Source organism: Beta vulgaris, chromosome 2, assembly GCF_026745355.1.
Source record: "Beta vulgaris subsp. vulgaris cultivar EL10 chromosome 2, EL10.2, whole genome shotgun sequence".
NCBI classification, from domain to species: domain Eukaryota; kingdom Viridiplantae; phylum Streptophyta; class Magnoliopsida; order Caryophyllales; family Amaranthaceae; genus Beta; species Beta vulgaris.
The window spans coordinates 38,609,855-38,670,802 of record NC_079203.1 but is presented as its reverse complement, the minus strand read 5'-3'; the positions used below and the strand labels follow the sequence as shown (position 1 = coordinate 38,670,802).

Sequence of the window (60,948 nt, the reverse complement as noted above, 5' to 3'; positions counted from 1 at the left end):
ATAACTTAAGCATAAATAATCCCGTATAACATATTAAGGCATACAAAAACTAAAGCAAAATCATGACAAAATTAGTTTTTAATACTCAAATCTTATAACTAATCATATATATACTTTATACTAATCATTTTAAACTACAATTTAAGCTAAAATTTTCATTGAACCACTAATTAAGAAAATTTTAAAAAAACTAACCTAAAATTGACAAACCCTCGCTAATTCGGAGGAGAAGCGCCGGTGGTGAAGGAGTGGCGCCGGAGATGATTTTACTGGCGCCGGTGAAGGAAATGCCGGAGTGTGAGGAGAGAGAGAGACTCGCCCACCCAAACCGCCAGAGTGTGAGAGAGTGTGAGGAGAGAGACTCGCCCACCCAGACGCCGGAGTGTGAGGGTAAAAAGCCGGCTGCAGTCACCGGAAACTCGCCCACCCAGACCGGAACCAAACGTCGCCGGTAACAAATCGCCGGAGTGTGTAAGAGTGTGAGAGTGTGAGAGTGTGAGAGAGAGTGTGAGAGTGTGAGAGATAGTGTGAGAGAGAGTATCGATTTTTTTTCGTGTGTTTGCTTAAGGAAACGCGCCGCGTCTTTTTTTTTGTGAGAGAAGACAATATTGCTGCGGTTTTTGGCGGGAAACCGCAGCAATATATTTAAAAACAATTTTTTATTATATTGTTGCGGTTTTCCGCCCAAAACCGCAGCAATATTGGCCTCTCAATGTCCCACATTTTTTTCAAAATGTAGCCGTTGAACAATATTTCTGCGGTTTTGGGCGAGAACCGTAGCAATATTGTTATTTTATGTTTTTTATTTTCTTTTTGCGTGTAATATTGTTGCGTATAGGTAAAACCGCAGCAATATCAGCGCAGCAAATAGCATATATTCTACTAGTGTTTAAAAGTAAAACCATGTTTCATATCCCAGTTTGGATATGTTTAGGGTCGGGCATGGAAATAACTCTTCTCTGCAAGAGGGGGGGGGCATGAATCCTGATTAATCATTGTTATTAATAACTAAAACATGTTATCTCTTGTTATTTAAAGATGAATTGTAACATATTATAATAATGATGATTGTTAACCTTATTTGCCCACGATCAAAATATTTTTTAATAATAACATAATCAGCTAATAGTAATATAAATAAGAAAATAATAGACGATAATACGATTTCAATACTATATAATCATAGTGGTACTTTAGTTAAAATTTTAATTTTTAATTATTGAGCATTGACTATTTGGACCTTATTGGACCCATTGTTGTTAAAATCCCGATCCAGATCCTACGATACTACGATCCTAAGATTCTACGATCCGAAATAACCTCACCGATCCCGATCCTACGCAGGATCTTAATCTTGTATGTTTTTTCGATCCTACCCAACCACAAAAAAATCACATGGTAGGATCCTAATATAATTCTATGATTCTACGGTCCGATTTTATCGTAATAAAATCATAAAGTAATTTCACATATTATATTTCTCCTATAGATTTTAATTACATGTTACTTTAATATTATAGTATTGAAAAACTATGACCATTTGTCAATGAAATATGTCATTATTAATTTGTGTAAATTTTAACATGAGTTTCTCACCATATTCTAGCATAATTATCTCTATTTTACGGAATTGTAGGATCTTATGATCCGATTCCACCGATTCGATCCTACCAACCCTTACGATCCAAAGTGGGATCCCGATCCTAATAACATTGATTGGAACTTATTGACCTAATTGGACCTGATTGCAACTTATTGAACTAAACTAATTAGACCTGAAACCTAGTTTTTTAAGGTGAAAATAATGCACCCCTAGTTGACTTGGAAAATTAGTTTTTTGAATAGATTGAAAACTAAACTTTTAGTGGGTCAACCCAACCCGAACATGAACCATCTAAGTAAATGAGTTAGATGGGTTGAATTCAAGTTGGAAATTCAACTTGATCCAACCCTTTTAATTAAACGCCTTGGGTGGGTAGACCAAATTAATTAAACGGGTTGAAAATTTTGGTCCAACCTGTTAATGTTGGGTTGGGTTCGAGTTGAATTGGTGAATTGTGTCACTTTTTTGTCGACTCTAGCTGAGAAGGATGCTATATAGTGGAGTAGTAAAATCAATTACATGCATTATACTAAAACTAGCAAATAATGCACGCGATGCGTGCCTGATTATTTTTATGTTTCAAGCATATATTATAGTCTTTTTAGACATAAATAGGGGTAAAACTTTGACAATTATACATTTTTTTAGGCTAAATTTCATACGATAAACCCCTATCACTTAACCCTTGTTTTTTTTAATTATTATTTCTTTTAGGTTTTTAAAATTAAACTTGATGAACCATAAAAGAGTATTAAATGAATTTATTTAGAATTTCTTATGTCGTATTAACATAGTCTTTTGTGTTAAATAAATCACTTCACTTTGTTAATTGATTGGATTTTCCGTTTTGAATACATAATTGTGTTTGTGAATTGATTGATAAGATATTTGATTAATGTAATATTTGATTTTTTTTTAGCATACATGTACTGAATCTTATAGTCAATGTTTCTTTTTTTGGTGGCTCAATTATAACTTGATTATCTCCAACGTTTAAGTTAGTTTTTTATTGCTATATTTGAGTTTGACTTTTTTTTTGTAGTAGTTGATTTACTAATGGGTAATTAAGTAAATTTATAAGGGGACACCATAGCTCCCCTTTCTCTTATATAATAGAGATAAAACAGACATGTGTGACACTTTTATTTAAAGACTTTCCGCCTAATCATTTGTGAAATATTTATGGAAATAAATTATTCTATTAGAAAAACTATCTTCTTTTTACAGAAAAACTTTTGGAATTTTTTGATATTATTCTTAAAATTTTATTATACTTCCTCAATTTTTTAATTATTGCAATGTTTTGACCTTTTCATAATTCATGTGCTTATTTTGATCGAAAAATTATGACTAATATATACTCAGTGGCGGAGCCACGGTTAGTCATGGTGGGTGACGTGACCCACCATTATTTGTGAAAAAAATGAAGTTTTATTTTTCTTTTTTACTTTTTTGAAAAATAACCCAGATTTTCTAGCTTCTGATGTGTTAACCTCAAGAAAGAAGAGCAAAATTCAGATTAGATGCCATAATCGATTGACTGGAAGAAGAGGATATGAGAGAACATGAAAAAGAAAAGGCCATGTTTTGAAGTTTAGAGAACCAGAAACTCATAAGAGAGAGAAAGAAGAAAAAGTGATAAAAAAAATTTCGAAGAGAGAGAATCGCAAGTTAAATGGATGGGGTAGGGATAGCACGTGGGTTTGGGGGGTAATGTCTTTTTTTTTTTGTTCTTTCTTTTTGCTCTTTTCTTTTGTTCTTTTTCTTTTGCAGTCTATTTTTTTTTTGAATAGATCTTTTGTATTCTATTTAGTAAAAGACTTGTTAAACGTGAATTGTTAATTACTAGATCAAATAAGAGTAGCATTACTTTTAAAAAATTGACTTTTTTTATGGGAAGGTAGACTTTTTATACAAGAGGTTGTTGAATTGCAATGTTGATCTTGCTTTATTTATTTATTTGATAACATAAGGGATGGAACATTTGATTCATATGATGTTTAGGATCTTTTTAATCTTTTCTTTTTATTTGCAATATTGAAGTATGATACAAGAATTTAGAAAAGAAAAATAAAAAGTGACAAAAAAGACCTAGCTCCCACATACTAGGAGAAAGAAAGAGAGAATATATTGCCAAAAAAGTCAATGTTGCAAGTGCTATACAACTTTTTTCAAATGAAAAACATTGCAAGTAAAAAAACAAAAAGATAATAACTAAAGGAATTTCTTTTTTGGAACAGATTAAGAAAAGATCTTGTTTAATTCATGATATTTAGTACAGAAATTTAATAGCATTTGAAAAAACTTAATATAAAAATCATGACATGGCAATTGCGATGTAGTCTATCGTCAATTTTGCGATCGGAATCGAAACCACATTTTCAAACCATGGCAGTGACCCACATACGCAAAATCCTGGATCTGCCACTGTATATAGTACAAAAATTAACATATAAGATATTGTTGGACTTTATCTCTCTATATATAATACATATATACACACAAGATTTTAACATTTTAGAATTTTACAAATAGGTAATCAGAGATATTATTGGTCAAAGTCTTGTATTGACAAATTTGAAAATCAAAATGTTGCAACTGATAACAACCCTAGGGGGTACAAGCTACTTTTATTAAGATTTTGGAATAATTGCTTCTAATAAGCTAACCTTTGCCTCATTTGCCAAAAATAAGTCAACCTTCTGATTATCCAGAAATAAGTTAAACTTTTAGGGGTATTGATTTTAAACAGGTTATGTAACCAATAACCTGTGTTACCGGTTAGAAAAATGTTTTTTTTTTGTTTTGTTTTTTGTTTTATCCCCTTAAATCTCTCTCTCACCTTTGAATTCTGTGACTCTCTCTAATCCCCTCTCTCTCTTATTATCTTCTCTCTCTAATCCATTGTCTGCGTCGCCGGGTTGCCGCCTACTGTCGCCGGGTTGCCGCCTACTGTCGCCGGTCGCCGCCCACTACCTCTCTCTTCTTTTTTTTTCTTTTCGATTCCGGGGTTTTGTTAGTGGGGGTATGGTGGTTGACGGTGGATTTATGGATTCGGGTTGTAGCTAGTTTTTTGGTGGTTTTTATGGTTTTGGGTGGGTGGTTAGGTGGCTGGATTTGGGGTGGAGGACGATGGGTTAACGATTTTGGGGTTTTGGCTTTTAGGGTCATGTTTTGGGTTGGGTGGGTGTTCCGGATCTGGAGTGGGTGACTGTGGTGGGGTTGGGTCAGGTTATGGGTGGGTGTGTGTTTTGGGTGGGTATGACGGTAGTGGTGGGGTTGAGTTAAGTTGATTAGTGGTACTGCTGGATGGGTTCGGTGGTTTGCGGCGGGGTGAGGCTGGGTGGTTAGCAGCGGGGCTAGATTCAGGTTTTGGGTTGTTGGGTTATTGCGGGTGGGGGTGGGGGTGGGGGTTGTGGGTTTAATTAGATCTGGGTGGTGTTAGTGGTGGTGGTGATGGTTGGGTGAGGCAGTGGGTGGTGGTTGTGGCTGGTTGAGGCAGTGGGTTGTGGCCTAGTGCATTGGGTGGTGGTCGGTGGTTCAGCAGTGGGTGAGAAGCAATTAATCCTAATAAAAATTACTAATAATAATGATAGTAATAATTAACAATAATTATAGTAGTGACTTGTTATAAGAGGTAACCAACAAGTTAAAAAATCATTCAACCTATTTTTGACTTAAATGATAGCAAAGTTGACTTATTTCTGGATAATCAAAAGGTCGACTTATTTTTGGCAGATGACGCAAAGGTTAGCTTATTAGAAGCAATTATTCCTAAGATTTTTGAGTCAATTATGAAGATTAAAAATTACAATATTCAAATTTATTCCATAAAAGCTATGTTCTTATGTATGTTTTTTTTTGCACTCCCTCCGGTTTTTATTAGTTTACCAGTTTCTTTTGCACAAAGTTTTAGGAGAAACAATGTTGTGGGACATAGAAGAAAAGAGAAAATATTATTTTATATTAAAGTTGAATGTATGTGTGATGGAAAGTTAGTAGTTCCATTACAAAAATAGAACCAAAAGAAATGAGTAAACTAATAAGAGATATCCCAAATAGGAATACATGTAAACTAATAAAAATTCGAGGTAATATGTTACATGCGAGAAATGCCTAAGGGAGTGTTTGGTTCATATGATTTTGGTATGAGGTATGAGTTTAGAATGAGGCAAACCCATACCTAGTATTTGTTTAATAATTTGATAGATTTAAAACCCATACCCCAAACCCATAAAGTATGGTGTTTAGAAACCCAAGAGGGGAGGTGAGTTTGGCTTATACTAATACTTCTAATTATTAAATAGAAGAAAAAATTTCATTATCAAATAAAATCGAACACATGATATTAGGTATAAAGTTCCAAACCTATACCACCTTGATTTCATTCCTGATGCCAAACCCATACCATTATATAAATCAAACACCCTCTAACTAGCGTGGAGGAACCAAAATATTTATGGTTGTAAATAAATAAAGTACATAATTATTTTTTTAAAAAAGAAATAAAACTTCATGTTATTTTCGAATTTTTTCCTTGAATAATGCAAAAGTGGGTTTTAATTCCCAAAATATGCCAAAAAAATAATAATTTCCTGCGTACCGTCCACGTAGGACGGCACGCGAGAAACTATATTTTTTTTGTTTTTGTCCACGAAAACCGTTACTCATAGTAGCAGTTTATTTTAAAGTAAACCGCTACTTTAAGTAGCGGTTTATACACATAGAACGCTATCTCAAGTAGCGGTTTATAAATATAAACGGTTTACCTGGGCAAAATGTTGCAAGCACATATCAAACTCTGGAGTTGGGGATTTCAGTAAACCGCTACTTGATTAATGAACAGTACTTGAAGTAGCGGTTTTACTTAAGTTGAAAAAAAAAAATTCTCGCGTGCCGTCCTACGTGAACGGTATGCAGGGAATTTTTTTTTCTTGAAAAAATTCTGTTATTTTCAAGACATACAGTTTAATTTTGAGCATTTGAACAATTATATATTCCCCAGTAACACAAATTCGGCCAAACTTTATTACGTGAGCTCGGGCGAAAAGGATAGAGGAAAAAGAAATACTCGCGAAATTTGTAACCCTAAACCCCGAAATTCCAATCGGGATTTCTGTAATTGCAAGGGAAATTTCATATCTCTCTACACATTACACATTACACATTACATATTACAGTCTACATTCATATCCATCCAAATATTCAAGCCACTCTTCGACGAAACAGATTGAAGGTTTCTTTCCACAATTCCAATAATTTGAAGGTTTGTTTAGCTAATTTCACTATGTATTGTAAGTTAGATTCAAATTTTGTAGTTTACAATTAAATATACGAGTAAGAATTCAGATTCTTTTTCTTAATCTTCATTTTATTCAATTGTATGCTAAACAAAGCAAGATTTTGGGGAACCCACTGAATCCCCCTTGTATACGTCCCCATTTTGTGGAAATGAATTCGATAAATCAAATTCCTACATTTTGTGGGAAGTAAAAGTTCTTAAGAAGTTCGACTTCCCCCATTTCGCTATCATTTTTGTCAACCAAACAACTCACTTACCTCGCGCTTCCTAGGATGTCCCACTTCCCATGTTTTCTTATGTCGGCCGAACAACCACTAAGCCTACGAACTGCTTAATTAAGCTCTAATAGTGAAAACAGATAATAATTGTTGATTTGGTGCTTACAGTATGCTAATTTACTAAGACTATGATGCAGGAGCTTAGCTCTCTGCCATTGTTTACTATATGAGAAGAGTATGCAGCTAGAATTCAGAATGGAAGAGAAGAGAAGATAGAATCGGACTTAAGATAAGAGAGAGAGATAGAAGGATAGAAAGTGAGAGATTAGGAGAAGAGGAGGTGTTTAATTTCTTTCATATCCTGCTATTACAACATTAGCAAGTATATATAGGCATTCTTCACAAGCAACTGAATACCTATAGCTCAATTCAGTTAGTTATAGCAACTAACAGAATTTGGCGCCAAACCTAACTAACTTTAGCTCAGTTGGCTAAATTAGTTACTAACAATAGTTTGACCCATATCAGACTAGTATTGTTTATTCATTATTTTCTTGTTAAGCAAATAAAAGTGAATTCCGATTTGTAATGGAGAAGTTGTTTTTTTCAGAATGACAATGCATTAGTTAGCTATTCAAATTGTATGATCATTTTGAATATTTGTGGAGGAGAAATAGTAAGGAGGAGAAATATAATTGGCGTGCTTAATCAGAATTTTCGGATCATAGACTCTTGGAGATATGAGCTTTTAGTTGAGAGCAAGATGAGTGCAAGAGGGTAAGGTTGAAAAATAGGGATAGATGGATGGTGCTAGTATGTGCTGATAATGAATAAGGCTTGGATGAGGCTCAGTACTTTCTATGTTATCCCTGATATTCTACGTAGAGAACTTTTTTATAAGGAATTTTTCTTTCATGGGGTGCTTTTTTTGAGTTTAATTGCTAGTTGCAACTTGCAAAAGTTGTGGCATATGTTGGCAATTACTCATACGTTGAGGTCTTACAATACATGATGTGCTGCAAGGTGTTCAGTTATTTGCTTTGTCCAGAAAGAAAAGAGGGGCTTGCTCTTCGTCTTGATTTATGAGAATTGCTATGACTTAAAATTATAAGCAGGACTCATTTTTAGGTATGCTAAGGTTTTTCAGTTTATTTTCAGCACGAATTTAAGAGCTTCTGAATGGAGGTGTCTAGGTTACATTTTTTCAGCTTAACAAGAACACTTGTAAAGGTATGCAATCAGGAGAAATGATAAACATCTAATTGCTAGATGTTTATAAACATCTAGCAGGGGTAAAATTGTCAATATACATGAAAAAAAGTTATCAGTCAAACAAAAAAGTAATCTCGAAAATTGGGCACTGTCAGAAAATTTCGATGCTAATATATATGATGTTCACGCTACTACAACTTGTGTTCGTGTAACTATAACTAGTGTTTATGCAACTAAAAATAGTGTTTATGTATAAACAGATGTTTCGTATTTTTTTAATTGGACACTGTCAGAAGATTCCGATGCTAATATACAGTGTTCATGCTACTAGAACTAGTGTCCGTGTAACTATAACTAGTGTTTATGCAACTCACACTAGTGTTTGTGTATAAACAGATAGTGTTCGTATTTTTTTTACATATCTAAATAAGAGATAGAGAAGAGTAAAATAAAAATATGATGAAATTATATCAAGATGGATGTCTATTTGTAGAGAATAAAAATATATGAATATTGGTATATTTTTTATTTTTTTCTAAAATATATTTTTTGAGATATACAAGTTTAAAAAGTTGGAAAAAGTAATTTGTTTGGATAAACAATATAGTGACATGTGTACCACTCACATGTTGCCACATTAATGTTAGATGTTTGGCAAACATCTAGCAATTAGATGTTTATCATTTCTCATGCAATCAGTGCATTGCAAGAAAGTGTAGATAGTGAAACCATTCTACATATATTAGATTTATAATGTAATGGCATTCGGAAAGTGATTAAGAAAAGAAATCTAAGGGCAAACAAATGAGGGACAATAACAAAACTATGGAAAACCCTCTCACTAGCTAATGGGGGAAATATCCCACCAAAGCTATCAATAATTATTCTACGTATATTAGTGACCCACACACAGAAACCCCGTGAATTATGATCTATTAATGGATAACTCTAATTTCGAAACCCTAAGTGTATATTAATCTCTCCTCATGTTCGAATGCCGATTGCCAATGTATGTAGAAATAGTCAAGATGACAAGATCCAAGGCCCCTTTATACAGTACAAGAGTCCTAACCCTTCTCCTAGAAACAATATTATAAACTCTTATCAAGATTTTAGAATATAAGTTGAGATAGGAAACTATTATATCTATCTCACTAGTACACTAATTAACTAATCCAGAAATAAATGATCTCCTAGAAAGTGAGAATCCTAACCTAACTTAAACTAGGAAACTCCATATTAAGGACGCAACAGTCACAAAATATGCGGGCTTAGCAGCATTTTTGCACGTCCGTGCTATACGCTGCATAGTTGTTCAATGCAATATATTTGAGTACTAGTACTAGGTGGTAAATAGCTTGCAGCCAGAAGGGGAAGAGCCCAAATGCAATGGGAAGGGGTCCAGCTCCTCCAAAATTTTAATCTTTCTTTTGTAATATCATAGTATATGGTACAAATGGGGGAGAAAAAGAAAACGTTTCTTGTTTTGTTGTTATGCTTCAATTTTATGATTAATGTAGGTCACAGTCACAAGTGAAACCTCGCCCTTCCTTGAATTCTCTTTCAAGTTTACACCTATGTTAGTTGGACCAGGGTACTTGGATGGGACATAGGTACATGTCCAATTGTTTAACTAGGCTATTTAATGAATAATTTCATATTTCTGGCCCAAAATGAAGTGTTTTAGTGCCCATACCCACATTGGATTGATGAGGATTTGACACAGGTACTTTAGTTTGAGTAATATAGGTTCCACTGGCATTAGAGTCAGCTCATTTGATAACCATTGAAGATTGACTTCTTGTTAGAACTATCATGGCTTACATGAGTGCTTGTAACATACTGTGTTAACATTAGGACTTAGGAGTATCATCGTTAGACAAGTATTTGCAGGGAACAATTAACTAATTGATATTCTCTTCTGAACGCATATCTGTTATTAGTGTTTCATTGATCTTGCATTAACTGTTTGTGAAAATTTTGCTTAGGTGCCTAAATTAATTTAAGAAATGACGAACGAGAAAGGATTCGCTGCTTAATTGTTGAACCTCATTGTAGAGAGAATGAGGGAAGCTGATGTGGGTCAACCAGCAGAAACATCTGGTTCTCGATGCACCAGATCACATTTACAAGCAGCAGCTGTGTGGACTGTACAAGATATGCGTATTCTTGTTAATGAAATTGCTGCTGTTGAAGGGGACTGTCAAAATGCCCTGTCAACTCATCAGAAGTGGACAATAATAGCAGAAACTTGTACTGCGCTGGGAGTAGTAAGAAATGCAAACCAGTGCCGCAGAAAGTGGGAATCCTTGGTTGCTGATTACAATCTTCTCAAGGAATGGAAATCAAACTCTGGGAGTGATTCTTACTGGTCTCTTAGATTTGAAAGGAGAAAAGAAGCTGGCCTTCCTTTGGATTTCGACAGAGACCTGTATAAAGCAATAGAGGATTTCATGAAGGCACCAGATAGAGCCGATACAGACCCAGAAAGTGATCCAGAAGCTAGAGACATTGATTTGCTTGATGCGGAGGAATCTGGTAAATATCAAATTCTTAGCAATCATGATTGGAGCTCCTTTGTTAGTATAATGAGAACTTATGTGACATGCAAAGCTTCTGCCATTTCTTTCCTTTATGTCATTTTTTCTTCCAATATACTTTGTGAAGTATTTAAATGAACCGACCCAAATTATTGGACTTTGAACACAATTTTTAATGACCTGAATCGAAAATGACCTGACTGGAACAACCTAACGATTTAAATTCGGGAAGAAGTATAGCGGACCTGGAAACCATCTGAATGTGACCTGAAATTTTGTGTTTTGAACAAGTTTTTGATTTTTTTTAGAGTTTTTTGTCAGAAACAACCTTTTAAAAGTGCCATTTTGTCAAAAACAACCTTATAAAATTTTTTTTGTGACAAACAACCTTTAAATGGGTTTCTTGTCAGATCAGACCCTTCGACCATTTTCCGGCATTGACTTGATTTTTCCGGCCAAGACTTGATTTTCCGGCGAAGACTTTTTTTTACCCCTTCACTCTCTTTTTCCTCCAATTTCTTATGCAAACCATTATCTCTCCTCTCTTTCACTTCCTTCCTTAACCCCTCATTCTCTCACGCATCATCCTCTCGCCTCTTCTTCTCTCCTCCACCTCGCTGAACAGTGCCACTGAACACCGCCATTGCTGCTATCCCTTTCCTTCTCTCCAAATTGTTGCTCTGTTCTGTCTCCACTCTTATTGTTAATGGCAACAAGCTTGTGGGGAGGGGGATTTTCTTAGGTTAGCAACATTGGAGGGCCATGGTTTCTTACTAGTTAATGGCAACAAGCTAATTTTTTTGTGCAACATGGTGAAATGAGAGAAAAGATGAAATGGCAAGTTCACAAGAGATTCAAATGGGGATGACATTTGAAAGAGAGGAGAGAGAGAATGGTTTCTTTAGGTTTGAAATAGGGGACTCTTCCCTAGGCTTCCGGCCACTGCGATGTGGTGGCTTCTTGTGCGAAGGAGAAGGCGAGAGGTGAGGATGGAGGAGAGAATGGGGTGAGATGGAGGATGGAGAATGGGGTGAGGCTGGAGGTTGGGGTGGGGTTGGGAGAAAATTGGAGGGAAAAAGAAGGGAAAGGGTAAAAGAAAAAAGTCTTCGCCGGAAAAATCTAGTCAATGCCGGAAAATGGTCAATGGGTCTGATCTGACAAGAAAATCGCATTTAAAGGTTGTTTCTCACAAAAAAAATTTTATAAGGTTGTTTCTGACAAAATGACACTTTTAAAAGGTTGTTTCTGACAAAAAACCCTTTTTTTTAAGATATGAAGTTGAAATAACTGATAATGCAAAGTACAAACCGGCTTGATTGACCTATTTAACCGGTGTCGACTAGTGTTCTCTCTCAATTCTTCTCCATGGCTCATTTGCACCTTGCACAATATCTAAACCAAATCTTGAGGGGTAATTTGTGTTGTATATCAGTATGTAGCCTTCTATCGAAATTTTACTGAGTTTGTAACACTAATGTTTTATGTTGACCCAATGAATGGTGCCGTAACAGTGCTCATCCCCCCCCCCTCCCCTCATGACATAAGTTTCGGGATTGACCCCCATAAATAAGCAGGCTTCCTGTACCACTTCCTTGCTACCTGATTCAAAAGGGGTATATTGACCTGAAATTCTACCATTTTTTTGGTGATTACCTCGGAAGACTATTTCCTGCCAAATAATCCAACTCTTGTCAATCAAAATTGGTCTCCATGTAAGAGTTTTGTCACCTGTTTGGTTTCTGGCTCTCATGACTCATATGCTGATGTCGCTATTGTTTTGTTTTAGGCCCCAAACCCAAAAGGCGAAGACGTTGGTCAGTCCCTCAGAAATGGTTAGCTGAAGAAAGGAAAGAGATTGTGTTAGAGGCGGAGCCTGTGAAGCTAGAGCCTCCAGTTGTTGAAAACTTGGAACAAATCTTGGCTGCAAAACTTATGGAGAACACAGAACTGATTGATGCCATACTTGCAGGAAATTTTAATGAAATTATAGATGAAGATTTAACTCATGGAGATGAGGAGGCCTTAAAGATCGAAAGGGTGAGACATAAAGCTGATAAGCTTGTTGCATGCCTCGGAGATCTTGCCAATAATCTGGAACACCTTTGTGGCGTTGTTGAGAAACGCTAACAAAGCACCTCTGACCTCTGTATTTCAGTGCTAACTGACTAAGGCTCCGTTTGGTAGGGCGTAAAACATTTTCAGTGTAAAATGATTTTCATGGAAAACAATTTACAATGGAAAACACAATTCCAAAATTAGTTTTCCGTTGTTTGGTTCGATATAAGAAAAATGATGAAATGAAAAGGAAAGTAAGGAGGTAGTGAGAAGAGTGTACAAGAGAGAGAAGGAAAATAGTTTTCCCTTCATTTTGAAAGGAAAATGGTTTTCCATCATTGGGAGAGTAATTTTACCCAAGGGAAAATGGTTTTACACTCTTTGCCAACCAAACAATGTAAAACTAAAAATAGAGGAAAACAGTTTTCCGGGAAAACGTTTTACGCCCTACCAAACGGAGCCTAAATCTTGTAGGTTTAGAGACCTTATTGATAATGGTAAAGCAATTTTGTTGGCAGATGTTTCTAATTTTTGGTATCTAGTTGTATAGGACTTGGTCATATTTGGCTTTTGTACCTAAAGTTAAAAAGTGTGCCAATTTTACATGTAGATTTGTGAAAGAGTTCTGATGTTGAAAAACATTTCTCCATTTTCTAACTAGTGTATGCATTAGATATTAAGGCATTATTCTAGTCTTGAGAAATTTGCGTCAAATATCAAATAAAACGGGAGTTCATTGCTAGTTAAACTTGGAACTATTAGGGTAGTCTTTTGTCAAGGAGAGGTCATAGTTATACTTCATGAATCAAACTAGAGGCATGTTCTAGAAAAGTCTGATAACCTCTTATTTGCTTCTCTAAAAAAAAAGAAAAAAAAGAAGTAAACGAGTGAGATAGTGAGGCTGCTCTATCAGCAAAAATAACGAGGGTGAGAATGTTTTCTAAAAAACACGACTCTGCTGGGGATCGAACCCAGAATCTCTGGTTCCGTAGACCAGCGCCTTATCCATTGGGCCACAGAGTCAACTTGATAATATTAATATTTCTATGACGGTCTTATTCGTTCAAAATAACGGTAGTGCTATCACAAACTCCATATCTTTCAAAAATACTACTGCTATCTTTGATACTAGCTTTTATTTTGAGCAATAAAACTTGTGCACTGTCTGTCTGATTTAATTTAAGAGGATTTTTTTTTAAAAAATCTTGCTTGTTAACTGGGAAGTGGGAACAGTTGGTCCATATACTTATTTGCCACTTAAATCGGTGAAGAGTAATTTTTCTCCTTTTCTAAATGTTCACACTTTGAGTTTCAATTATATTTGAAATGAAAATTTAAAATTTTCATACACAATTGATTTTGCATGAAATGGTCATTTTAATTTTTCTCCTTTTCTGAATTTTAACACTTTGAGTTTCAATTATATTTGAAATGAAATTTTAAGTTTTTCATACACAATCTGATTTCACATGATATGGCATTTTAATTTTTTTCTCCTTTTATAAATTTTAACACTTTGAATTTCAATTATATTTGAAATGAAATTTTAGAATTTTCATACACAATATGATTTCGCATGAATTGGTTTTCGCAAATTAATGTAATTTTTTTTTTCTGAAAATGGATTTTAATTTTGCAAAAGTTGTTCGCAAAAAGGTTTGATATTGTTTGTTTTTCAAAATTTATTTTGAACATGGATATTTTGCAAAAGTTTTGGGCAAAAATTTTATATTGGAAGTTTTAGAAAAAAGAACTAAATTTGTAACTTTTTCATCAGTGTCATAAATGAATCAAATTTCATACACATCTTATTTTCTAATTTTATATGAAAATGAATCAAATTTAAGTCTAATTATATAAAAGCCCTCTTCAACTAATTGTTATATCTCCATTTTTTCAACTACATAACAGTCGACTAATGTGAAATAACTTTGAAGATTAAAAGAATTATGTACCTGTTTGAAAGTTCGCAAATCGCTGATGGACGAATGTGTGATATCACTGTCAAAATCTTATGTTTTTCTCAGATTTGTGTTTATAGGTAATTTTAATGAGTATGTAATTGTGAATGGTTATTGAGAACAATGATTTGTAAGTGAATTTTGTGAATGTTTTGGTATGTATTGACGTCCTAGTATATTAGTTTTAGTTTGTAAGTTAATTTTTAGTTTTTGTAAAAATTTCCTGATCATTTGAGTGATTTGCGTGATCTTTGCAACATGATTTTCTCAAGTCTATGAGTGATTTGTAAAGTTTCCTCATATAAGTGATTTCTGAGTGATTGTTGAAAATTAATTTTCGGTGGCTTTGTTTGACCCCCCATGTTGGTATTGAGATTCCTTTTGTAATTTAGAAAGGAAGGGGGGGGGGGGGTAAAATAATCAGTTCAAAAGAGGACACCGTTGCTCCCCCCTTCCCTTATGTAATAGAGATTTACCTTAACTAGCATTATAAATCACCCCTCCATCTCCATCTTAATTTTCCTAAAACTGATGTTTGAGTAATGATAAATAACTTTTTTTTTGTCCACAATTTTCTTCACCATAAATTTCACTAATGATATATAAAAATAAAACATCATCTTATGCAATTTGTTAGATGAAATTTAATGTGTAATGCAAAATAGGAACATAAATATCTTTTTGTTACTGTATACTTTCTTTCTAAATGGTAAGGAGAATTCCATTACAAAAAGAGGGAGATCTTTCTTGCAATGATTGAAAATCGAACCCCCTGTCGTAGAAGTAAATGAAGATATTACAACCACTAAGTCAATCTCGATTCTCTATTTGTTATTGTATATCAGATACGACAAAAAAACAATGAAGAAGATGAAGATATATAAGTCGAAAGGAGTAGATATTGGTACATTTGAGAAATATACTTGGTCAATTATACTTTGTTTGTTTTATCTTAATTGCACCCCATTTGAGAATTCACGATTGTCAAGACACTTATTTAAACGTTAATATTTCTAATTGTGTAAAGTAAAAACTATAAAGTTTTTATATCTAGCATCTAACAAAATCCCACTAAACTATGTTTTTTCTTATATAATAATACAAGATAGCTAAACAAAGTTGGTTGATAAATAGTGCTAAAAATGAAATGATGCAATAAAAAAGGGTTAATTGGCTAGAACAACACGAACTATGCATAGAGTATATTGAGTAGCACGAACTATGCATAAAGTATATTGAGTAGCACGAACTATGCATAAAGTATATTGAGCAGCACAACCTTTGACGGATATAGTGCATAACACGAACTTTAATACGAGGTGCAACCAATAGCATAAATGTGACCGGAGCACGGAGATTCCATCGTAGTTATAGAATCTTCATTATTTTATTAGTTTCTTTTCATCTTCCTTTTGTTGCCTCTCTCTTCTTCTTTTTTTCCTTTATTTTTCCCTCTATCTTCTTCATCCCTCTCAATCCTTTGTATTCCTCCTTCCCCACCCACCGGAAAACCTTCCTTCCCCCACCCTATCCACGAAAAACTACCACTTTCTTTCCCCACCCCAACACCAACCAATTTCCTTTCCCACCCTCGACACCAACCCCATTTCATTCCCCAGTCCCCCGAAAGGTCGAAACCACCCATACCCAACAAACCCTCTGTAAAAATTCTCTTTCTCCCTCCTCCCCAACTCTTATCCACTAGAAAAATCTACCCGCCCACCACAAAACCCCACCCTTTCACCCCTTTCCACTTACTCTTCCTCACCATCATCATCACCACACTAGTCATATCAGAATCTAACCTTTCGACCATCTAAAATTATAGTTGGGTTTGTCGGGTAGGGGTGGTCTTCGAGCTGGGAAGGGGAAAGGAAGGGGATTGGTGTCGGGGTGGGAAACGGAAAGTGGTAGTTCTGGTGGGTAGGGTGGGGGAGGGGAGGTTTTCAGGTGGGTGAGGGAGGAGAAATAGAGAGGACGTTGAGAGAAAAGAAGAGAGAGGAAAAAAAGGAAAAGAGAAAGTTTATAGGGAGAAATAATAAAAGAATGAAAATTCCATAATTACGGTGGAATCTCCGTACTCGCTCGGTCACATTTATGTTATTGTTTGCACCTCGTATTAAAGTTCATGCTACGCACTACACCCATTAAAGGTTGTGCTGCTTAGTGCACTTGAAGCATAGTTCATGATGTTCTAGCCAATTAACCCATTAAAAAACGGAGGTTATATTATATGTACAAGGTGGAGGAACATATTTCACAATACACGAGGTTGACGACAAATGTCAGAACTTCAAATGTAGTATATCGTAAGTATCAATATGCTCGGTCTTACTCTTAACTCTTACGAAGTGATTTTGCGTCCATCCTCAATAATCCTTACTAGAAGGTGTGCAAACTAGAGAGTAGACACGAGTTTACCATATAAATGGTGCGCACCATTTAACACAATGAACAAAACAACATCTCATTCCCCAATGAACAAAACAACATCCTCAATGAACAAACTAAGCAAAAGAACAAAATAACAACACACGAGACTCAATGAACATCTAAATCAGCAATGAACAACAAGGAAAAAAAGATCAACGTAAGAAGAAATATTTGATGAATAACCACTCAACTTAATGAACAAACAAAGAAAACACGATGAACAAAGAAACATCTGCAATAAACAAACTAAGAAACATAAATATAAATATTAACAAAGGAGAATCGTCTATATCGATGTTCATTGGAGAACGTACAGTTGATATACATTAGTTTGACATTTTCATTGGAGAACCGCTGATATACATTAGTTTCATGCGTTTTATGTTTTTTGAACTGCGTTTTGACCCGTGTCTACCATTCTAATAGTAGACACTAGTCCACCATCTACCAATTGTGTGGAGGGACGTGTCTCACAACAAACAGATTAATTACATGGAACTATAGAAGTATATTATATATACAAGAACAAAATGCTGGACTAATGTCTTCGTACACGAGGAGAAACTTGAGAAATTTCTCACTGAATAGTTTGTATCGTTCAAGATAGTACAATCACCTTGCTCAAAATCCACAACACCAGTGACAACTCAAATGCGAATAACGTTTGAAGCAATCCACGGTCGAGCGCGAATCCGAACACTGTAATTCCACCATTGTTGTGCTGCAAGTATGTTACTGCAACCAAATGAAATAAATATCGTCAATCAATATGTTATCATCTAAGGGGTCGTTTGGTTCAAAATAAGGAATGGAAAGGGAATGAAATGAGATGAAATGATGGAATGGAAATGGAATGTGTTACTTTAGACACTTGTTTGTTTTGATGTAGGAATTGAATCATTGGCCTAATGACTCCCTTACTTTTTGTTTCATGTGATGTGAGGAGGGTTTCAAGATGGGGGAATCAAAATTGGGCTAGTAAGGGAGTGAAAAAAATGGATAACCCAACCAAACATAAAATAAGGGAGTGTGTTACCTCAATCCGTTTCCAAACCTAAAATATTTCCAACCAAACGGACCCTAAGTATAGTTTATTGGTAAACTTAGGCCCCACAAAACTATCTCAGGATTTCAATTTCGCAATGTAGGAACATTGTCCGAGAAAATATTGTGACTTGCGATATTACTCAAACTCTTCCTTTCATCTCAAGTATTCATGTTAGATCCTCGACATTCGGACATGGATAAGACATCTGGAGTTCTGGACACTTTAGTATGGGCAAAAATATTAAAAATGTTCCAAAAATAGCCGAGTCGGACACTTGGACACGTACCTCTGTCGAACATGGATACGCGAGTCCAAACAACATAAATGCCTTATGACTTGTGAAGGCTCGATCTTGGAAGGATCCACGACTAATTACTACTTCCTCTGTTCTAATGTTATTGCAACGTACTTTGACGACACTTTTTTAAGAAACCCATGTGAAAAATAGAGAGATAGAAATAAAGTGGGACACATGTGATAAGAGAGAGACAAAGAGAAAATATTATCAAGTAAAGAAATGTTGCAATTACTACGAAACTTCCAAATACAAGAAACATTGCAATTAAAAAGAACGGAGGAAGTAATTAATTAACGAGTAGTGTGGTTCACCTAGACCATCCCCTAAATACTATCCTAATTATTGTTTGGGAGATGATCATCCACCAATCCTGTCACTGGCGGATGCATGTTGGTAGGAGTGGGCTTGGCGAAAAATAATATGGAGAAAAAACCTATTTTTTATTGTATAAATGTAGATAGAAGTGTTAATTAGTAGTGGAAGAGACCCCACTCAACACTACAAAAAAATCCCGGCCTACATTAATATTACCGTTTTAGGTATTTATGATTAATAACCCCGTTGCATATAATTTCTAGATCCACCACTGATTATCCAGTCTGCCTGGACCGGCCCATGGATCACCTCATATACCTTCACAAAGTGAACAATGGAAAGATATAACAAGCATGTTTTAAGTGAAGTCAAAAACTTTGAAGCTTTACCTAAAGCTTGTCTAGTTTGAAAGGCATGAGGTTCCTGCTGCAAGATTTTCACAGCAACATCTGGCGATGAGGATTGATCTTTGTCATCGGCCATGTCGCCGGCAGAGTCGGGTGCTGGAGATGATGCATCTATTGCTGGTGTTTCACCTTTGCTGCGATGATCTAGTCCATCATCGCAGCAACTAGTCATATGCATGTGCCACCTTGTAGCAACTGACACAATTTGTTGAGCTCTATGAGTTATTCTTGCTGCCCCCGTTAAACATAAGAAGAATCCACTCAATTGCACTGCTGAACATACCTTCAAATTCAAGCACCAAGAAATAAAGTGAGTAGATGTGTGATTGTCTAAATAAGGAGTAAAATGTGAGGCAGATTTGCATGAGTTTGGACAACTCACGCACGTTGGTTTTTCTTAAGATCTCAATACTCTAGTTTACATGTGAGTCCCATAATTATGACCCAAATTTTTTAGCCCTATCTTGGGTTTTAATTTCATGTTAAATTTCATTTATAGTTGGAAGATTTCTTGTCATAAAAGTAACAAAGTCAATTTCAAAATAGTATATTGAAAGCTTTTTTTTTTTAATACTTTATCATTGTAACATGCAGATAATGCATCCAACATTTTACAGTAAATTTTCACGTAATTTTGAGTGTATTTACTAGAATTTAACCCTTATATGCACTATCACAAATTCACAATGATAATATAGCAGTTCTAGCCATTATATTTGTAGAGATTCAGTTTACTTACCACAATATCACCAGAATTAAAGAAATTCTTGTCAGATTTAGAGGCCAAAACCAACAAAAGAGCACCCAATTGACTAACTGTGATGGTTACAAGACACCCAGCAATGAAGAACCGAAACCTGTGGCTAGTAACATAGAGTTGATCCCTGATTCTTCGATGCTCCCTAAAGAAAGCACTAGGTTCAGACCCAAACCCCTCGAACATATGCCTTACGGCCTCGAGCCGAAGTATTTGGAGCTCACAGGTTAACTGAAACAGAACACAAACAAGCAAAAACACGCCTGTTCTGTACACCCACGATATCATACCCGATATAAACATGATCGAATTCATTGGTACAATGCTTACACCAACAACAGGAAATGACACAACAATGGTTGAGAAGAAGAAAATTTTGTGCGCAAATTCGACAATAAAAGAGGGGAGTAAAATGTAAGCTAGGTTCTTAAAAGCTTTATCTAGCTCACACTTATAACCAAGTTGAACATCTAATGAATCATCATTAAGACCATCAAGAAACAAGAGCTTCCTAAGGCCGTATTCTTTGAAAAATTGACATAATGTGAAGAATCCGATAAAGGCTAAGCTCGATTCAGGGAGTTGGACTAGTTTGTTGAATGAAAGGGGGTTCTTAGAATGAGAAGAAGATGGGATTTTAATGGAGATTGAGGTTATGATAGGGATGATTATGGCTAGGATAAAGAAGGTGAGATATGATATAGTTTTCCCTAGGGAAGTTGTGTGATCAAGGGCACACCATTTGAGGCTTATTCGAAAGTGTCGAAGCTCATCGTATATCGATGATTTGGATCTTGCACAAGGCTTTTGTAAGAGTAAAGGGATGTGAGATTGCTCATCAATTGATACTCCTTCAAATTCATGGGAAGAGTGATCATGTGATGGTTGATTTCGAAGTGAAAAAACAACACTATTATTGGTCTTCATATTAGTATTTAGTTAGGGAGAGTATAGATAAGAGGATCAACAGTACTCAAGTTAGTTATATAGGTGTGTATCCCTTCTAGTTGATGCAACAACAACTAGTTAAAATCTAGACTTGCCTATGCCTACGTACCTAGAGGTGGGTAGTCGTTTAAACATTGATGAATACTTGTAAGTCCTATGTTTACCTTTGCCTTCTCTCATGTCATAAGATGGAAAGTGTCACTTTCTGATCTTAATAAAAGTCAAAGCATAATCTCTAGGTTAATAATGAAATACAACATCAAATCTTGACTAATTTTTTGTTTATGAATTGATACATATGAAGTCTGGGTTAGACCATCTACCTAAGGTAGTGCCCTTTCCTCGACTAAACTTTAATTTGTTTCCAAGGAAATGGAAATTCCAATGCTCAACCAAACGAGTTCTAGGTTTGATAGGGCATGGGCAACTCAATACAAAGGAGGATAGTTTGGTCACATATATACAAGTTCGAAGGAGGTTCCATACTAAAATCAATTGACAATAGCAGGAGTAGCTCCTCTAACTTATATTGTGGTACTTTATTTCCTCGTTTCCAATGTGGATCAACTCACATGTGCACAACATATATGGGGTTCAACAAGAATCCACATAAAATAAAATTACTAATATATCCTCACTAAATTCACAAGATAACATTGTAGCTAACTAGAATCTAGTCTAGATTAAAGTGAACACATTCTTCACAATGAAGAAAATATTGAGCATAGGTGTCTGATATTAATAATGGGGATCAAATGGGGGTTGACCAATGGATTATTTGTACACGAAAATAAGAACATAAAGGAAGGAGGGACAAACATCACCACGGGAAACTTGGAGGGGCTTCACATGTGAAATTTCTTTTTTCCTAATTGATGTACCTAAAGTTTATGATAATGAAAGATTAAGTGGTTGGAGATTTGGTTGCATATTTGCATTACACCAAGATTCAGAATTTGTGGCTCCTGCTTCTCTAAGCGCCAGAAGAGCCATATGAAATTGAGAAATGAAACATTTTTTCAACAACAGTGAAAGGGATCAACAAAATACTTTTATTCATTTCGCCCGTCATTTGGATATAATTTTTGCTCATTTACTCATTTGAAAATATTTCAATTGGACAGCGAGTAAATCCAAAAAATTAACTATAGATGCATCCAGATATATGATAAATGTTCTAAGCAAATCGTGGTGCGAAGTTGACGAAGGACACCAAAATAATACTCAAGTTCGACATGTATAAGCCCAAAATCGTAAAACAATAAGAATAGCAATATAGCATAGGAGTATCTTTTTGATTGTATATTCTGCATCTTTCATTATATACTAAGTTACACGAACAGTAAATTGAGACCAATGTTTCACAATTATCATATTTAAGAAGGGAGCCTAATTTTGACAGCTTTCTAGGATGGAATACAGTTTCGGATTGACTTACATGAACTGTTGGCCTTTTTTTTTTTTTTTTTCTACATAACATAGTATCACACAATATATACACGAAAAGGACAAGCTATAGAGTTGTAATGTTAAAAATCTTCCACTCTTCTAGATGAGCTAGGTCAATATGAGTGATAGATCAGCTCATTTATGATCTCTTACTCGTTTGTGAACTCTATAAAGTGAAGTCTACAAGACACTACAAATCTACAACTCATAAGAGCCTATTTTTTAAAAGTATCTTTATAGATTTTATAAGAAAATTGACACCAATAATTTTAATTATGGATATTCTGTCATTTTTAGTCTCAATTTTTATTATTTTCAATAATTTTAAATATGTTTTACAAAAATTATCCCAACAGATCAGTAACTTGTTATAATAGGTAAAACCATTATGCACGATCCTTGTTATGGATCTCTCTTCTTCCCACCATGACTATCATCCTCTCTTTCTTTCTCCTCACCAACACCTCCACGCACCACAACTACCCCACTGACCCCAGCATCAAAATTTAAAGCTCTCTCTTCTTCTTCTCTCACATAGCAGTTGGCAAAACATAATTTCAAATTCAAACATTTCTTAAAAATTAAGCAAATCAAATCCATCTTCTTAAAGTGGATCATATATCCAAAAATTTTGAACTCCCAAATATGTCCTCTGCTATTCTCTCTCTAACTCCACTCCTATTTTTCCTTTAATCCCAAAAACCTGAAAAAAAGGAAACCTGTACTCTTTTCCATATAGAAATGCTTGAATTCTTGTCTCAATTATAGGCGTTCACCTATAATTGGGACTATTTTTGTAAAAAGTTAGAATCACCTATAAATACTCTATCCGTCTTGTTTTAATTGTTACATCTTACCATTTAGTAATGTCTCTTTTTAGTTGTTACATTTACATAAATTACTACATATAGTAAAATGGACCACTCATGTTTTACTCACTCACTTAATTAAGCCCATTTAATACCCAATCCCCCTAACCCCATTTATGACCCAACTCCCCCTTAACTCACCCAACCCCCGAGATAACTATTCCCTCCAAAACCCTAATCACTCTTATACCTCTTTTTTCTCTCTCCCCCTCTGACCATACTCTTACTCTTTGACTCTCACTTTTCTCTCTCTTGTTCTTACTCAAATCCTCAGATCTAAGGTTTGACACTTCAAATCTCTCCAAAAAATGAGATTTTTAATCTTTGAGTTCTTGCAATTATTTTGAAACGAAATTTCGTGTTTTTTTGGTTCGTTTTAGTTTTAGCCCCCTGTTATACTGGGTTTTTCCATAGATGAATTGACGCCAAACTCAAAGAAGCATCTTTTTGGGATGCTTGATGAGTTTTATTATGAAAGAAAAGGTGAGGGTTGCAAAAAAGAAGCTCGACATTAGGAATTTTTGTTGGTCTTGCTGTGCTCCTTAAAAAAATCACCATATCTGGTGATTTGTGGTCCAGAAACGCAACAAAAATGCAACAACTTTGTGATTCCCACTTGAAGGTTTCGATTCATAGCGATCTTACCTTTACTGGTATAAAAGCCGTCAATAAATTGTCTTTGAAAGTTCCCTTGCTTTTGTTGCGAAGATGGGTACACTTAACTTTATCTTATGTTTTCAATTTTTAATTGATGTTTTACCGGTGGGTTTGTTTTTGGAAGCATGAATTTATTTGCGTTTTAGGTCGCAGGTTTAGGCTTATGATTTTAGTTGATTTTGTTCATGTTTAGGGTTATGTATTCATGGTTGAGGTTAGTAGTCTCATGTGCTCTTTGGTTGCTGTGATTGATGTTGGTGGTTGTTGCTACATTTGATTAGGGATTGCTTCATTTCGTTACTATTTTTACCAGTTCTTGTTGTAAATCATGTTCTTTGATGTTATTCATGTTTTGTTGATGTTATTCATGTTGGTGGTTGTTAGTTGTTACTATAAATCGTGTTGAGATTGTTGTGATTCATGTTGGTTGAGGTTAGTGGTTGCCGTGATTCATGTTGGTTGAGGTTAGTGGTTTCATGTTGCTCTTTGGTTACTGTGATTGATGTTGGTGGTTGTTGCTACATTTGATTAGGGTTTGTCTCATTTAATTACTATTTTTACCTGATGTTGTTGTAAATCATGATCTTGTTGATGCTATTCATGTTCTTGTTGATGTTATTCATGTTGGTGGCTGTTAGTTGTTACTATAAACCATGTTGAGATGGTTGTGATTCATGTTGCTTGAGGTTGGTGGTTAGTTGTTGCTCTTTGGTTGATGTGATTCATGTTAATGGTGGTTAGTTGTTGCTCGGTGTTGGTGGTGGTTAGTTGTTGCTCTTTGGTTGATGTAAATCATGCCTCTATTATTGATGTTTGGTTGATGTAAATCATGCCTCATGATATGTTATTTTTGTTGTTTGTACTTAGAATCTTTAGTTGATGCCATTGATGTTGGTGGTAGTTAGTTGTTGCTCTTTGCTGTGGTTAGTTGTTGCCTTTTGGTTTATGTAAATCATGCCTCTGTTATTGATGTTTGGTTGATGTAAATAATACTTCATGATATGTTATTTTGTTGCTTACACTTGAAATCTTTGGTTGCTGTGATTGATGTTGGTGGTCGTTAGTTGTTGCTCTTTGGTTTATGTAAACCTTGCCTCTGCTATTGATGTTTAATTGTTGTAAACTATGCCTCATGATATGTTGTTTTTGTTGCTGTCACTCATATTTGGTTGTTGTAATCATGCCTCCTGATATGTTATTTTTGTCGATGTTATTGATCTTTGGTTGCTGTAAATTATGCCTCATGATATGTTCTGTTTGCTGTTGTTTGTTATGTGTGCGTTGGTGTAGACCTCAATGATGACATGAGATATATTAAACATCCAATAATTACACTTCATTATGCAGTCATTCGATTCTCATTGATCAGGATTGAGTGTAACAAACTGATGAGGCATTTGAGTGCTATATATTGTCTCACGTAGCTTGTCCAATGTTTATATATGAATATTTGAAAAATTTGTACATGAGAGGATTATTCTAATCCACAATGATGAATGAGGTCTTTTGATTGTTTTCTTGGATAGTAGGCAACTTGACACCTATCACCTCTAATTGCCACTAGCTAATTATGTTATCGTTCTCAATATTTGAACTTGTTTAAATGCACGTGATAAGTAAAATGGATGAGTGGGAACTCACTGAGAGGATCGAACTTATTTGAATGCATGTGATAACTTGACACCATTTGTGATAACTTGTGATAATCCTTAAGTATGAGTGATAAAATTAGAAATTTGATTTTATTTGTAATATTGGTTGTTGTATATTCAATGTGATTTTCTCTTTTTGTCATTCATTTTTTTGGTTATCTTTTTGTAGTTTAACATGACCAGGTAATAACAAAGCTATGTAAATTTCTAATAAGTGTAAGTAAATTACCTTAAACTGTTATATAATGTTTATATAAATGCAAAGTAACATACAAAATGTATTCATGTGCATTTACAAAAAGTTTAACCTATATGTGGTTGTTGTTACTTACAAAAGTTTGGTTCTTCACTTTAATTCACAAAAAGCTTCCTGATTTTTTATGCTTCATATGACGCCTATGCCATCGTCTGAGTCTGATTCCCCACTTGTTGCATGGTTTGCTTCCTCCTGTGTTTCCTGTAAATGATCTTCTTCTGCCACTTTTTACTTTCTTGCACTAATTATGGAGTGAGTGTAATTATTGTTGGTAACTCCCCTCTCCTTTCTAGTGACTGATTACCCATATGAGGATTGTGGTAGTTGTTGTTCCCTCTCACAATTAGAGTCTCTTTCATGCATTGTTGTAAAGTCAACCAAATGCGATTGCAAAGATTTGGATCATAATTGTCATATGCTCTCTAGACTGCCTTCACTAACAGCTTAACACTCCTTGCTGCAATCTTACCGAGTGTTTGAATAGCATTATAAAACCCAAGATCAATTACATTCATATCAGGAGATTGTGGTGGTTGATTGATTAATCTGATGTCAAATCCCCCTTTTGTTGCTCTACCATGAATTCAGGACAATCATCTACTGATATGTGTGGTCTTGCATGGTCTTGGACAATACATATTTGCTTGCATCCTAATTCTGGCAATTTTTCTCTAATTTCGCTGGCAGTATATGTTTGATTAATTTCTCTCATATTACCTCTTTTGTGATGTTAAGTAATGGTTTGGTTTCCACCACACATGCATCTCCGTTACACTCCATCTTTTGGCCGCCAATTCTTTTATAAATAGGAAAAATGTCTATCTTCCCATCAAATAGGACATCTCCATTGATTGATATTATTGGTCTTGCTAGTGCACACATGAACATGACTTTAACTATGAACCTTTTACTTTTGCATCTTCTATATGACTCTATGTTGGAACATTTATAGGGTAATGGGTTTGGGACTCATATGGGAATGTACTAGAAGAGGAGGAGGTCTAGTATGCAAAAGGCTAGAGTGCATCAAGTGGCAAAACGCATTGATAAACCAAGGGAGACAGAAGACTGGCCGCGAGTCGCGACAACCGTCGCGAGTCGCGACCAGTGGCCCGTCGCGAGTCGCGACAGGCGTCGCGGGTCGCGACCAGCGCCTCGCGACTCGCGAGCTTCTTCGCGAGTCGCGACGTGTCTTCTGCCTTGGAATGCGAAAAGTTGCCTCGACGGTTTTATATCCGTTGTGATGCTTTGTTGATCATTTTAATGACTTTTAAGGTCCTTTAATCAGTAGATTAAAGACCTTTGATGAGTGATTAAATGGGGGTTATGTGATTAACCTCTCTAGTCAATGTGATTAAGATGGGGGTTATGTGATTAACCTCCCTAGTCAATGAAAGGTTTATTCTTCCTATATAAACCTTGGGATTCCTATGAGTGAGGGTTAGAAGAAAAATATCAGATTTTCTATACTCTCAAAACTTCTTGCTTTGCTTAAGAGAAACCTTGCAATCTTCTCTTGAGTGTTCTTCACAAACACAAAACACAAGTTCTTGTTGATTCACTTAGAAGATCATCTAAGTGGATTGTTTCTCTCCATTGTATCTCATTAGTTATTTCGTGTTAACCCGGTGATCCTAGAGGGGCGAAATTAAACTAATAGGAAAGCGTAGTTTCCGTGCCTTGGAGTGGATATCCGGTTCTCTCATTGATCACACCTAACAATCTATTAGTTTAATTTTCTTTCTTTCGGATATGGCTCAATCACTCAAGGACATGACTATGAACTTCCAAAAGTTGGATAAGTTTGAGGGGGTGGGCTATCGGAGGTGGCAAAAGAAGATGCACTTCTTGTTGACCGCCTTGAATGTGGTGTATGTGTTATCAACTCCTATGCCACCACTCCCGGAAGATGGAGAGGAAGAGCCTCTTGAGACTACTAGGAAGAGGATCAAGTGGGAGAATGATGACTACATTTGTCGTGGTCATATTCTCAACTCTCTCACCGACCCGTTGTTTGATCTCTACCAAAATGTGGAGAGTGCAAAGGAACTTTGGGACGCTCTTGAGGCCAAGTACATTTCGGAAGATGCTTCAAGTAAGAAATTCCTTGTTAGTAATTTTAATTCTTTTAAAATGACTAATGATCGGCCTATTATGGAGCAATTCCATGAGGTTCATCATATTTTGAACCAAATAAGATCACATGGTATGGTGATGGATGAGGCAATTGCGGTTGCCTCAATCATTGACAAATTACCAAATTCTTGGAAAGATACAAAACATCTTTTAAAACATAAAAAGGAAGACATGTCCATGGAGCAATTAGGAACTCATCTTCGTATTGAAGAGGGGATCCGGGCTCAAGATGGGGTTAAGGATACTACTCCTAGTATTCCTAAATCTACCGTTAATTTGGTAGAGGTTGGTGGGTCTAGTAAGACCAAGAAATCCAACAACAACAACAACAACAACCATAACAAAAACAATGTTGCAAACAAGAAGAGGAAGACCCTCTCTTGTTGGATATGCAATGGTCCTCATCTTAAGAGGGATTGTCCTTCTAACAACAAGAAGAAGACAAAGAACACACAACCTAGTGTTGTTCAAAACCAAGGTAACAATGCACATGTTAATGTAATTGAAGAAATGCATTTTGTTGCTATGATTTCTGAAATTATGTGTGTGCAGGTTGATGATTCTTGGTGGATAGATTCGGGAGCCTCTAGACATGTGTGCAATAACAAGGATTTCTTCAAGTCTTTGAAAGATTTGGATGATGGTCCAATCTTGTATATGGGGAATGATTCTACGGTAAAGGCTAGAGGAATAGGCCAAGTAGAATTGTTGTTAACCTCGGGAAAGACTTTAACTCTCCGGGATGTTGTGTATGTACCGGAAGTTAGGAAGAATCTTGTGTCAGGAGGTCTCTTGAATAAGTATGGTTTTAAAGTTGTTTTTGAGTCGGATAAATTTGTACTTTCCAAGGGTGGTATTTTTGTTGGACAAGGTTTCTTTTGTAATGGAATGTTTAAATTTAGTATTGATAATAAAATTGGTACTAGTTCTATTTACATGCTTGATGTTTCTTCTCTATGGCACAATCGTTTATGTCATGTGAATTATCGTAGATTATATGACATGTCTAAAATGGGGTTGATACCTCCTTTCGATTTAAAGTTAGAGAAGTGTCACACTTGGTGCTAAATAAAATTACAAAAAATCCTTATCCTAGTGTGACTAGACAAACGGTATTGCTTGAATTGGTGCATAGTGACTTGTGTGACTTTCATAGTTCACCTTCTTTAGGAAATAAAAAATATATTGTAACTTTTATTGATGATTTTTCAAGGTTTTGTTACATATATTTATTATTTACTAAAGATGAAGCACTAGAAAAGTTTAAGACCTTTAAAATCGAAGTGGAACTCCAACTTAATCAAAAGATTAAAAGACTTCGAACGGATAGGGGTGGTGAATATTATAATCCAAGTTATTTTAGTTCCATTGGTGTAATTCATGAAACAACCGCCCCATACTCACCTCAAAGTAATGGTATAGCGGAAAGGAAAAATAGGGTCCTAAAAGAAATGGTTAACACTATGCTTTCTAATTCGGGTCTTAATGACGGTTTTTGGGGTGATGCAATTTTAACTGCATGTTACATTTTAAATCGAGTTCCTAATAAAAGGAATAAGACTACCCCTTATGAACTTTGGTGTAATAAAAAGCCTAATCTCAATTACCTTAAGGTATGGGGTTGTAGGGCAATTGTCAAATTGACGGAACCTAAAAGGAAAACTTTAGGTGAAAAAGGAATTGATTGCATTTTTATAGGCTATGCGGTACATAGCAAAGCCTATAGGTTTTATGTCATTGAGCCCAATGACTTTGTCTCTATTCACTCCGTGATAGAGTCAAGGGATGCAATATTTGATGAGACTAGATTCTCATCGATTCCAAGACCAAAGGACATGATACCTAGTACTAGTTCCAATGTTGTAGATGACATTTCAAATGATCATGATACTACAACACCGGAAATTAGGAAAAGTAAACGAATTAGAAAAGAGAAATCTTTTGGACCGGATTTTCAACTATATTTAGTTGAAGGGTCAAGGGAGTCAATTTCGACTCAAATTTCATATTGTTACAATATGGAGGAGGATCCTAGGTCCTTTGATGAGGCTATGAAGTCTCATGATTCTGCTTTCTGGAAAGAGGCAGTGAATGATGAAATGGATTCTATAATGGGTAATCACACTTGGATTTTAGCTAATTTACCTCCCGGTTGCAAACCCCTAGGTTGTAAATGGATTTTTGTAAGGAAAAAAAAATCGATGGAACCATACTAAAACATAAGGCCCGGTTAGTGGTCCAAGGTTTTAGGCAAAGATATGGTATCGATTACTTTGATACTTATGCTCCAGTAGCTAGAATAGCTACTATTAGACTATTGATAGCATTAGCTGCGATTCATGGTCTAGTAATTCACCAAATGGATGTAAAAACTGTTGGAGTATGTCCTATGATCAAGTGCATAACTCAAAAGTTATAAATTATTAATTATATCCCATATAGTTTGGGTAGTCATGATGCTTTGCTAGGAGCCAATCTTGGCTTGTAATATTAATAAACGATTAATATTTACTACTAAACTATATTGGACCTACAGGGTCACACATAAACTACATTGTTGATTAGTTAGTCTTTTTAAGATTAATATTATACAATAATACCAATATGTTCTTTTGTCCATAATAAGTTATGAGTAATATCTTGTTATATTTGGATCAATATCAATCATAGGATAATTGATTGATATCAATATTAATTGATTGAGAAAGTCAATCAAATAATGGATTGATATCCTCTCAATTGAAAGGAAATCAAGTCCTTCCATATATATATGCATACAAAGCACAATAAATAGGCAGATTAGTTTGACTATATCATTCATATTATTACAAAGTTGTCGTGAGTTTTGGTATGTGAGCAAAAGGTTTCTCACAAGATAGAAAAGTTCATATAAAACATAAGGGTTTGTTTTTGGGTTCTAGTAAACCTAGGTATAGTCAACTTGTGGTGGTGGACCATTGTAGAGGAACTTCAATTGACGTTCTTAAACATCAACGAGGCACTTTTCAAAGGTATAATAACTTAACTCCCTCCTGTAGATTCATTATAGTATTTTAGGTGTTCTTGGGAATAGGTTTTGTACAAATTGTTTGTATTTCCGCATCGTAAATCCTATTAGTGGTATCAGTCGCCTCCCTATTTATGCTATTTTGATCTTTGAGATGCATATTATTTAATCTTGTTAGTATTAAATTTGGACTTGTGAAATTGCAACGTATTATTTTGTTTTTTTTTTATTGAAATTCGAATAATATTAATATATGATATTTAATATTCGCTTTTCAATTTATTATGAATAGTTCATACAATTTTTTTTTTCCGATTATAAGTCCTTTAAGTTTTTGTTTGAATAATATGATTATTAAATTTAATTTATTTTAACAATAATAAAAAGAAAAGGTTGAAATCCCTTACTCAATTTTTTTAGGTTTGTATATTTTATTTCTTAAATTATGCAAATTTGTAGGCAAGGGTGTCTAATTTGTTTAATTTTTCAAATTAAAATTACACATTTTAATTATTGACAATGGGATTTTAAATTTTTTTTAAAAAAAATAAATAAATAATAATAATAAAAAAAAAGTCTTTGGCAGAATGTTTACAATCTTTGGCAGAATGTGTAAGTCCTCATCTCTTGATTAGGATATGTAAAATGTTTTCATGATCAGTACATGTAAAACGTTTACATGATCAGAATATGTAAAACTTTTACAATCTTTGGCAGAATGTTTTTTTTTTTATTAAAAAAAAAAAAAATATTTTCGGCTTGTTTTGCTTGTGTGGACATCATTACTTACACTTAGTTTTTAGGCTTAAAATATGTTTAATCTCAGTTTCTTCAATCCAAATTTTGAACCTAATAGTTAGGTGATCCATTTCTTAGTGGGAGTTTATTAGTTTAATATTTAACTCTCAAAGTTTTTGGACAAAGTTGCAATTTTATTATCATGATAATATAAAGTCCAAGTATAATTTCTAACACTATTAAATATTTTGTTAGTTTTGAACTAATTAAAATTGTTGATTAGTTTAACTAATTTTTTTTATTAGAATCGTCTAATATAAACTGGGTCACTTACTCTAAGTAAGTGAATGAATGAATAATTTTATGCTTGAATGTTAGATGACTAGTATGGCCCAAATTAGGATAGAAAATACGGTCTGCGTACCGTTTATGTATTTTTGTATCTTAAATACGGACTGTGAGCCGTTTTGTATTTTTGTAATTTTATTTAAATTTCAAATAACTTGTATGATGATTCGAGAATCATGCTTTGATGGAGATCAAAAGGTGGATACAAGGAAGCATCTTCAAGTTTAGATTAAGATGTAGGGGCCATACTAGGATCATTTTAAATTATGCATTTAATTATTGCTTTTATTTTGTTATTATGCTCTTGTTCTAATTTCTATTAGTTCACTAAATTTAGAACCGACATAGTAACTTTAGTCCTCCTTTTAATTTTGAATAAATTAGATACCCACCCTTATACACCTCTATTCATGTCTTTGATCATTGGTAATAGGCTTGCCAAAGCAAGATATTATTTTTTATCTTAGAATTTTAGAGTATATTTAAGAAATTTACAAGTATGTAAGGTTTTATTCAACAAAGTATCCAATTAGGACTTGGGCTTTGGGGTATAGGAATGGGTTTTTCCATGCGATATTTCCCATTAACCAAGAGTTATAGGAGTATAACTAATAAAGTGTTATTTACCTAAATCATTTATCTCTTAGGTGACCGGCCAAAGCTGGCTTAGGATTAAATGAGTTGGGGTCTTGGAATCTTTTAGCCTAATTGAGGACGTTTTTTAGACTAAAAGCCTTTAACTTGTTTTAACTTGGTTAAAATTTGAAGTTATTGTTTATAATCATAAACCTAAGACTTTACTTTTTCATTTGTAGATGGTTACTCCTAATTCAAACTCCGCTATGTCATCTAATGGTATTCGCTCTATTCTCGAAAAAGAAAAACTTAATGGCAACAATTTTCTGGATTGGTATCGCATCTTGAGAATAGTTCTTAAGTCTGAAATGAAACTGGATGTTCTTGAAAACCCTCTCCCTGCTGAACCTACCCTTCGAGCATCTGCTGAGACTCGAAAAGCATATGATACGGCAGTAGCTAGATCTTGATGTCACATGTTTGATGTTAGCATCCATGAATTCTGAATTGCAAAAACAATTTGAAAATATGGAGGCTTTTGACATCATTCATCACTTAGAGCTATGTTTCAAAAACAGCAAGAATTGAGCGTATGAAACGGTTAAGGCTATCCTTGAGAGCAGTCTCAAAGAAAGTGAACCTGTGGTCCACACGTTCTCAAAATGATGGGTTATTTTGAGAATCTGGAACGATTAGGTGTCACTTTAGGTGATGAGCTACCAATTGACATCACTCTCCACTCCCTTCATAAGGGGTATGACCAATTCGTGTTAAACTTTAACATGAATGAGTTGGAGAAGACTATAATGAGCTTCTAGGAATGCTCAAGACTGCTGAACCAAGTATCAAGGTTGCACCTAAGATAATATTCTTATGGTTCAGAAAAAGAAAGGGATTTTCAAGAAGAAAGGCAATAAAAAGCAATACCCACAAAGTAAGGGTAAGGGCAAACAAGTTGTCAAAACTATGGCTGGAGCTACTCCAGACCAAGAATGCTTTCATTGTCACAAACCAGGTCATTGGAAGAGGAATTGTCCTAAGTATCTAGAGGACAAGAAGAATGGCAAGATTCTTCTACCTCAGGTATACATGTTATTGAAGTAAATCTCACTATTTCTAATTCTTGGGTATTTGATACCGGATGTGGATCTCACATTTGTACAAATGTGCAGGGACTAAAGAAAAGTAGGAGCTTGGCTCGAGGGGAAGTGGACCTACGTGTTGGCAACGGAGCAAAGGTTGCAGCTTTAGCCGTATGCACTTTTAGATTAATAATGCCCTCTGGGCTTGTTTTGGATTTGAATAATTGTTATTTTGTTCCAGCCATTTCTAAAAACATTGTTTCTGTTTCTTGTTTGGATACAGAAGGGTTTACTTTTGAGATTAAGAATAAATGTCTTTCTTTTCAAAAGGATGGAATGTTTTATGGTAGTGCTCACTTATTTAATGGGCTCTATTTACTAGATTTAGAAAAACAAGTTTATAACATTGATACTAAAAAGGCCAAATCAAATGATTCAAATAAAACTTACCTTTGGCATTGTCGTCTTGGCCACATAAATGAGAGACGTATCCAAAAACTTCAAAAGGAAGGACTTTTGGAATCATTTGATTTCGAATCATATGATACATGCGAATCTTGCTTACTTGGAAAAATGACAAAAGCTCCATTCACTGGTGTAAGTGAAAGAGCAAATGACTTATTAGGTCTCATACATTCTGATGTTTGTGGACCAATGAGTACAAATGCTAGAGGCAATTATCAGTACTTCATAACATTCACAGATGACTTCAGTAGATATGGGTATATCTACCTTATGAGGCATAAATCTGAAGCTTTTGAAAGGTTTAAAGAATTTCAAATGGAAGTACAAAATCAGCTTGGCAAGACAATAAAAGCCCTTAGATCTGATCGAGGTGGTGAGTATTTAAGCCAAGAGTTTGATGACCATCTCAAAAGTTGTGGAATTCTTTCCCAACTAACTCCTCCAGGAACACCACAATGGAATGGTGTGTCCGAAAGGAGAAATCGAACTCTATTAGATATGGTTCGATCAATGATGAGTCAGGCCGATCTTCCGATATCATCTGGGGTCATGCCTTGGAAACTGCCGCACTAATCTTAAACAGAACTCCAACCAAAGCTGTTGAAAAGACTCCATATGAGTTATGGGCTGGAAAAATCCAACTATGTCTTTTCTTAAAATTTGGGGATGCGAAGTTTATGTAAAACGTTTACAATCTGACAAACTTGCACCTAAATCTGACAAATGTTACTTTGTGGGTTATCCAAAGGAAACAAAGGGGTATTACTTCTATAATAAAACTGAGAACAAAGTGTTTGTGGCTCGAACTGGTGTCTTTCTCGAAAGAGAACATCTTTCTAGAAATTCAAGTGGGAGAAATATTCACCTCGAGGAAATTCGAGCTGAAAATGAGCCACAATATCAGGAGCATCCACAAGTTATTGTGGAAACTGATAAGACTCCACAAACCTGTTGAGGAATCTACCTCTGTGGCACCCGCCCCTCGTAGGTCTACTAGGAAAATTTCAGCACCTGAGAGATATGGATTTCTCATGTCTGATAATAAAGAAATATTGCTTTTAGAAAACAATGAGCCTACTACCTACAAAGCAGCTATGGCTAGTTCAGATTCCGACTTATGGTCAAAAGCCATGAAATCCGAAATGGATTCCATGTATGAAAATCAAGTTTGGAACTTGGTTGATTTGCCCGATGGGTTAAACCTATTGGATGCAAATGGGTTTTCAAGTTGAAAACTGACATGGATGGAAATGTAATATCCATAAAGCTAGGCTGGTGGCACAAGGTTTCAAACAAATTCATGGTATAGACTATGATGAAACCTTTTCACCAGTAGCTATGCTGAAATCTATTCGGATACTTCTAGCAATTGCCTCATATTATGACTATGAAATATGGCAAATGGATGTTAAAACCGCTTTCCTAAATGGTTTTTTGGAAGAAGAAGTGTACATGACACAACCAGAGGGTTTTATTGATCCTAATGCACCTAAGAAGGTATGCAAGCTTCAAAAGTCCATTTATGGATTAAAGCAAGCATCAAGGAGTTGGAACCTCCGATTTGACGAGTCAATCAAAGGTTTTGCTTTTCTAAAAATGAAGAGGAATCTTGTGTTTACAAGAAAGTTAGTGGGAGTAAGATTGTTTTCTTGGTCTTGTATGTAGATGACATACTTCTGATTGGAAATGACATTTCCATGTTAGAGTCTGTAAAGATATGGCTTGGAAAGTGTTTCTCAATGAAAGATCTTGGTGAGGCTCAATACATACTAGGCATTAAGATCTATAGAGATAGATCTAAAAGAATGATTGGACTAAGTCAAGAAACTTATATTAATAAGGTTCTGACTAGGTTCAATATGAAAGGTTGTAAAAGAGGTTTTCTACCCATGTCTCATGGCATAAGTCTGAGCAAGACTCAGTGTCCTTCGACAACTGATGAGAAAGACCGCATGAGCAAGATCCCATATGCGTCAGCTATTGGATCCTCATGTATGCCATGATATGTACTAGACCAGATGTTTCCTATGCTTTGAGCATGACCAGTAGATACCAAGCAAATCCAGGTGATGACCATTGGACTGCTGTGAAGAATATTCTAAAGTACCTTAACAGGACTAAAGAAAAATTCTTAGTTTATGGAGGAGAGGATAAGCTAAGTATAAAAGGTTATACTGATGCTAGTTTCCAAACAGATAAGGATGATTTCGATCGCAGTCGGGATTCATATTTTGTTTAAATGGAGGAGCGGTGAGTTGGAAAAGTTCCAAACAGAGCACCATAGCAGATTCTACAACTGAAGCTGAGTATATTGCTGCATCAGAAGCAGCAAAAGAAGCTGTCTGGATTAAGAAGTTCATTTCTGAACTAGGAGTGGTTCCGAGTATTGCTAGTGCTTTGGATGTTTATTGTGATACACTGGAGCTATAGCACAAGCAAAAGAACCAAGATCACACCAAAAATCCAAACATGTACTCAGGAGATTTCATCTGATTCGTGAAATAGTTGATCGAGGAGATGTTAGGATATGTAAAGTTCATACGGATAGCAATGTTGCAGATCCGCTTACTAAGCCACTTTCTCAGCAGAAACATGAGACTCATATTTCAGCTATGGGAATTAGGAACATTGGAGAATGATCTATTAGTTTTTTAATATTGAACGCATTTCATTATTGAAATAAAAGGTTTATGTTTATTTTTATTTTTATATAAATATATGTTTGTTTAAATTTGGCTTAGTATTAAAACAAATGTCCAAAGTAATCAGTTGTTTTAAATAGGATGTTGAGTACGATGACTCAACTATGGAACCCTATTAAGTGAACTAAAATAAATGATTACCTGATCCCTAATCAGGTCATTAAGTAGGTACATTAATGACCTATAATGATTAGTTTATAGATTGATTGATGATCATGTTTCATGGATCATAGGGGCATTGGAAGTCTAATCAATTATATTAATGTGAATTGGTGAATACACATTGGATTTGACCCACATAGAGAAATCTTTAGGAGCTGAATGTCATAAGTTTCTCTTAAGTATATAAACGTGTTGATTCCTCAGACTTGAGTTTACCACTGATTCCTTACATTGATGACTAGTACACTTTGGCATTGTCAAACGTCGGGCCGTAAAAGGACTATAAAGGCGATGTTCATGTTGCTAATGAGTCGTGTGAAGGATAGAGGGTAAATAAGAAAGAATTGTCCTCCTATTACATAGGAATGTTGTTTTGGGCCTCTCGGAGAGTTTAGACTGTAAAATGCATGGCCGTGCTCGAATGGATTGTGATTCAATCATTCGTTTGACAGTTGAACTTGGAGACTGAGAAATATTTTGGACTTCATAAGGATGACAAGTTTTCTTACCTTATGTTCAGATATAACAATAAGAGACAAAGGGATTATAAAGCACCACTTGCTCTAGGACAAGTGGGAGATTGTTGGAGTATGTCCTATGATCAAGTGCATAACTCAAAAGTTATAAATTATTAATTATATCCCATATAGTTTGGGTAGTCATGATGCTTTGCTAGGAGCCAATCTTGGCTTGTAATATTAATAAACGATTAATATTTACTACTAAACTATATTGGACCTACAGGGTCACACATAAACTACATTGTTGATTAGTTAGTCTTTTTAAGATTAATATTATACAATAATACCAATATGTTTTTGTCCATAATAAGTTATGAGTAATATCTTGTTATATTTGGATCAATATCAATCATAGGATAATTGATTGATATCAATATTAATTGATTGAGAAAGTCAATCAAATAATGGATTGATATCCTCTCAATTGAAAGGAAATCAAGTCCTTCCATATATATATGCATACAAAGCACAATAAATAGGCAGATTAGTTTGACTATATCATTCATATTATTACAAAGTTGTCGTGAGTTTTGGTATGTGAGCAAAAGGTTTCTCACAAGATAGAAAAGTTCATATAAAACATAAGGGTTTGTTTTTGGGTTCTAGTAAACCTAGGTATAGTCAACTTGTGGTGGTGGACCATTGTAGAGGAACTTCAATTGACGTTCTTAAACATCAACGAGGCACTTTTCAAAGGTATAATAACTTAACTCCCTCCTGTAGATTCATTATAGTATTTTAGGGTGTTCTTGGGAATAGGTTTTGTACAAATTGTTTGTATTTCCGCATCGTAAATCCTATTAAAAACTGCTTTTCTTAATGGTGAATTGGAGGAGGAAGTGTACATGAATCAACCTGAAGGGTTTGTGGTTAAAGGTCAAGAAACTAAAGTTTGCAAATTAGTTAGATCTTTGTATGGTCTTAAACAAGCACCTAAGCAATGGCATCAAAAATTTGATGAAGTTGTGTTGTCTAGTGGGTTCAAAATAAATCAGTCCGATAAGTGTGTATATAGCAAATTTGATAATAACGGTAAAGGAGTTATAATTTGCTTATATGTTGATGATATGCTTATTTTTGGGACTGATTTGGAACAAGTGGAAAAGACCAAAGTCTTCCTTTCCTCTAGCTTCTCATGAAAGATTTGGGTGAAGCGGATGTTATTCTGGTATTAGAATAATAAGAGGGAAAGGGTCGTTTTCTTTATCACAATCTCATTATATTGAGAAAGTGGTCAAGAGGTATAATGAGTCAAATTCGACTCATTTTGCTACTCCTATGGATCCTAGTATTCACTTGGTTCCGAGTAGTGGTACTCCAATTTCACAATTGGAGTATGCAAGCTTAATTGGAAGCTTGATGTATGCTATGACTAGCACTCGGCCGGATATAGCCTTTGCTATTGGCAAGCTCAGTAGGTATACTAGTAATCCTAGTATGTTGCATTGGCAAGCATTGAGAAGAGTGTTAAGGTACTTGAATAAGACCTTGGATTATGTCATAACATACAATAGAGAACCTTCTATCTTAGAAGGTTACTCGGATGCTAGTTGGATTTCGAATAAGGAAGATTATTCATCCACTAGTGGTTGGGTGTTTCTTCTTGGAGGAGGTGCCATTTCATGGGCTTCCAAGAAGCAAACATGTATAACGGATTCCACTATGGCATCGGAATTCATTGCTTTGGCTTCTTGTTGCCAAGAAAGCGGAATGGCTAAGGAATGTGTTGAGTGAGGTGGACTTATGGGTGAAACCAATGTCACCTCTTGCTATCCATTGTGATAGTGCATCAACCATAGCTAAAGCATATAGTGAAGTCTACAATGGCAAGTCAAGGCACATTGGAGTTAGACATAGCTATGTGCGGGAAATGATAAGGAATAGTTGTATAACTATTAATTTTGTTCGGTCTAGTTTGAACTTGGCGGATACGTTTACAAAACCGTTGTCAAGGGAACTAGTGAACAAAATGAACAAAGGGATGGGTCTTAAGCCTATTGATCAACCTATGGTGAAGGAAAACTCTATTTGATGTCTAATACAACGTTAGATCTCAAATTCAAGGAGGATAGTACTTCTCTAAGAGGTTGGGAGCACTTGTTTAATACATCCCGAGGTTAGTGCTTGTTGCTACAATGATAAAGAGGTTGAATTTTATTCTTAATAAATCTTTGATAAGGTGCTCAATTGTAGGAGCATGTCGGAAAGATTTACCTATGTAAGCTAGAAGTTTGGCCGCTTCATCAAGTCTAAGGCTTGACTTGGAATGCTTATGAATGGATATGGACACCAAGGCTTCATAGGTGTCGGAGGTTTTAAGAACCTAGTTTATGTTTGTGTGTATTAGTAACTTCAATAATTTGTAATGGTTATATGATTCAAAGCTTTGTCTATCATTATGATCTAAATTATTGTAAAGATTACTTTTACTAAATGGAAATTCAATCGTTAGATATTTCCATGATGCATGAACATGTGTGTTTGCGATTTATAGCAAGTTGAAAAACTTTTCAACATTACCCTATAAATGGGAGGAGGATTGTTGGAACATTTATAGGGTAATGGGTTTGAACTCATAAGGGATGTACTAGAAGAGGAGGAGGTCTAGTATGCAAAAGGCTAGAGTGCATCAAGTGGCAAAACGCATTGATAAACCAAGGGAGACAGAAGACTGGCCGCGAGTCGCGACAACCGTCGCGAGTCGCGACCAGTGGCCCGTCGCGAGTCGCGACAGGCGTCGCGGGTCGCGACCAGCGCCTCGCGACTCGCGAGCTTCTTTGCGAGTCGCGACGTGTCTTCTGCCTTGGAATGCGAAAAGTTGCCTCGACGGTTTTATATCCGTTGTGATGCTTTGTTGATCATTTTAATGACTTTTAAGGTCCTTTAATCAGTAGATTAAAGACCTTTGATGAGTGATTAAAGGGTTATGTGATTAACCTCTCTAGTCAATGTGATTAAGATGGGGGTTATGTGATTAACCTCCCTAGTCAATGAAAGGTTTATTTCTTCCTATATAAACCTTGGGATTCCTATGAGTGAGGGGTTAGAAGAAAAAATCAGATTTTCTATACTCTCAAAACCTTCTTGCTTTGCTTAAGAGAAACCTTGCAATCTTCTCTTGAGTGTTCTTCACAAACACAAAACACAAGTTCTTGTTTGATTCACTTAGAAGATCATCTAAGTGGATTGTTTCTCTCCATTGTATCTCATTAGTTATTTCGTGTTAACCCGGTGATCCTAGAGGGGCGAAATTAAACTAATAGGAAAGCGTAGTTTCCGTGCCTTGGAGTGGATATCCGGTTCTCTCATTGATCACTCACCTAACACTCTATCACTAGTAGAATAAATGCTTATTGCTGCGGTCACTAAGTGGCCTATTGCGGCGATTTTGGCTGCGCAGCAATTGAAGGTGCAGCAATAGGTAAATAATATATTGCTGCGGATTTTAACCGCAGCAATATGGGAAGATATTGCTGCGATTTTTGGTAAAACTGCAGCAATATATGTATTTTATATAAGAATAATAAAGGATATTGCTGCGATTTCTATGGAAAACCGCAGCAATATGGTTTATTTAATAATGAAAAATACGCATATTGTTGCGGTTGTTGCCTACAACCGCAACAATATATCTGGTACAACTATTTTTTTTTTTTTTTTTGTATTTTGCAATCAATTTTGAAATATTAAAACCAGGAAATTAATCTATCCACTATTCACCAAATTCACAGCGAACGAAAGATAAAATGACATTTTATAATCAACAACAAAGTTGAAAATTTTCAGTTTCTAAAAAATATTATCAAAAAGGTAAACGAATCGATGACTTACCATCCAAAGAATAACTAAAAGACGGAAAGAAAGAATATGAAATTATATGAAATAACAAAAAATTTCTAGATTTAGTGAAATTACCAAAAAAATTAAACAAACAGAAATAAAAGAGGAATTACAAAAAAAAATTACACAAAAAACAGATATGGAAAAAAAAATTACACAAAAAGATAATTACACGAAAAAAATCCCAACAGATCTAAAACACGAAAAAAATCCCAACTAATCAAAAACACGAAAAAAATGAAAATAAGGAACACTCATCGGAGGCGGCGATGAACACTATGAAAAGAAGGAAACTCGTCGGAGGCGGTGAAGTGGTGTCGCTTGCGGTCGACAAACACTCTTAATCGAACGCTGGTGGGCTTGGCGGCTTCGTCGCGTCGCTCCGTTCGCTTGGCTTTGTTCGCGTCGCGTCGCCGGTTGCTCATTATTTGAGGCTGTTGCTTTCACTCAGAAATCAGTGAACAAAAGAAATAGAACGACGAAGCTGGAAGGAGGTCGAGGCCGGTGGGCCGCCTGTGAAGAACGGCCGGTGAAGAACGACGAAGAGATACAGAAAGGATGAGAGGAAGAGAGAGAACTGTGTGCGTGAAAAGAGAGAGGATGGGAAGAGAGAGAAAACTCTAAAGAGGCGTGTGAGGTTGAGAGGAGGAAAGTGAGGAAAAAAAAACTCTAACTAATGGGTTTTATATATTTTTAAAATGATATTGCTGCAGTTTCTGGCAAGAATCGCAGCAATATATTAAAATATTATTTTTTAATATCATTTTTATATATGGCTGCGGTTCTTGATAAAAATCGCAGCAATATATCCGATCAAATATTCAATTTCTTTCAAAGAAATTTTCCGTTGATACCCTATTGCTGCGGTTTTAGGCCAAAACCGCAGCAATATCTTTATTTTATATTTCTTTTTTCTTTTTACATGATATATTGCTGCGTATGAGTAAAATCGCAACAACACCACCGCAGCAATAAGCAATTATTCTACTAGTGGTTTCACATGGGGCAAGGTAGTACCTTTGACTGATTTTGCTCATACAAAACCATTTCTCATCAACATGCACTACATTGTACATATTGCTGAATTTTGGTATTGTATGAATTTTGCTTGGTATAATGGAAATCAAGCACCAAAAGACTCTTCAACCTTGTGTGCTGGGGTGAGGTGGGGCTTTTATGGCATTTATGTGTTTCCTTGCTTACTAAACCCCTTTTAACCAACCTATGCAATGTGGATCTATGCATTCCTAAGACTGTTGTTGTTGCTCTTACACTTGTCTTCTTCCTTAATGGAATTGCTATTAATTGTGTTGGATCCAATGAAATTCTCTTTCTTTCAACTCTGTCTATTCTCTTGTTATTCATATCAATGTTTGTGTTACTTAGGAATTGTTGTTCAACACTCTTATTTCTTGCCACTGTCCACCTTGAAGTGTTGAAATTTGATGCTATATTGTTGAGTGTTCCATGATATAACTTACTTGTCATATCGATCTTCTTGTACAAGCTGTTGTAGCTTGTCTGCCACATTACCTCTATTGGAATTACCCATGACATGACTTCTTCTCTTTTGTGTAACTTGTTGTTGTGGTGGTGGTTGTTGTTGTTTATCTTTTGAATATGTCCATTCATACCCTGTTATGCCTACATCAAAATCATCACTTAATCATTCACTAACTAATTCTTCATTTGCATTGAGTTACATTTCATTAAAGTTGTCATTGTTTTCTTCCTATGAAGATGCATTTGGTGGCACGCACGCACTTTAGATCAAAGACCTCTATTACTGGAATTGGATCATTAAGATCAAATGTGGCCTAAAATTGTAGGGTTTTTCCACCAGGTACCCTGTGGTTTTCCAAAATTCATGAGGTACCCCTATTTTTTTTAATGCACCAGGTACCCTTATTATTTTAGTAGAATGCACGAAATGCCATTAATGACTAACGGTGTCAAGTTTCCGTTAGTCGTTAGGGTTAATTAACTCCCTAACCCTAACCCTTAAGCCCTAATCTTAACACCCTAACTGCCTAACACCTCACTCCAACCTTAACAACCCAACGACCACCTTCCCCCACCCCTCCCCTGACCCACGCAGCCCCCACCCCTCCCCCACCACCCCATCGAATTCCCCCCTCCCCACCCCTGTCAAATTCCCCCCTCCCCACCCCCGTCAAATTCCCCCCTCCCCACCCCCACCCCCACCCCCGTGGATGTTGTTCTTAATTTCTCTCTCCTTCTTCTTCATTAATTTTCTTGATTTCAAAAACTGATTTCGAAAATGATTTCGAAAGGTTTTCGCAAAAGGTTTTCGAAAATGGTTTTCGAAAATAATTTCAAAAATGGTTTTTGATTTTGAAAATGTTTTCGAAATTGATTTTCGAAATCAGTTTTACAAGGGGCAGTGGTCTGGTGGTTTCTATAGTGCAGGGGAGGTGGTGGTGGTTGCTGCTAGGAGAGGGGGATGTTGCCGGGGTGGGGGTGGGGGTGGGGGTGGGTTGGGGAAATCAAGGGGGGAGGAGGACTACTTCAGGGGGTGAGGGAGAGAGGGGGCCGGGAGGGGAGGTGGTGGTGGTTGGGTGGTGGTGATGGGGTTAGGGTTTCAAGTTATGGGGTTAGGATAGGGTTAGAGGTTAGGGTTTAGTTAGTTAATTAGGGTTAGAGGGGTTAATTAACCCTTATGACTAATGGAAACTTGACACCGTAGTCATTAAGGGTATTTCGTGCATTTTACTGAAATAATAAGGGTACCTGGTGCATTAAAAAAAAATTAGGGGTACCCCATGAATATTGAAAAACCACAGGGGTACCTGGTGAAAAAATCGAAAATTGTATTATTGGTTGAACATTTGATATTGAAAGGTGTGGAATTTTTATCAGTAGAACTGTCTAGGTGAGCCATAACATTGTTATGTGTTGACCCAATATGGTTTTGATGATGACAAACTAAAGTAATTTAACTAACAAAGTTTATGAGTTTTATGTGTGCAAGAATCATTGTAAAAGGTTGTGCCTATAGCATTGAGAATGCTTGTTATGAAAGATGTGCGAGGTGCATTGTTCCTATGGATAAAGAGAATACTACAATCAAGGTTGAAGTGAAGAGGCTTGACTTGAAGATTGAAGTGAAGATATTCAAAGGAACAACTATCCTAACATGAAGGAAGCTTAGAATGCATGAGTTTGTATTTAAGTTTCTAAATGTAAAAAGGGAACAAGATCCGGAAAGGTAAGGAAACTTGAGTTATAAAGTTGGAATGATGGTTTAGAGTCTCTAGTTAAGTTCCTAGGTTTAATGAGTCTAAATGGTAACAAGGTTGTGTCGGTTTCTATTAATTAAGTCTAGGAGTTCCTGTTCTGTTCCTATGTTGGGAACAAACGTTGGTACAGTTTGGGAACACAGGTTGGGAACAGACCTAAAACGTCCTATGTTGTGCGCCTAACATATATGAAGCGCTTAACTGATTTATTTAGGAGTCCTAGCTTAGTTTGACTAGATCCACTAATTTAGGGATTAGTTAGGAGTTTGTTAGGAAAAGATTTTAAAATGATTTCTGTTTTGAAAAGAATAATATCTTATTTTAAAATCTTATCTTTTTATTCTAAAAAATCTTATCTTTTGAAAAGTTTTCTTTTTAAATAAAATCTGATTTTTCGGTTTTTATTTAAATATTTTAAAAAGATGTTTTTTCTTAAATCATTTATTTTTAAATAGTTTAATTATTCCCCAAGTTTTAAAACCACGTAATGTTTACTGTTAAACGTTTATATTTGTTTTAGTGGGTTTAGTGGGCTTGTTTATTATTTCCAAGTATTAATAAATTATATGGTTTAATTACTCCCCAAGCAAACTAATATCACGTTTAAGCACGTTTACTGTTTGTGGAGTAATGGGCTATATTATTTTATTAAAGCCTTAATTTATTTTAATTAGTTTAATTAGGCTTCAAGCTTTATTACGTTATACTTTACTGCTTCTCCTATGAAGTTAAGTAGTGGGTTAGTGGTTATTTAATTCTCAAGTAAAGTTAAATAAAAACTAATAAATTAATTAAAGTCATGGAGATCATGGGATAGTGGATTAATTAGTGGTAAGTTATTTCATGACTACTTATGTTATAAATAGGCGCTTAATCTAAAGTTTAATGTGTCGGACTTTAGTTATTCTACATAAAGTGTCAAACTTTAGTAGTCCTTCCATAGTGTGTCTGACTTCGGTTTTAATTGGGTTTAACTAAGATAAAGTCAGTACCGTCATTCCTTCAATATACTCTTGTGTTCCTTACGTATTTCCTACTTATTCTCTTATTGTTTTATCGTTTGTAATCTTGTTTTTGGGTAAGGGGATTTTGAGTGAAATCCTGTATTGAGAAAAGCTTTGAGTAAAGCAAGAGAAAAGGGAAGAAACTTGAGTGAGTTTCATTGTAAGTGTGAGAAGCTTTGAGTGAAGCAGAGAAGAGAAAGAGAAAGAGAAAGAGAAAGGAACTTCGAGTGAAGTTTGAGAGGAACGTCAGTTGTGGGAACTGTCGTTGGGAACTTGAATTTAGTAACTTAAGTTGTGGCTCAAGAGAAAAGTAATAGGTTTGAAACAGAGTTGTTTTGGCCTATTATAGTGGAAAGTATTGAGTCAAAATCCCTTGTGGTCGAGGTTGTTTCTTCCTATTAGGCCTAGGAAGTTTTTCCTCGCTAAAATCTCTTGTGTATTTCTCTTGTTCCTTTCGTTGTTTTATAATTCCGCAAAAAATAACGTTATTTGTCACACTATAATTCACCCCCCTCTTATAGTGTTCCCTTAGAAGTCAACAATTGGTATCAGAGCAGGAACTCACAAAAACATAGGAAACCCTATTGAGAAAAGATCCTGATGGGAACACCACTTACTGAAAAGCTTGAAGAAGGTTATTCAACCTTACGACCTCCAATGTTCAACGGAAATTCTTCACCTACTGGAAGAACAGAATGGAGATCTTCATCAAAGCACAAAACTATCAGGTATGGAAAGTCATAGAGGTTGGCGATTTCAAAGTCACAACCAAAAACGAGAAAAACGAGGTAGTTCCTAAACCTATATGTGATTTTGATGCTTTTGACTATAAGAAGTTAGAAATGAATGCTCAAGCTATTCAACTGTTGTATTGTGGTCTTGGACCTCATGAATACAATCGTGTCATGGGGTGCAAAACTGCTAAACAAATATGGGATTTACTTGTAGTCACTCACGAAGGAACAAATGAGGTAAAAAGGTCTAAGATTGATCTTCTAATGAGTAAATATGAGCTCTTTTCAATGAAACCATATGAGACAATTCGTAATATGTTTAATCGATTTTCTAACATTATTAACGAGTTGGATTCTCTTGGAAAGTATATTTCGTCTGAGGAACAGGTTCGCAAAATTTTAAGGAGCTTACCAAAGGAGAAGTGGATGGCCAAAGTAACTGCTCTCCAAGAAACGAAAGATTTCACCAAGTTCAATCTAGAGCAGCTAGCAGGTTCATTGTTGACCCATGAACTTCAGTTAGGAACTCAATATGGTGAAATTTCTACAAATCGGCACTTGCTCTAAAGGCCTATGAAGAGGAAGAAGAGGACGAAGATTTTGATGCCGAAGAAACTGTGAACTTGTCGAAAATTCAAGAAGATGTACAAACATCTCAAATCGAGCAAAACCAAAGGTAAAAAGTCTTCTACTTCAAAATATGAATCTGGTTGTTTCAAATGTGGTAGATTAGATCACTATATTAAAGAGTGCCCTCATGGGAACAAGAGTCTGAATCCGAAGAGGAACTTTCAGATGAAGGAACTTCTCAGTTATGTTTAATGGCCAAATTTGATGTTAAGTCTAAAACTAAGTTAAATGTTAAAAAGTCTAATATATGTCATACTATGGAACCTAAACAAAGTTGGGTTCCTAATTCTAATTGCTAGACTTTATGGATGCCTTAGTGAGGGGGAACAACATATGGCACTCGTTGTTCCTTGCGCTTCTTTGATTGATTTTTTTTTGCTCACTTAAAAAGGTTTATGAAAATAGTAGAGGTGATTTTGTTAAATGAGTTAAGTTGTCTTGTCTTTCCCTAAATGTAAAATTCATCTAGCGCTTTTATGTAGAGTTTTTGTGAAATATCTTCCATATGAAAGTGTGTCACCACAATTGCTTCTATGTTTTATGCATAGTCATGAGTTAAATTGATAAGATGACTCACTGATGTCTTTGTAATATTCCCCTTATTGTCCATATTGCTAATTGTTAGTCAAGAGGAAGAAGGAGTAAAAAGTGTAGTTCCTTTCATCTAAGGAACTCATAGTATACATTCCACATGAATCAAGTGCATTACGTATGAATGTCCAATTTTTTTTCACATGAGTTATATGATTCCTAAATTCTCATATCTTTTATTCTACCATATATTTTTCAAAATCTCAAAAATTCCTCCAAAATAATTTCATCTCACATTTATTATATACTTTTTCTTTTCTAATTCACCATAATTCCAAACTTTCGATTTGTGTTCCTCCACTATCACTTTGAATATTGATGATGATAGCAACAATTGAGGGGGAACTAAGAAAAGAAAAGAAAAGCTTGAGGGAGACGAAAGAAAAAGAAAAGAAAAAGAAAAATATGAGAGAAAAATAAAAGATAAAAGGAGAGATGTGTGAAAGGGAGTAATAGAAGAGAAAAAGTTCCAAAAATGTTCAAGTTCCTACTTCTACAAAGCTGTCAAAAAATGGGTTCTAGTAGTCCCAAGGTGTTCCTTTAGTATCAAATCTAAAGTAAACAAAAGGAATCAGTTATTTCCTTGAATCTCAATATAAGGAACAGACAGTAGAATTATATTCAAAATATTGAAAAAGAAGTAAGGAACTACATGTTATTTGAAAGGAACGAGTGTGTGCTTCAAAGGCAAATCACAAGAAAACTAGAAGTTTAGGAAAGGTAATGGTGGAGGAACAAGTGACCAATTCATACATATATATCTTTGCCACTTAGCCTATACCAACATTCCTTCACAAAATGAGCCTTTGATCCTCCTTTTACTTCTATTGGACATTTCGTTTGTTTGCTTTTATATGATTGCACTTTGGTAATAGTGGTGGTTTATGTTTAACATGCTTTAGCTTCTTTGACAATTGATCATCATGTGATGCATGAGGATGGCTAATATGACTAGATTGATGTTTGAGCTAATTGAAATTTTTAACTCATGTTTGACCATTAATTCTATGTTTATGGTGGTTGGTGTCACTATAAGTTAGAAAGGTTGATCATGAATTCTTTAAAAGTAATTCGCTTTTTGATGATGTCAAAAGGGGGAAGATTATGGCAAAGTAACTTATTTATTATTCTTACTATGGTCTATTCTCTACTTAATACGATCTTGCATTATAATATTATATTCTAATTATGTTAGTTTTTATATTACTTTGCCTTGGTTTGTCATCACCAAAAAGGGGGAAATTGTTGACCCAATATGGTTTTGATGATGACAAACTAAAGTAATTTAACTAACAAAGTTTATGAGTTTTATGTGTGCAAGAATCATTGTAAAAGGTTGTGCCTATAGCATTGAGAATGCTTGTTATGAAAGATGTGCGAGGTGCATTGTTCCTATGGATAAAGAGAATACTACAATCAAGGTTGAAGTGAAGAGGCTTGACTTGAAGATTGAAGTGAAGATATTCAAAGGAACAACTATCCTAACATGAAGGAAGCTTAGAATGCATGAGTTTGTATTTAAGTTTCTAAATGTAAAAAGGGAACAAGATCCGGAAAGGTAAGGAAACTTGAGTTATAAAGTTGGAATGATGGTTTAGAGTCTCTAGTTAAGTTCCTAGGTTTAATGAGTCTAAATGGTAAACAAGGTTGTGTCGGTTTCTATTAATTAAGTCTAGGAGTTCCTGTTCTGTTCCTATGTTGGGAACAGACGTTGGTACAGTTTGGGAACACAGGTTGGGAACAGACCTAAAACGTCCTATGTTGTGCGCCTAACATATATGAAGGCTTAACTGATTTATTTAGGAGTCCTAGCTTAGTTTGACTAGATCCACTAATTTAGGGATTAGTTAGGAGTTTGTTAGGAAAAGATTTTAAAATGATTTTCTGTTTTGAAAAGAATAATATCTTATTTTAAAATCTTATCTTTTTATTCTAAGTAAAATCTTATCTTTTGAAAAGATTTTCTTTTTAAATAAAATCTGATTTTTCGGTTTTTATTTAAATATTTTAAAAAGATATTTTTTCTTAAATCATTTATTTTTAAATAGTTTAATTATTCCCCAAGTTTTAAAACCACGTAATGTTTACTGTTAAACGTTTATTATTTTTTAGTGGGTTTAGTGGGCTTGTTTATTATTTCCCAAGTATTAATTAATTTATATGGTTTAATTACTCCCAAGCAAACTAATATCACGTTTAAGCACGTTTACTGTTTGTGGAGTAATGGGCTATATTATTTTATTAAAGCCTTAATTTATTTTAATTAGTTTAATTAGGCTTCAAGTTTTATAAACCAATTATACTTTACTGCTTCTCCTATGTTAAGTAGTGGGTTAGTGGTTATTTATTTCAAGTAAAGTTAAATAAAAACTAATAAATTAATTAAAGTCATGGATCATGGGTGTGGATTATATTATGTAAGTTATTTCATGACTACTTATGTTATAAATAGGCGCTTAATCTAAAGTTTAATGTGTCGGACTTTAAGTTATTTACATAAAGTGTCAAACTTTAGTAGTCCTTCCATAGTGTGTCTGACTTCGGTTTTAATTGGGTTTAACTAAGATAAAGTCAGTACCGTCATTCCTTCAATATACTCTTGTGTTCCTTACGTATTTCACTTATTCTCTTATTGTTTTTATCGTTTGTAATCTTGGTTTTTGGGGTAAGGGGATTTTGAGTGAAATCCTGTATTGAGAAAAGCTTTGAGTAAAGCAAGAGAAAGAGGGAAGAAACTTGAGTGAGTTTCATTGTAAGTGTGAGAAGCTTTGAGTGAAGAAGAGACAAGAGAAAGAGAAAGAGAAAGAGAAAGAGAAAGGAACTTCGAGTGAAGTTTGAGAGGAACGTCAGTTGTGGGAACTGTCGTTGGGAACTTGAATTTAGTAACTTAAGTTGTGGCTCAAGAGAAAAGTAATAGGTTTGTAAACAGAGTCGTTTGGCCTATTATAGTTGAAAGTATTGAGTCAAAATCCCTTGTGGTCGAGTTGTTTCTTCCTATTAGGCCTAGGAAGTTTCCTCGCTAAAATCTCTTGTGTATTTCTCTTGTTCCTTTCGTTGTTTTATAATTCCGCAAAAAATAACGTATATTTGTCACACTATAATTCACCCCCCCTCTTATAGTGTTCCCTTAGAAGTCAACATTATGGATTCCAAACATGTTCAAGCTAAGGAAAATTTCAACACCTTCGTCAATGGAAACTTAAGAAAAAAGAAGAGGTAAACTTCGATCACTCAATGATGTTGAACTGAGACTGAAACTACCCCAACCCCCCTCCTCCACCCTTGCAATGGCTTTGTTTAGTTTCTATAGCTAATGAATTGGGTGATGAAATCTTGAAAACAAAATGTGAAATGAGACCTCTTGGGGTTGCTTTGTTCTTTATATACACACTGTGATTTTGGGTGTATCAATTTTTTTTATATGGTGGGGGAGGGGTGGTGTTTAAATCCCCTATTTAAACGTGAATTTCAGTTGAAACAAATTTTTTGTGGGAAAATTTTGACCCTTGTTATAACAATTTAGTTTTGTGTACTCTGGATTTTTTGGAGGGAAATTTGTAATCCCCGTTGTAAATTGTTGTTTATTGATTTGCTGAATTTTTTGGAGGGAAAAGTTAAATCCCCTATTGAATGGAAAGGCAATTGAATTTTAGTTTGGCTCTAAAGTTTAAATTTGGTCCCCACTGTTTCCCACAAAAAACCGCTACTTTCAAAAAATATGGGGCAAGTCCCTTTTGTCATGCAAAATTACCCCCTTAATTAAACTCATCCCCTTTCCCGTAATTCTCTCTGTGCACAATGTTTCCTCACACATTCTTTGATCTGTGTGATAAAGTAAATGTATAAAAAAAAAGACAGAGGACGTAATCAAAAGTTAGGTCTAAAAATACCAGGACACCTATGATTAAAACTAATCTTGTTAATTTTCCCTTTTAAAAAACCTACAACAATTTATTCAATAATTTTGATGTTGGGCCAAGTTAAATGAAGGTGTGGAATGGTTAAAAGCCACCTCAAACTACTCAACTCAAAGAATGGGCCAAAAAGACTACAAGAGTTTAGGCCAATATTCACCAATGGATTTAGGACATCGAAGTGTTTTTTTTAATTCAATAGAGGAACAAGTCCGAGAAGAAAAGAAAACAAGCTATTAACTAGAAACTAGACACAAACAAAAAAAACACTAAACTAAATAATACAACACTATTAAGGATGGATGAATCAAGGAAAACCAACTCCACGAGCATCCTCACCAATAATAGTATCCAGACCACTGGGAGCAAAATTCATGATAGTAAGAGGAGAAAGTTGAGAAACTCCATGATTGCCAAGCCAATATGTTGCTCGGTTCTTTTCTCGATAAACGTGCATAATGCGAACATCCCAATTCGTCAAGTTAATCATTTGAAGGCATTTATCAATGATGTGCGTGTGCTCACTTCGGCCCCCTTCATTGTTTGTGAGGATTTATACGCAAGCCTGGTTGTCTAATTACACAACAAGTTTATCAATTTTGAGGTCTCTCGCCAACTCTAAGCCTTTAGCCAACACCAACCGTTCAGCCTTAAAAGCCGAACAAACACCAAAATCAGCCACAAGCCATGAAATCATGACACCATTGTGATCCATTAAAATGGCCCCCTCCTCAGCTTGACCAGGAAATCCCTTGACAGCCCCGTAAGTGTTCAAAGCATATAAATCTATAGGTGCGTGCGGGTATTTCCAATATTTGCTTCCAGACTACGCCTTGCTTCATTATATCAGACGCGGACAAATCCACCTAGATCATGAGGGACTTCATTCGCTCTACCAAACATAAAACAATTTCTCCACCTCCAACACCACCAAACCGTGATACAAAATAAAATGTCCCATATAGAGAATCCATCTTCATCCTCGTCCTTGAGATTGCTAGCAACCCATTGGTGCAAGTGTTGTTAAAAGAAGAGTGTTTTATCAGCCAGACTTCCAAGCTTCGCCCAAACCATGCGTGCAGTTGGGCAATCCCGAATAATATGTAACATGGACTCTTCATTCACCCCACATATGAAACACTTGGGGTCATCGGTCATGTGACGTTTGTAACGGTTAGCATTGCCAAGGACCCTATCATGGCACACAAGCTAAAGAAAGGATCGAATCCTCTGTTGAGCAGGCGCATGTCAGACAAGCTTCCACAACGTACTCTTCATCTAGTGAGTCACTATGATTCTTCATAATGTGAGTGGTAGATTTGATTGAAAATTTGCCTTTGTCCCTATCTTTCCAATACAAGATTCACCAATTGTAAAGTCCTCCCTTAGCTCATGACTTTGAATCTCTTTCAAAATCGAAGGAGGCAAATATGGGTCGAAAAGATCCCACTTCCAACATTGGTTAGTCTCCGACATTTCACCCACCGTTGCACCTAACAAGTCATTAGGAACTTCTTGGGTCGCTAGCTCAATTAGTGGTTGTTTCCCCACTCATTTGTGGTCCCAAAACAAGGTGGAGACACCATTCCCAATTACCACTTGCGCTCCCTCGCAAAGGAACTTTGCATTGCCGGTGATGCCTCTCCAAATGTTGGACACTCCCTACTTGGCCTTAAACATATCAATATCGCAGCGATTGTGATAATATTTGGCTCGTAAACTCAACCCCAAAGTGAGCTGGGCTCATTGAACACACGTCAGCCGAGTTTGGTGAGAAAAGTGTCATTTGCTTGTCTTTCTAAGTTGATTGCAAGCCCCCCTTGTTCAACGGGCTTTTGCAGAACCTCCCATGACAGCAAATGAACACTAAATTTATCATCCGAGCAACCCCACACAAGCAACTTCTTATCAACATCATCACAATCGATCTAGGTATCTTGGCTATTTACATAGCATAAGTAGACATGGTTGAGATGGTCGCCTTGGCCAAGGTAATTCTTCCCGCAAGAGACAGAGATTTGGTCTTCCAACCATCAAGTCTCCTATCAATTTTTCTCGCATAAGTGCTTGAATGTGTCCATAGTCATTTTGCTTGTAATAGTTGGCATCCCCAAATAGATTCCTAAGTCTTCGGTTTTTTCAATTTGGAGGCTTGCACAAACTGTATCTTGAAGCATATCATGGGTATTTTTTAAGAAGAATACGCGAGATTCTGTTAAGCTTATTTTTGTCTGGAAGCTAAAAAAATCTGCTAAGGCAACTTTGTATTACTTGGACTTGATCAATCGTAGCCTCTGCAAAAAAACTATATCATCTGCAAAAAACAGGTTAGATAACATAGCGCTATTCCTGCTAGCATAAATAGGTTTCCATTTTTCTTCCACTATTGTTTCCTCAAAAATTTGATAGAGACGTTCCATGCACATGAAAAATAGGTAGGGAGAAAGAGGATCTTCCTGCTTGATACCTCTACTTGGTTTGCAGCTTTGAGTGGGCTCTCCATTCCACAAAACCTAAAGAGAGGTTGTAGTAAGACACTCCATGATAACATTAATCAACAAGATAGGAAGATTCATTTGAACAAGGGTGTCTCTCATGAATGACCACCGAAGCTTGTCATAGGACTTTTCGAAATCGATTTTAATTGCCATGTAGCCTTTTTCCCTTGTTTCCTCCCCATTGTATGCAAAACTTCTTGCACTATGACTATGTTGTCAATTATTTGACGCCCAAAAAAAATTTGATTGGGTATTAAATATGAGAGCAGGCAAGATGAGTTTGAGTCGGTTCACAATCACCTTGGTGACGATTTTGTAGGCTACATTACACAAACCTATTGGCCGAAATTGGTTTGGTAACTAATGATGATCAACTATAGGAAGAAGAACAATGACAATATCATTTTTCTGGAAGGCTCTTACCTTCGAAGACATGTAAAACCAACTTGTGAACATTCGGTGCAACCACATGCCAATTCTTTTTGTAAAATAAGACTTGGAACCCGTCGGGTCGAGGTACCTTCAAAGCCTTCATTTGATCAATGACCACATCAATTTACACGGTGTTGAAATTTTTATGAGCTTCCCAATGACTAGGGGATAATTCCGAAAAAAATGTCTTATGGAATCAAGTAAAGATTAACAGGCCCTTCTTCATTAAAAAGATTAGTGAAGTAATTGACAAATAAAGACGTTACCTCCTGTTTGTCATGCACCCAATTACCCTCTGAATCTTTGATAGCTGCAATATTATTCTTCCAACGTCGAATAATAGTGCTAAGGTGGAAAAATATGACATTTTGTCACCGTTGTTAGTCCATTCCACTCTCGCTTTTTGGTACCACAAAAGTTCTTCCTGCACCAGGGCTTCATCAAGATCCATCCTTAATTTTGATTCCAGCTTGATTAACCCTCGGTCCTTCCTAATAGTCAAATTTTTCTGGATGCCTGCTATTCGAGCCATGAGATGTTTTTTCTTGTGGAGAATATTGCAAAAAACTTCTAGATTCCAAGATTGAAAATCAGAAGCTAGAGACGAAAGAGCTGGGACTAGAGGAGCGTCCTTTTCCCAATTTTCTTCTACAAAGGCATGAAAGTTTTCATGTGTGAACCACGAAACTTGAAAGCAAAAAGGGCGATTTAAAATTTGGAGGCGAGCGAACCCATTTGGAGAGATGAAAATGGGACTATGATCCGATTGAGTAGCAGGGAGGTGTTTCATTCAAGCTTGATCAAATAATATACTCCACTCACCATTGCATAGGGCACCATCAAGGCGTCCACTTTGATATGTTTTAATTAAGTTCCCCCGAGCCCAAGTATGCTCATCACCCTAGAACTCAATATTAATGAGTTGGAGGTCTTCTGTCCAATCATTAAACTTTGCAGACCTACGAAAAGTTTCGTCGCAAGAAGCACTCCTCGCTGATGGAAAACGAGTTTCATTGAAATCGCCGGCCATGAGCCATAGATGGCTATGCGTATTCGCAAAATCTTTTAATTCATGCCAAAGGTCTTGTCTTTTAGAGGGATCCAGGATCGCATAGATTGCTATAAAATACCAAGGGATAGTGCCAACTTGAGTTATGTTCATCATAATGAATTGCTCATCCATGTTTAGTAATATGCTCAACCGTTCCATGGTCGGGTTGCCAGTATACCCAAATTCCTCCCCAAAAACCTATTGCATCAACTCTCGTATGCCCATAATAGCCCAGCAATTGAGAGACTTTAGTGGCTTGATCACCACCCATATGAGTTTCAACTAACACAATGACAAAGAGATGATTACGTCTCACCATATCCTTCAAGACCGCCATGAAAACTCGACTTTCTGCCCTTGCACATTCCATACCATGCAAGAGATAGGTAAAAAATCTCCCTCTAAATTTGATGATCTATCTTCCATTAAAGGTGGGGTAAAGTATAGGATAGATAAATAATCTTGACTTAGGATACGCATTAAGCGTTGGATTTCATTGGGGATTGATAGTGTCATCACCAACTTTGGAGGGGCCGAGGAGGATCCCTTCATGTGTGCATCTCTACTTCCTAAATATGGATCAGGGGATATATGGTGGGTAAGTAGGGTTCTCCATTGTTTTCTTAACAAAGAGTGTCTTCTCCGGGGGGACCAGAAGGCTTATTACATGGGGGTGGGTGAAGATGAAGATGATAGGTTTCTTGGTGCAACAGATAATCCGGGTTCTCCATGAGTTGCTTGTTGGATTGTGAGTGGAGTAATTGATGGATTAGATTGGAATACAAATGTTGAATTTTCTTTGCCTATGATAGTAGTCTGAGATAACTTGGGGTGGTTTGTGTGATTACATTAGGGTTGGCTTCATTAAGCACTTTTTCGGCTGAAGGGAGGGAATTTTATTTCTATATTTTATTGATTTGCCATCTTTTTTAATATAGGAAGTTTTAGAATTAGGGGTTGCTTGTTTTCCTAAATCAAAACGTTTAGGGATATCCATACTCTCCTACCAAGGTTGGGATCATAGTCTTTTCCTAAGTCTACAGTTTCAAAGGTAGAAGAATCATCCCCTGGATTGACTCCTAACGGTTCCTCAATTTTCTCCAAACTAACAACAATATCCTTATCTTGCACATCAAGTATATTGAAGCGTGATCCATGCACCCCCTAAAAAATATCCTGCTTGATGAACTGTTTTTGGCGGGATATTTGAATCTTCATTGAATGGTTCAGCCACCCTTGCACTCACTATGCCTGGGTTGACAGTTGGGTTGGAAATTCTCTTTGGTGGTTTCTCAGGTTAAGGGTTGCGCTTGCGAATTGGTTTTTTCACAGCCATCCAGGATCCAAAATCCGTAATTTCTTCCCGAGTATTATCAACAACTTCATTCTCTGGGTTAGGGTCATTAATATGTTGATTTTCAGTTTTCATGGGTGGATTGCAGTCCGTAGCAAGGTGTCCGTAGCACCCACAGTTGAAACATATCATGCGGAGAGCTTCAAATTGAATTTTCCATACTTTTCCTTTAAGCCAAAATTTTGAGAGTAAAGGTTTAGATAGGTCAATATCTCCACTAAACCTAGTGAATTGGTCCCTTTCAGCTTGAATTGTTGTTTTATCAATTCTAAGGACTCGACCAATTTTTACACCGACTTTGTGCAAGAAGGTACTATCAAAATACGTTACGGAGAGATCGGGAATTCTTACCCAGGTTGTGAGAACTTCGATTGGTTCCTCATCTGGAATGAAATTTGGGATCCATTATGATGGGATGGTTAGGTAATTATCCTCGACCATCCACGGTCCTTCAGTCAAGATATGGTGTAGTCTGATTTGTTTGTAAATTAATCTTGCTATGTAGTACAACCAATGTCAGTTAAAGTGAGTTCCCCTTTAATTCCCCATTTGTTCTTGAGTCTACGCATAAGACTTGCGTACCCTATCCTGTCATCAAATATTTTGATAATGAGGGAATTTCTCCAAGGTTTACGCATAGCCTTTTTCTCCTCTAGTTAAGAGGACAATCGGGCAAATTTCATTGCCAAGAATCTTTTCAGGCGCTTTATCATCATCGGACACTTCATCATCTTCATCTTCGGAATCGAAAATCATATTGGGGTTTTCCCCCTCCTTTGAATTGTTTCTTAACATATCTCTAAAAAACAATTGAGTATGAGTATTACCTTGATCGCCATTTTTAGAACTAGGCTTCTCACTAGAAGGTACTATAAAGGGTTGAGAACCCGCATTCGCTTCAGTCATGTCTTCATCTTGTCTTGAATCAAGATCAAATATCCAATTAGTGATCTTGCGTTTAGGTTTCTTGATAGATCTAGTCACTTGATCTTGATCTTGTTCTTCTGGAGATTGTTGGATTTTATGAGGGTTTGTAGGTAGCTTTCCAGAGAGCATTTTTGTCTTTCAATCTTTCACTTATCATTTAGGACATCAAGTGTAGCTATGCTATAATGCTATGCAATAGACGAAAATTCGAAACACAAAATTTGTAACACCATCATGTCACATTAACTAATGCTCCCAGAAAACATAAAATATCTGGCTTTTTTGTAGTCGTTATCTCACATGCCAATATTATCCTCTTATAAAACCGGAAAAAGAGATTTTTGGAATTCGATTAATATGCAAAAAAAAAAAGTGTAATTATTTGATTAGTTAATAGGTTGTTGGTTGCGCCACGTAGGATATACATAAGTTGAAAATTTTCAAGTATATACATAATGTAGCGAATTACACTATAACCTATCAATAAAATTTAAAATCTATATATTTGTCAAACTTACAAACCCCTATAAGGCTAAGTTATGAAACAGAGTATCCATTGATATAATGCAACCATTGTGTATATATACTACTTACCACAATAAGTTATACCTTCACTTTTTCTTAAAAGATCTACAAAAAATTGCAAACATGTTATCAATGAGAAGTAGAGAAGAAGTTCTGCCTCTTAATCCCTAAGCCTTATATTTTTCAGCAACGGGATATAATTTCCTTTTTCTTTTCTCTAAGTAACAATACTGCACATCAAAAAAAAGAAAAAACGTTTTACTACAATATACTCCCTTCGTACTCAATAATTAATAATGTACTATTTTTAATCAGGAGTTAGGACCTAAATAATTGTCCTAATATCTTAAAAAGAAAATTTACTACCCCACCATATCCAGACTCACCCAACTTATGTGATGTGGGTCACTCCACTAACTATCTTTGTATCAATCTTTTTTCATACTCATGTGGCGCGAGCCCTCCACTATCAAGACTAATACAAAATGTGTAATGAATTCGACATGCTTAGCACCCAAAATCACATATCACTCCTTTTTGTGAAATTCTGCAATTTAGGGGAGTAAACTTGTTTTGATATGTTACTCTCGTTGTGTAGAATAAGTTTGATCTACAACAATGTTTGACACAAACACACACAATACAAAAAAACGTATAACTTACAAGATTGAAATATAAGAGGCCAGGTTCGTGGAGAAACACTTACATCTATCAAGGACAAGATTTAGTACTATTTGATTAATTACCTTACTATATCTCCTACATATTGCAATATTTAGAATGATTAATGCTAATGAAGACTAAGATATATGAAAAGCTTACCAACCAACAAGATCAATAGATTATAACAGCAACAACTATGAAATAATCTAAACATATAATCATAAGGCCGGCCTTCACAGCTAATAATGCTAAGGGAGAAATAACAACATATCCAAATGACCAATTCTAAACTCTCCAAGGTCAATTCTCATTCTAGCACAACCATTTCTCTTTGTGCCTCCATGCATCTCCCCTTTTCATTCTTACCACTATCTCATCTATACCTTTAAACCCATTTCTAGATTTCTTTCTTTTCTTCATCCAAATGCTCTTAAATCTTTCATTAGCCCCATAATTAAGAAGTTAGAAAAACAATAATAATGGTAGCCTACAATAAATTTTGGCTAAATAATGTTGTTTTTCTAATGATTTGGGTCATCATCATCTTGCAAATGTTGATTCTTTCTTCTGCTAATGACGCCGAAATCCTCCTCAAGTTCAAGCAATCCCTCTTGAATGCAGATGCCCTAAACAATTGGGATACCACCATACCTCCTTGTACTAATAACATAAGAAATTGGGTAGGTGTCATATGTCATAAGGGTACATTGTTTGGTTTACAACTTGAGAATATGAACTTAAAGGGAAATATTGACATTGATTCTCTTGTTCAATTATCAAGTTTAAGGACTATTAGTGTTATGAATAATAGCTTTGAAGGCGAATTGCCCGCGATTAACAAGCTTGGTAGGCTAAGATCAATATTTTTCTCCTACAACAATTTCTCAGGGAACATTCAAGATGATGCATTTGAGGGTATGCATGTGTTGAAGAAGGTGCATTTGGATCATAACTCTTTTACAGGGAATTTGCCTAAGTCATTAGCTCATTTGCCTAGGCTTTTGGAGGTGTCCCTTGATAATAATCAGTTTTATGGGAATCTTCCAAATTTTGAGTCCACTCAATTGAAGCTGGTCAATTTATCAAACAACTACTTTGATGGTCAAATTCCTCCTTTGTTGAGTCACTTGAATTCTTCTTCCTTTTTGGGTAAGTCCTCTTGATCTCTTTGATTAAGTTCTTTTGATTATAGTTTGTTTCTGTTCACCTACAAAAGGTGGATAGTCGTTTAAAAACTTGAGAAATTCATCTTATGTTTAACTTCGCCTTTAGTTTGTTTGTCATTGAGTTTTACTTCGTGGCATTTTGATTTGAGAATCTAGGAGCACTAATTAAAGTTAATACTAGGGACGACAATCACGAGGGGTGTGCCCCGAAGAATAATTCTCCTATACTTATTCTCACATATATTTTAGTTCTATTACCTAATCACCAGTTATGGCGGACACAAATTAAACATTTTTGGGCGTACATGAGTACAAACTTGAAACCAAGCTTGCCTCACCAGTCACCACCTAGTTTGATACTTTTATCTATTACTGTATATATAATCTTGAACCATCTGAATCGAACACCCATGAAGATAATAAAAATGTGTTGTACTTTTTTTAACGATTAGTACGATGGTATAATGTATATGCGGGGTGACCAAGTAGGAGATGGAGCATATAATCATTCAATTCCATACCCGCTACTTCAAATTCTAACTAATATAGTGGATAGAGCGCATGCATTTATTACACACTCGTGTGTATTATGTACATTATCCATTCAAGTCTAATTTTTGCTCATTTGGAACCTCCATATGA

At 35.6% G+C, this 60,948-nt stretch overlaps 3 protein-coding genes and 1 non-coding gene across 4 annotated transcripts in view; 2 read left to right on the top strand and 2 right to left on the bottom strand.

The window, feature by feature from the left end:
• Window positions 1–6,609: 6,609 nt before the first annotated feature.
• LOC104886717 (hypothetical protein) lies at window positions 6,610–13,670 on the top strand. The gene is made up of 4 exons (XM_048639031.2): window positions 6,610–6,869; window positions 10,324–10,873; window positions 12,662–13,040; window positions 13,392–13,670. The coding sequence occupies exons 2-3, from the start codon at window positions 10,399–10,401 to the stop codon at window positions 13,000–13,002; spliced, it is 816 nt and encodes a 271-aa protein (XP_048494988.1). The 5' UTR covers window positions 6,610–6,869; window positions 10,324–10,398; the 3' UTR covers window positions 13,003–13,040; window positions 13,392–13,670.
• A 210-nt stretch (window positions 13,671–13,880) lies between these two features.
• TRNAR-ACG (transfer RNA arginine (anticodon ACG)) lies at window positions 13,881–13,953 on the bottom strand. Its single transcript has one exon. It is a non-coding gene; the product is annotated as a tRNA-Arg (tRNA).
• Window positions 13,954–17,812: 3,859 nt separating this feature from the next.
• On the bottom strand, window positions 17,813–21,215 carry LOC104886749 (hypothetical protein). The gene is made up of 3 exons (XM_010671236.4): window positions 20,132–21,215; window positions 19,375–19,675; window positions 17,813–18,059 (listed from the first exon to the last, which is right to left on the bottom strand). The coding sequence occupies exons 1-3, from the start codon at window positions 21,074–21,076 to the stop codon at window positions 17,923–17,925; spliced, it is 1,383 nt and encodes a 460-aa protein (XP_010669538.2). The 5' UTR covers window positions 21,077–21,215; the 3' UTR covers window positions 17,813–17,922.
• A 38,264-nt stretch (window positions 21,216–59,479) lies between these two features.
• Window positions 59,480–60,948, top strand: part of LOC104886719 (pollen receptor-like kinase 4) — a 7,061-nt gene continuing 5,592 nt past the window's right edge. The window contains exon 1 of the mRNA XM_010671202.4: window positions 59,480–60,289. Coding sequence (XP_010669504.2) covers window positions 59,620–60,289 — 670 coding nt within the window. The 5' untranslated portion in view covers window positions 59,480–59,619. The remainder of the gene's footprint in view (window positions 60,290–60,948) is intronic.

What these genes read in the sequence shown, in the direction of transcription:
- LOC104886717 (XM_048639031.2), top strand. Translation starts at nt 10,399, where the DNA reads ATGAGGGAAGCTGATGTGGGTCAACCAGCAGAAACATCTGGTTCTCGA. An exon ending in GCTTGATGCGGAGGAATCTG is followed by an intron (nt 10,874 to 12,661) that starts GTAAATATCAAA and finishes GTTTTGTTTTAG; the next exon opens with GCCCCAAACCCAAAAGGCGA.
- LOC104886749 (XM_010671236.4), bottom strand. Translation starts at nt 21,076, where the DNA reads ATGAAGACCAATAATAGTGTTGTTTTTTCACTTCGAAATCAACCATCA. An exon ending in TTAATTCTGGTGATATTGTG is followed by an intron (nt 19,676 to 20,131) that starts GTAAGTAAACTG and finishes TTGAATTTGAAG; the next exon opens with GTATGTTCAGCAGTGCAATT. An exon ending in TCAAACTAGACAAGCTTTAG is followed by an intron (nt 18,060 to 19,374) that starts GTAAAGCTTCAA and finishes ATTTGGTTGCAG; the next exon opens with TAACATACTTGCAGCACAAC.